At 38.4% G+C, this 60948-nt stretch overlaps 1 long non-coding RNA gene across 2 annotated transcripts; it reads right to left on the reverse strand.

Annotated features, from left to right (window-relative positions):
* Positions 1-16390: 16390 nt before the first annotated feature.
* On the reverse strand, positions 16391-52800 carry LOC144329735 (uncharacterized). 2 transcript variants are annotated; one of them, XR_013395364.1, is made up of 4 exons: positions 52668-52782; positions 52095-52577; positions 17584-17689; positions 16391-16833 (listed from the first exon to the last, which is right to left on the reverse strand). It is a non-coding gene; the product is annotated as an uncharacterized LOC144329735 (long non-coding RNA). The 2 variants fall into 2 exon arrangements; XR_013395363.1 differs by having other exon boundaries at positions 52095-52800.
* Positions 52801-60948: the final 8148 nt, after the last annotated feature.

Genomic DNA, 60948 nt, shown 5'->3' on the forward strand with positions numbered 1-60948 from the left:
GCTCAAAGGCTTATCCCTTTCCCCCAACACACACACACACACACACACACATACAGACCCACACACAGAGACACACACACATGCAGACACACAGAGACACACACAGACACACAGAGACACACACAGACACACACAGACACACACACACACACATACAGACCCACACACAGAGACACACACACACACAGACACACAGAGACACACACACACAGACACAGAGACACACACACACAGACACACAGAGACACACGCAGACACACAGAGACACACAGAGACACACACACACACAGACACACAGAGACACACACACAGATGCACTCACACACACACACACACACACACACACACAGAGGTAACCTTCCCAGCAAGGATAGGATGGCAAGAATTAAATGGAGTAAATTCGGAATGTTAAAGAAGCCCTTCTGCAATGAAGGTATATCCGAAAATCAATCCAAAGAATCTACCGAGATTTCTGCTCCCTGAGGTGGCTGTAGTGGAGGCTAAACAGTGGAATATCTGGATCTTGACTGTAATTGATAGAAAGAAAGAAAAAAATACATTGTGTTTCTAACTCAGTTCTTCTAAGATTTTATTTTTGATGCCGGGTCTCCTTTTCTATTTTTCAATCACACAACATGGTACTTATTAATAAGCTCTCAAATTACATAAAGAGAGATCTGAAGCACAGGAACACTAATATGCCCCGTGGCATTGTGGCTTTGAGTGCAGAACCGCATTTGTGTGCAATTGAGGAGGACCGGCCGCAGCTATGGAAACTAGAGCCAGACAAGGAGGAAGATGGCGCCCGCAACACGAGGTGTGAGCTGCAAAAAGGAGAAAACCCCAGAAAGGAAGACACATGGCATCGCTAAACACACACACACACAGTCCCAGGTACTGGTACCTTAAGTGATGCAACTCTCATATCCCAATCATCTTTTATAAAATATATATATATAATATACATATTTTATAGTTCTAGCTTACCAAATAAAATCAAGTATTTCTGCAAGATATAAAAGTGCGGATTCTTCAGTCCATTAAGATCATCCTCTGTATGTTCCGCCTCCAGTCCAGATGGGACCAATTAAGAGTAAGACCCCCAGTCCTAACAGATGTTAACCAAATAAGCCAAATCTGAAGCTTTAATGAAAGAAGTCAGTCACATTTACTATACCCAAGAGAAGCAAAAATAAATATAATGTATACGGTAGGCCACCTGGGTTAACTTTAGATGACTAGGGCTTTGACCCATGGCTGTGATTAGTTTCAACTTTTCCCACGTATTTGTAATTAGCATATCAGAGGCCGCGATGGTGTTTAACACAACCCGAACCTTGGAATTCTTTACCTCGACTTACCTTTCCTTAATATTGTTTGAAGAGGCAATTTCCACCTCTAAAATACTTTTCATTGCTTCTATTGAAATGGGAAGCAAGGCTTTGTAACATTCTAAATCAATAATGATTAGTAACTCAGTGTGCAGCTTGTTCTGTGTCAATAAAATATGTCGCTTTCCAGCTCTCTCCGCTAGCTGTGACAGGCTTGGCTGGCATCACTTCTGTAACTTGTGCCTCACTGAATTCCATGTAGGATGGCGTGCAGACTAGAGACGCACCTCAGGCAGGCCGACCATCTCCCGGGGCCCGGTCCGAGCCCTAATATTTTCCTGAACAACAGGTGGCGGTAAAGAGACATTCCCCAGAAGCTCATTAAAGAGGTTTTCTGTTTCAGGCCGGGTTGTAGAAAGGCTGCTTAAGAGAAAGGATTGGATAGTAAAAAACAAAACCTGATTCAAGTTTCTCTGCGCACAATGTTCTGTTCCTACATATGTCACACCTAGCTCGGAGATTCTCCGCCCACCACCCCCGTCTTTAAATAACTCACCTTGTGATATAAATACTTTCCTTATTGTGGAGACCTCAGCTTTTGTAATGAACAGACCTCTAACCACTGACTCCCCTCACAAACCCCCCACACACACACACGCACACACACGCTGACACATCTAAAAGAGCTTGAGCTTTCAAAAGCACAGATTCCAAAGCAGCAAAGCCAAGGGGTGCTTTGCTAGAAAGCTGCCATATTACGGGAACATTTGGTTTCTGAACTGCCTTAAAACAGTGACCTTTTTTCTATTGCCAAATAAACATTCTGCAAGCTGCACTGGTGTAGAACAAAAGTATCATCCAATAGTTGATCATGCTGATCAAAGAGTTGCCTTTTAGGTTCTTTTGTCATTTTGACCAGAAAAGGGATTTGTTTGAATTCTGAGCAGAAACCGGCCCACTTTGCTTTAAATGTACATGAACAAAAAATTTGCAGGAGCACACAGCACACAGCTCTCCTCTGAAAAGACAGAGAGAGAGAAATTGAGAGACTGATTTAATAAAACATTAAGTCTCAGGGAATCTACATGACTAATTTTGTATTAAAAGATCCTGAAGATGTCTGTCCCAGTGGGAGCTGTCCCCAACAATCAGTAATTGCAAACATTAGTCACAGAGGCATGGGAAATACAATCTGTAGCTCATCTAGTACATTTTGCCCAAAAATACAATCTATGGAGCTGGGTATTACCCATTTTGTTGCAGCATGCCGTCCAATGATGCAGTCCAATTCACAAGGCGAATCTGCCAAGTTTTACTGATTCATTCCATTGGCTGGGCAACTCTCTGGAAGCAGCCACTGCCACACCAAGCAGGATCATATGGCCGGCCCTCTTTTTCCTATACTCCCTGTATTTAGCCTGTCAGCTCATGGGTACCCTTTGCTTAGGATACCATGGATTCCAAAAAAAGAAAAGGAAAGCTTTAAAGGGCCATACTGGACTTGTGAGTTACTTAATAACTCAGCCCCCACCCCTACTCTTTTGTTTCTTGTTTCCTGGAAACTAGAGGTGACTATTTTTCATTGATCAATGTCAAATCTCCCAAGAGATGTTCACAGAGAATAAACATATTGAAGTGTTCCCAACATCCATCATGACCTAGTCCTTCAATTCTTCCAAAAGTGGCTACTTTGAAGATCCAGACCTAAATAGCCACCTGGGTACAGCGAGTCATGTGCCACGTAAGAAATCTAGGACTCAACTTAAATTCCTGCTTCTACCTTTTCCCAGCAAATCAAATGATGACCAGTGAGTCTTGCCTCACCCTTCTAAATATATCATCTGACTAAGTAATATCTCCAGATGTAGGATTTATTTTAAATGCAGGAGAGGGAGGGAGGTTTTGTCCCTCCCACCCTCTCTACCCTGCACCTAAGTTAAACCCTACATCTGTGTCTGTGTATTTTCACAATCCCCTGTGCCCAATTCTATCAGGGCAAAGTCAAAATTTAAGATAATTGTCTCGTTACATGCTTGTTTTCTCTAGGAGACTATGAGTTCCTTGAAGAATATAACTATCTTTGCTCACTCTCTTCTCAATATATGCCTGACCCGGGTGTTTAGCAGATGGATGGAGGAATGCATGTGTGGGTGGAGGATCAGTGAGGAGCACTCCTGAGAGGAGAACCCTACCTTGCCCTTGCCTGCAGGTTCACTGTGGACACAAGTTCAAATCACCTCAATCAGAAGGAAATTCTTAGCCTCATTACTTAAGATGGTTCTTAAGAACAAACTATTTTTAAAGAAAAATCAATTTACATTCAAAGACAGTAAGTCCCTAAACACTAACTTTGGGAGGAAACCTCAAAGAAACAGCTCTAAATAATGAAAGGCTTGTCTTAGAGATTTTGGAATTGTTTAAATTCCAAATCAAACAGGCGGCTATCCCGACCCTATTTCCATTTCTTTATGCGGCCACAATGTAGCTCTGCTACAGACTAAAAGGCCTGGTTTCAATTCTTCCAGGTGGAATATGCCTGCCTAAATAATTAAAGGCACTTGATCTACCAAGATTAAAGCCTCTTTTTGAACCTGGAAAAATGTAAGTCCCAAGAAAAGGCGGTAAACTTTCACCGGCAGAAATCCTCTGTATCTCATCACACTCTCCTGAACACATAAAATACCAGCTATCAATTCAGGTTGCTGACTTACACAGGATCCAGGGAGAGTTACCACATAAAACACAGGCTACACAGTTAAATTTATTTCAGACAAACCATAACTAATTTTTGTATTTGTATGCCCATGAAATATCTGGGACATACTTATTCTGAAAAATGTCCATTATTTATCTAAAATCCAAATTTCACTGAATCTCCTATATTTTATTTACTGTCTCTGGCAACCATAATTCCAGGGTGCAGGGCCAAGTGATTCTGATTCTCAGATTCATCTGAGATTCTTGTGAAAGTAGATAGTTCACTGTGAGTTAAAATAAAAGTTCTATCCTTTGGCTGGATACTGCCATGTGGAAAATACTTGCTTTTAGTGCTCAGTCCAAGCTGGTCATCCCTAATGGAGCTACAGCTCTTCCTGCCCTCCTAAAAGCCCTTCCTCAAAGCCGGCTTGAGCTCATAAAATCAGAACGTGTTGCCGAGGTATTCTCCAGGAATTCTCTCAACTCTGTCGATCAGATAATTACTAAAATAGAAAATCATAACACTGATCCCATGCACAGCAATGCGAATGGAGAAACCCCAGGAGAATGAAGGCATTGTCCAGAGGAGCCTTTCGTTTTCTAGAATCATCTTGGGGCTTGTGACAGCAGTTCCAGCAGTCACACATCAGTTTCTAGACATCTTTCATGCTTATTTCCTTCTCTTTGGCTCCAGGTGCAAATAGGCAGGGTGTGCAGGAGAGTGAGGCGAAAGATACACCCGGGCTGCAAAGTTTCCAGAGACGTGAAGTCTCAGAGCAGAGCAAACATGCAGTCAGCACCTAAGAGAAAGTGTTGCATCCCAGGTGCCTCATTCCCCTCACCTTAGTCCTGGCCCTGCAAAAACAGGTTATTTCCTTTTCAACCAGAATGGTTTGTGAGACAAGAGTTTGGCATTTCTAACTGGTTTCATATCATTTCTGGGTGGAAACAATTCAGATTTATGAGGAAAGAGATTGCAATCTTTTAGCAAATGCATAACACAGTCCCTCACAGACAGAGGATAGTCATCACTGTGATGTCCTTAGCACATGAGTCTGACTCTGTCCTCATCAACTTGGCAAGCCAGTAGAGCATGCACTCATTTCCTAGGGTGTTGTAATAAAGCACTGCAGGCTGGGTGGGTTAAACACAGGAATTTGGCGTCTCACAATTTTGGAGCCTAGTAGTCTAAAAGCACGGTGTGTCAGCAGGGATGGTTCCTTCTTAAGGGCTATGAGGGAGAATCTGCTCCAGGTCTCTCTCCTGGTGGGTCACTGGCCATCTTTGCTGTTCCCCGGCTGGCAAATGCCTGCCTTCATCTCCACGTGGTGTTCTCCCTGTGTGCATGTTTTTATCCACATTTCCCTTTATTAGGATGCTAGTCAGATTGGATTAAAGCCCACACTAATGGCCTCGTTTTAATTTAATTACCTTTGTAAAGATCCTACGTCCAAATAGGGTCACATTTTGAGGTACTAGGGGTTAGGAATTCCACACATGGAATTTGGAGGAACACAATTCAACCCGTAATAGAGCACCTCTACACTGACTGGAGAGGGACACGCTTGTGGACTCTCAAGGCCCCCTGGACAGGTGACTGTTTCCCTCCAATTTCATTTCTGTAAGTGCATATCTTTTTGCCCTCCCTCTAACCAATCCTGGTTCTGATGTCCACACTGGTAAGTCACGCTGGACAAAACTCTTAAACACTCTGGCTCCCCGCTTATTATCCTGCACTGCCAGAACTAAGTGGACTTCAAAGACCCTTCCTGCTCTACATTATTATTTTTCTACTTGCTTCATTAAAAGCATCACTATGGGGGGAAATGGCATTAAAGGACTAAAGCATTGCAAATTTCAGGAGGGTTCTTTATTTCTCATAAGCAATAAGCTACAGGTCACAGGTGGAGAATGATGGAAATCGGTGCCTGCAATTGGTTGGGGCCTATCAAGGAGACTAAGGAGAGTGGTTGGGGGCTGAGGCAGTAGTCTGAAAGGGTCAACTGGGGTTCCTTCCCAACAATGCACCATGTGGCATCTAAAGCAGGAGCATCTACAGGGGAGCAGGACAAGATGTAAAGGTGGGAGGAGGAAATGAAATGGTGGCGGAGCGGGGGAAGGATGCAGGGGGGCACATTGGACTCCTGAAAAACACCATTGTACTGAGGAATCAGCCAGTAATAAGTTTGAGATCTTGTTCTTTTTAGAACTGCTGTGTGACCTTGGGCAAAATCCTTAACCTATCTGAACCTCATTTTCCCCCATTTAAAAATGGGATCATGATACCTGCCTCACAAGCCTGTTGGAAGATTAAACACGTAATGCGCCACAACCTGGCACACCTACCCTATCCGAGAGAAGTGGATTCTCACTGTCAATTTCCTTTCTGGCTTCCCGGAAGAACTTTTAAAATGTGACTCCATCCTGGCAGAAGTGTCCAGGCAGAGCCAGCAGAGAGACAGTGGGAGGACTGAGGGGAGGAAAGCGCTGCAGTTAGGCGCGGCAGTTCAGCTGGTCCCAGGCTGCTGTCCATGGTCGTGATGGTCTTGGGACTGCAGGAAGAAGAAACTGAATAAAGGTGGCCTGTCGGTTCAACGAGGACTCAGGGGCCAAGATACGAGATGCTCACTCAGGGACCCTTTCCAGAGAGGTCAGGAACTGTGGACAATTAAGACCAAGGATGCTGAGAAGAGCTCTCTGGTTTCTGGCAACAGACGTCACCCAGACCCGGTGATTTCCTAAACCCCCAGGAAACGAGGCACTGAGCAAGCCAGACACCCGGCCCTGCCGACGCGAGGTGGCGCCGCACAGCCAGAAAGCCCGAGGCGGCGCCTGGGCTCCCAGAGCCTGGCAGTGGGAGGTTTCCACCGGACCTCATCCCAGGCAGCCGGCTCTGCTCAGCCCATAGGTTCTTTCTGCCTTCCTATTCGCGTTTGCTGAGTAACACACCACCTTTTATTTTTTCACACTCACACCCCTCAGAGATGTATAGGCACGTTTTGATGACAAGACTATTTGACGCCTCTATTAGTTTTTCCTTAGTTAAAAGGGGTTTGAAGGACTGGTAAGGAGGAAACTGAAGAAACAAAATTATTCTAAACCTTGTGGCTCGCGCCCACGGGTGAGGTCTGAGTTCAACAACGAGCATTTACAAAGTGATCATGTAGAAAGAGAGGAGGAGGAGGAGGGCTAGCTAAAAACAAAACAAAGCAAACAAAAAATCCCATAAGACAGTTTCTAATGAAATTCAGCACACTCCACCCAGTGACATGGAAATTCCACTGTTAGGAAGGAGTGCTGACCGCCACAACACGTGCACAAGAATGCTCAAAGCAGCTTTATTCCTAATCGCCCCAAACTGGAAACAATCCAAATGTTTATAAATAGGAAAACGGATGGACAAACTGTGGTATATTCACACTATGGAATTGCTTTCAGCAATTAAAAGGAATGAGTTGCTGGCCCGGCAGGGTGGTTCGCGCCTGTAATCTCAGCAAATTGAGAGGTCAGGAGTTCGAGACCAGCCTGGCCAACATGGTGAAACCTCCTCTCTACTAGAAATACAAAAATTAGCTAGGCGGTGGCAAGCGCCTGTAATCTCAGCTACTTGGGAGGCTGAGGCAGGAGAATGGCTTGAACATGGGAGGCAGAGGTTGCAGTGAGCCGAGATTGTGCCACTGCACTCCAGCCTGGGCGACACAGTGAGACTCTGTCTAGAATAAATAAATAAATAAAATCAAGGGAATGAGCTGCTGAAAAGAGCAACAGCATGGCTTTTGGTTAAATGAAAGCTGCTGATACAAAAGACTACGCTATGCACTGTGTTATTCGGGTTCCATTTGGATGAAGTTCTGGGACAGGCAAATGAAGAGCGACAGAAAATAGCTCAGTGGTTGCCTCTGGGGTGCTGATTGCCCGGAAAGGGACACGGGGAACTTTCTGGAGTAATGGAAATGTGTTCATTCTTAATTTGCATGGTGGCTGCACATGTGTGTGCAGATGTAAAAATTCATGGAGCTGTACGTTTAGATTGGCAAAACTAGTTGAGCTTCTAGTGTTCCACGATGGTACCGTAGATTTCAAACCATTCTAACTTTCTGTTCTTATATCCTTTTGAAAGATTTCTCTTAGCAAGGTTTTTTCCGCTAATGTGAAGAATATGACCTATTTCTGGCGTCTGTCTCTCCTGTTCACTTTTTTTGTTTTGTTTTGTTTGGAAAATGTAGCTAAAGACTTCATTAGCTTTTTTAAATGCTTATGCTTCCAACTAATGAATTGTCCAAATCCTCATCATAAGACTTCAGTTTCACTCATTAGAACCTTAATTGTCAAGCAGCGGAAATGATTCTTATTGTTTATCCTAATTGCTGTTAGGAAGGAGTACCGGAATTATTTGTAATTTATTAGTCACATAAAAATAATGAGGAATAAATAAAGTTATTTTCCCTGAAGTTATTTTCAAGGTACAGATGCAAGGAGGGGCATGTTTAAGGAAATCCATACCAGGCTTCTCTGGGAGGGAGCAGAAGTCTGTCTCTGGGAATCTACTTGCTGTGCTAATCCTCAGAATCACTCCTTTTCAACCCTGTTCAAGCACTTGGGGTCTTGAAGAGTGATTCCGAGGATAAACACAGCAAGTAGAGATTCCCAGATCCTTGGAGCCTCGAGGGATTGCTTCCTCTTGCCCCCATCAGAACCCACTCTTGGAAAAGATCTTGTGCTGGTCAATTTCACCGCCTTCCCAATGGGACACACACTTGTTACTTGTCCTTCCTGGTGTCAGGGACCCAAGCACTGGAGAGATGGAGTTGCCATATTCCAGGACCAGGAGCCAGGAATCTGGAGGACATGATCAATGACTTCTGATTGGCAATGGTGTGCAAGGGGTGCACTGAACAAGATGCCTGGCTGAAGGGACACATGGGGGCCAACTCCAAAGCCACAGACCCTAGAGTCTAGGGTACCTTTTCCTTCACCTAGAGGGAGAGCATTTCCTTTTGCCTGTCACATACATCCAGAGGGACCATCTATTTGTAATAAGCACAATTCACCAATGAGGTTAACAGTGGCCCTAAATTTATCTTCTAGAAAACCAAATTGCCATTATGATCGATGTGCCTATTTTCACACCCAGTTATGAAGAATACAGAAAGGATGTGGACCTCCCACAAAGAATTTACATGCTAGCCAAGAAGTGGAAAATGATGACAGGAAGCTAGACCTCCTTCCCCATCCTACCCTCTTCACTTAGCCCATTCCTGTTTGGTCTTTCCTCCCCTCTTTGATTCTCTTAGTTTGAGTTGAGTGTCGTGGCCAGGTGCTTCAGGACACCAGCACTTAAATCAATTCTCATCACCATTACAAATGGCGTCAGAGATGGGGCACAGTAGCTCACACCTGTAATTCCAGCACTTTGGGAGGCCAAGGCAGGTGGATCGCTTGAGCCCAGGAGTTTGAGACCAGCCTAGGCAATGTGGCAAAACCCAATCTCTCCAAAAAAACTACAAAAATGAGCTGGGCATGGTGGTGTGTGCTTGTAGTCCCAGCTACTTGGGAAGCTGAGGTGGGAGGATTACCTGAGCCCAAAGAGGTCAAGGCTGCAGTGAGCCATGATTGTGCCACTGCACTCCAGCCCGGGTGACAAAGTGAGACCATGTCTAAAAAAAAACAAAACAAAAAACAAAACAAAACAAAACAAAAAACATGGTGCCAGAATTTACACACACACATTCATAATATATATATATATATATCTCCTCACAATGACTTACTAAGGTCATAGCCTGTTTCCTTGTCTATATAATGGGGATAACAAAGGTCCCTACCTCCAAGGATTGCTGCAAAGATTAAACAGAAAAATGCACTCTTTTATTTGTTTAATGCCCCTGTGATATTCCACTGATAGCTGAGGAACTGAGGCAGGACTTCCACAGGTGCACACTAATAACTGGGGAGCTCTAGAAAGAGAGGGAAGCACCCAGACGTCAGGCCAGTCACCAGCCTATCTTCTTTCCTATCTTCCTTCCCAATAATAGAGCCTGTTTTAGTTGGGGTGTTATTGTTTCCAGGACTATTTCCTGGCCTAGCTTTCAGCTAGGTACATCCACAAAACTAAGTTCTCACTGATGAGATATAAGCTGACATTATTGGAGAGGGTTATGAGAAATCTCTTTAAAAGGTAGAAAAATGGCTGTGCAAACTCCTTTTGTCCTTCTCTTCTTCATTTTTCTGTCTGGATCATGGATGTAATGTCTTGAGCTCTGGCAGCTGTCTTGGACCATGAGGCAACCTTAAGGATGAAAGCCAAGTGATAAGAATGCAGAGCAGCAACATAGAGGAAGCCTGGTTTTCCAGTGAACCTTTGGAGCCCTCACACCAGCTCTGACATGCTTTCCTCTAGACTGTGATATGTGAGAAAAACATCCTTTCATCACATTCTGTTTAGTTTCTGCTCTTAGTAGTCAAACACAATGTCTAACAGATATAGCAGACATGACCAAGATACCCTCATCTTTACAGAGCTTGCAATCTCATTGGTTGGAACTAACACAATATGAGAAATTTGGGATACTGGATTACAGGAGACATAAATTCAGGAAACCTGGAAGATGCAGGAAAATTTCCCCAGAGAAGACAAACCTAGGATTGGCATTAAGGATTGGTCAAATTTAGCCCCATAGAGAAGAGAGAGAAGCGTGTTCCAAGAGAACAGCATGCAGAAGGGCCCAGAAGCAGCAGAGGAAGCACAGCCTGCTTATGTTAATAAATATGAATTTGATTACAAGAGTTACAGAGACTACCAAAGGCTTTTATGCAAAAACAAAAAAAAAAACAAAAAAAAGTCATAGAAAAAAAAAATTCCTGGGCCAGACATGGTGGCTTACTCTTGTAATCCTAGCACTTTGTGAAGCTGAGATGGGAGGATCACTTAAGACCAGGCATTCAAAACCATTCTGGGCAGCACAGTGAGACCCTGTCTCTACCAAAAAGAAAAGTAAATTAGCCTGGCGTGGTGGGACACCTATAGTCCCAGTTACTTGAGAGGCTGAGTCAAGAGGAGCACTTGAGCCCAGGAGTTCAAGGCTGCAGTGAGCTACAATCACTCTACTGCACTCCAGCCTGGGAAACAGAACAAGACTCTTCCATTTACTAAAAAATAAAAAATAAATACTTCTCACTTCTAAGCAGAGAAGAGACTAAAAAGTAAGTCTGAAAGCAGGAGATAGGTGGAGGCTCATGCAGAAATCGAGGTAAGATACCAATGCACCTAGAACTGGCAGGGTGCTGGCAGTGGGAGGAGGGATGGATGGATTTGAGTGATACTTGACAAATAGAATTGGTAGGACATGGAAAGTAAGGGAATACGGTCAAGAGAGGCTCTCAATGTGTGCTGGCTTGAACAAATTTCAAAACAGGAGAATGAGCTCAGCCTGCCACATTGCACCAACACCACTGCAGAAAAGTCTCGTTTTGTAGCAAGAGATTGGTTCTCTAGCCTCCCTTGTGGACATGTCTATGGGTCAGCCCCAGCCCAGCCATTCATTACTACTGGAAATATGTAAGAAAAACTGTTTTCATTTACAAAGTAACATTATATATAAGATTAAAATGCGACAAGTATTAACTTGCAGAGAAATATTTCAAAGTTTCGTGTGAACGTAAAAAGTGGTAGGTAGTTTTTTATATAGATAAGTGCATGACAACTAGCTTACAGAAAAATGATCCCAACTATTCTTAGAGTACAAATTCTATGGTTCTTTTACAACAATGTCGTCAGTCTCAACTCTCACAGATGACTTGGGGAAGGGTTCTGAGATTTAGTATATGAAAATGCGGGGCATCAAGAAAGAACGTCCTAGGAATAAAGAGAAACCAACTCACTTCAAAGAGAGCAGTCTCTCATTGAATCGCCCAGTACAGTTCCGAGGACCAACATTAACAGGGTAGAAGTAACCATGCAGGTGCAGTTAAAGTGACTGCCATAGGAGGGCAGCCTAACACGGTTCCTGCAGGAATTGGGGCTGCTCAAGGCTGAGATGTATAGATTGCCTAGGGCTTCAATGTGACCAACACAATCCCACTTAGAGAATTCTCTCATTGTAGAAGTAGTGCAAAATATGGGGTGAAGGAACACATCCTTAAGAAAAGTGATTTCAGTGTAATAAGTAGGAGAGGAAAACTGGAAGCAACCTGAATATCTAACACTAAAGAAATGGCCAAGGAAATTATGATATATGCAGAATATCATGCTTTTTTCATCAAAAATGATAAGGAATGAAACAATAATGTTGCATTTTCAATGAAAGAAACAATGTGCTAGATATGAAAATGAAACATATTTAAATATACAATTAAAAGCTAAATTACTATGGGAAATATGAGCAGGAAAGGGTAAATGTTATAATAAGCCTTGATAATATTTTTTAAAAGACTTAATCATCAAACAAGAAGTGTAAGTCAGGAAAGACGTATAAATTAGAAAGGAAAAAGTCACCATCTAGAAAATTCTAAACTGTCTCTTAAGTAATTCTTGTTTTGTTTTTTTAAGTCAGAACAGCAAGAAAAAATGTGTTTTTTAGACTCATGGCATTAAAACCTACATAATTAAATAAGAAAAAGTTAATGACTTAAACATCCAATTCAAAATGTTAAGTAAAACAAAAATAAAATAAACTCACATAACACATGGAAGAAGATAATAAAGGTGAGGACAGGAATGAAAGAAATACAAAACAGAAAAAAAGTAGAGCATTTTCAAGGAAAATACAAGGTACAAAATTGACCCCAGAAGAGGGAGAAAACATAAATAAAACAAGAAAAGTGAAAAAAATCAAAAAGAAATAGTAAATAGCAGTAGCATTCATGAATAGAGTTGCTTCCCTACAATAGAAAACGTTGTTATTTATTAAAAGGATAAAGGTCCTTAGAATCAGCTGATATTAAGGTAACTTTTTTTAAAAGGAAAATGCAAGATTTAGCATAGCAGGTATGCTGTGACCTCCTTGTGTAATATGTATGTATGTATGTATGTATGTATGTATGTATGCAGACAGAGTTTTTGCTCTGTTGCCCAGGCTGGAGTGCAATGGCACGATCTCGGCTCACTGCATCATCTGCCTCCTGGGTTCAAGTGATTCTCCTGCCTCAGCCTCCCGAGTAGCTGGGATTACAGGTGCCCACCACCACGCCTGGCTAATTTTTTTATTTTGAGTAGAGACGGGGTTTCACCATGTCGGCCAGGCTGGTCTCAAACTCTTGACCTCAAGTGATCCACCCACCTCTGCCTCCCAAAGTGCTAGGATTACAGGGATAAGCCACTATGTCTAGCCCCTTGTGTGATATTTAAAGATCCATGTAGACATATGGTATTAGATAAGTTTGTGATATTAAGGACCTATTGTAATCGGGGCAGCATTGTGCACTAGGTAATACTGAGAATCAGGAGCCAGATTCTCTGGATTTGAATCCCGGCTTTACCACTTTCTAGCTGCGTGATTGTCAACAGTCTCCTTAGCTTCTCTGTGCCTTAGCTTTTTCATCAGTGAAATGGTAACAACAATAGACCCTAACTCATAGAGCTGTGGGAATTAAATGGGCTAATTCTTACAAAGTAATTTAGAACAGTGTCTGATAGTAACATAATAAATGCCTACTAAATATTAGCTGTGGTGAATATATATATATACACACACACACTGTTTTCCCCCCTAAAAGCATTACTAGCAACTGTCCTCAGGAAATTGGGTGAAGGGTGCTTAGAGGCAAAATGAGCAAAGTCTCCATTTTTCTCTATTCCTTTCTGAACTTCTTGCATTTCCTAGGCATCCACATTATTAAATAGGACTGTGCGGACACTGGAATTATGGGATACTTTGGTTTTCCTCTTCATCTTTTTCTATATTTATTTTATATACATATATATACACTTATCTGTATTCAAATATAATTATATATAATATTTTAAATGTTGTGTTTGTGCTTAGCACAACTATGTAAAAATAGAAACAAATGGAAAATTATTAGAAGGAGAACCTTAAAAATCATAGGACTTTTGTTAGTATAAGAAAATTCAGAATCTTATTTCCCCCTTCATTTTAAACAAGTATTTTATTTATTTATTTATTTATTTATTTATTTATTTATTTATTTATTTTTGAGATGAAATCTGGCTTTGTCGCCCAGGCTGGAGTGCATTGGCGCAATCTTGGCTCACTGCAAGCTCTGCCTCCTGGGTTCACGCCATTCTCCTGCCTCAGCCTCCTGAGTAGCTGGGACTACAGGCGCCCACCACCACGCTCAGCACATTTATTTTTAAATACACTAGCTTCAGATGATATATTTTGTAAAATATTTAAATGTAAGTCAAAAATACTTCCTGGCCTTTTCCATGCCTAGCCCCTCCAGGGTGGGCATCTTCTCTCTGCATTAACATAGACACATACATAGTTGTAAAAATGTGTAATTGTGTTGTTTTCAGCAATATAAATGCTGTCATACTTCATGTATTGTGCTGCAACTTGCTTTTTTCAATGAAAAATATGTCTTGGAAAAAGGAATTTCTATGCCAATATACAAATATCTACCTATTTAATAGCTGCATAGATTTCTGTGATGTGTTTGTGGCAACAGTTTATGTAACTGTTTCACTATTGATGGGTGTTTAGTTTGTTCCCAAATTTTACCTCTTGCCATCAGTATTGCAACACACATACTTCTGCACATCTATTTCTCTAATTTTTTCTATTTTATATACCTTTATGACATATTGCTTTTATAATTTTCAAACTAATAAGAGTATGGATAAGAGGAATATTAGCTTGCTTTCCAAACCCAAGAATGTTCACTGTGATCTCTTATTTTTGAGACAGAGTCTCACTCTGTCACCCAGGCTGGAGTGAAATGGTACAATCTCTGCTCACTGCACCCTCCGCCTCCCAGGTTCAAGAGATTCTCCTGCCTCAGACTCCTGAGTAGCTGGGATTACAGGTGCCCACCACCATGCCCAGTTAATTTTTGTACTTTTGGTAGAGACGGGGTTTCACCATGTTGGCCAGGCTGGTCTCAAACTCCTGACCTCAGGTGATCTGCCAACCTCAGCCTCCAAAGTGCTGGGATACAGACATAAGCCACTGTGTATGATCTCTATGATCCTAAGTATGATCCATTTCTTAAAGCTTAGCATACCAGGGAGAATCAGAACATCTGTAAGTGTATAGTAAAGCCAGACAAAACCCCACAAACAATAAAAAATGTGTCATTTTCCTCAGGAGGTAGTAGAAATTACAAACATAAACCTGCAGTTGAGCAAATGCATAGGTGTTACAGCATTAATTGTTCAGTGGGATGTTTAGGGATAAACAACTTTTAATGGAAACATCGTGAAGACCAATCACGTCTCCTGGTGCAAGTGCCAATGACAGGCTACTGGACTAGATGGATCAAGAGCCAGCCTGATGTGATCAATCCTGTGTCCTTACGGTCACCATTACCAACCAATGACAAGCCTTTGCAAAGATCTTTCCATAATTTATTATCTTGTCTCTCTTCTAATAGGTTTACTGTTTCATGAGAAAAGGCCCACAAATCAATTAAGTAAAGCTGATTATTTTAGATAAGGAAAGTGAAATATCCTCTTTCTACTTCCCATTTTTCTTTCTCTGAATTTGCATGTAAGGTACAACAAGCTTATGTCATTTATCACAGCCAAGCCCCATTGCAGCAACAGAAATCGCTGGGAACAAAAAAAGAAAAAAAAAATGTGACAGACCCTCTCGAGACCTCTCAAAGAGGGAAAAATGTTCCTCAGTAAGCTCTCTTGTCAGTGAAGCAGAGAGACGGTGAGGCTGAGCTTCGCCCTGTTAAATATCGGAGCAGAACGTGTTATTTTGTTTAATAGAAACACAACGTGCTCCTCTTCAGAACAGACAGTTTGATTTAGGAGAAAAAAGAAAGAAAGAAAGCAATTTGGCCAGTCTTGTTCAAATTGACACACTCACTGAAGAAGAAAATAAAATAATGTGTTCTGCTTAACCCCGTGGTTGCAGGGTAAAAATCTCAATATGAATATTTGGGAAAGAAAAAAAAAAGTACAAGCACAAATTCAAAAAGAAAAGTTTATGAACTTTATACAAGACTATTTGGAAAAGTGTTAAGACCAAAAGGAAAGGTCAACTAAATTTCAAATCATTACTCCATTTGATCTGAGTTTTCAGGTGGTCTGGAAAAGAAACAATAATATTGCATTGTTCTAGCAGATTAATCTTAAAATCACATTTTAACATGTGACCCTTTTATCAAAATGCATGTGATTCCACTGCTCACATCAGGAGGTTTTTAGTTTCTTTCTGCCTTCCAAGTCCTCCCTCCCTCCCTCCCCGCTACCTTCCTGCACAGTATACATGGATCGCTCATGAGTGCCTTCCTTTTTTCCCATATTCTCATCTGATTTCTGTGCCTTCTCTTACCACATTTGTTTTGTTGATTTCATTATGTGTGCCATTAAAAATTAAAGCACAAGATGATAAGGATGCGTGATGATTTATGAAGCTCTTCTTTGAAAAGCAGTTGCCAAATTAAAGCTTAATTTATGGTTTTATGTCACACTAAAGCAAGTGTCTTTCTAAAGTGTTAGTCTTTGTTCCTCCTGCACCAGAAGACCTTGTGATGAAGAGTTTCTGCTTGAACACAGCTGAATGGTCAAGTCCTTCCACAAGCATAAGCACTCAGCATGCTGTTAGCCTTTGGCGGATGGCAGATTCAAAATCCAATCCAATCTCCTTTCCTTTTCCATTTACTACTACAGTGTCTGCAAAAAAAAAAAAAAAAAAAAAATCAACACCCCTACCTTTGTTACAGATAGGAATTGCCAGGTGACTCAGTTCTGACCTATGAGATATAAAGGAATGCTGCTTGTCTCTTCAGAACCCTATTCCTATCTGCCTGGAATGCAGAGAAAGGCTGGCTGAGCAGCTACCACCTTGTGACCAAGACGGCAATGCCAAGACAATTTTGGAGATTTAGTCTAGGCATTGCTGAGCTGCTGAACCAATGACTTCAGCTGCCTCCTAACCAAAGCTTCTTATGATGTAAGGGAAGCAAACTCCCTGGTAAAGTTACCTTAAGGCAGATTTCTGTTGCTTACAGGCAAATGCATCCCTAAACTAGATGTTATGGGCTATAGAGATGACAGTCTAGATCTAAAGAGTTTGTAAAATCTTAAGAGAGAAAGGTATCCAACTAATTAACTAAAACATTAAACAATATGAAAATCAGTAAGTTGAGGTAAGCAAAGTTCCACGACACGGAAGCAAAAAGAGAATTTTTTTGTTACCACTGTGACATGGGAAGCCCTCACAGAAAAGATGGAGAAGACATTGGAGCCAAGATTTGCAAAATGAGATTTCTCCCAGCCAAGAAGGAATGAAAACCCCACATTAAGGATACAGCAAGAAGAAATGAATGATGGCCAAAGACATCTGCGATTAGTGGACTGTGCTTAGTGAGTTGGTCTCATGCCTGATCTTGATGCATTACAGAACGGTTTTCTCAGCCTTACCTTCTCCTAAACCATTTCCCACTCCCATCATTTCTGTGCTCAGTATCAGTCTCCATCACATACATCTTCACAACAAGAAACTAGGTACAAAGCACTGGCTGCTACCCTGCAAAAAGAAAAAAAATAAAACCATAGTTTCCAACAGTTGATAATACGAAAATCTAATGATTCCTTTTATACAAGTGGTTCTCAACCAAAAGTGATCTTCTTCCTGGGGGACATTTGGCAATTTCTAAAGGCATTTTGGATTTTCACAATTTCAGGGGAGGGTTGCCACTGGAATCTAGTAAGTAGAGGCCAGGGATGCTGCTAAACATCCCAGAGTGCACATAGGGTACAGCCAGCCCCCTACAGCAAAGAAGTATCTGGTCTAAAGTGGCAATAGTGCTGAGCTTGAAAAACCCTGTTCTTTTATTATTTGATGTGGGCCGGTGACTTCCTATGTGTGACTTCATATCACCAGATAAGCTCATCAGAGAGAAATGAGTAAAGGTCAGCATTGCCTTAAGAAAAGACAAGTGAATCGTTGTGCTATGTGCTATTATGTTTTCTTTTTAATACTAAGCAAAACTACATTGACTGAAGCAACATCATAATGTCATTTAATACTTTTAGATTCCCTTATACATGGAAATTCCTCTAACAGAATGCTTGGTAATAAACATTTGTTTACTAGATGAATGCAGAAACAAAGGCCCATCTCACAGAATTCAAAATATACTTCTTTTACAGTGAGGCTTTCTGGGAGGGTGCTAGAACAAGGGTCTAGTTTATTAGCTGTTCAGAATGTTAAGCCCTTGCATGCAATAACAACAACAACAACAAATCATTAGAACAGTTGTAAAAGCCATATTTACTATTTCATTCAAAAGATACTCCATGCCAAGAATAATAGTATGTTACAAAAGTAGTTTTCTTAGAAAAACTTTTTTAAAAATCATATTGAACTACAATGGGATTCAGCCTTTGCTAAGAACTGTGTTCAGATCACAGATGGAATATTGAGAACTGTGCTAAATCACAGATGGTATATTTTTTCCTATATTTCACAAAACAGGCCATTTCTACCACTTTTTTTTCTTTTACATTTTGCTCTTGGTAATCCTGTAGCTTGAAAAAAAAACGAAACTAAAAAGAAACATGGAAACATTTACTTTTAGTGCGGTTTATAATCTTACTCTTTAGTGGATGGATACATCACTGAATATTCTGTGGCATAATTTACTAAAAAAAAAAAACTTAGTGTGTAATTCATTTTAGGTGAGCAATTTGTTTTATGAGCCGTGTATGTTTATTTGGGGTTGTGCTGTTCTTTTATTGAGTGCAATAAAGACACTTCTTATCAATTGATTTGTTGTATCAGCAATGGGCTTCTTTCCAGATTGAAACATGGCAGCTTTTCTGAGGACATTATCCAGCATATAATTTCACCACAGATATGAATCTGGGTTCATTAGGGCCCACTTGCACTGCCTGTTATGACCTAATTTCTAGGATTCCTGCTTGATGCTGGCATTATCCTTCTCTGCACACAGTGCATAACATGGTTGTCAAATGGGTTCTTCCTCTTTGATGGTTCATCACATACACAAACTTTTAATTTTGCCAACTTTTATACCAACTGATAAAATCAGAAGTTCAAAAGTTCACTTCCAATTCCATATGACATAGAAACTTTAAGTATTATAAAGCTTACACCTCTTGTGAATAATTAATTGCAATGCAGGGCAGAAACTAGAGGTATTACATTACTACTTTGATGGTGTCAATACACTACCAGGAAGTAATTCTTAAGCCAGATGTGGATAAGCACATTTCAGTGGTACATGATGCAAGCCACCAACCTTCTATCTAGCCTGGGTGTGATGAACACTGTTCTTTTGGGCGCCATTGACTTACCACGACTCTCAGACCACGGGACACCTTGCAAGACCTGTTATTAGCACTCTCATGTCGACACATGATCCAATTTATTTGCACCTTTCGAGAGTGAGAAAATCATGCCTTGAGAACAAAATTACGCCGATGCAGATATCACACAAGTACGTATCACAATGTCCTGGGGAACACTCCTTTGCACTTCAGTAATGTCATGCATGAAGCAGAACATAAGTGATATACACCCATAGAAAGTAGAGCCAAGAGATTTAACAGCTGTGCAAACGGGCTTGAGAACGTAAAATCAGGAAGCTATGTCTTTAGAAAAGTATTTTTTTAATCCCCAAATATCACATCTGGTTGCATTAAGTTGTCATTATGACATAGTATTTAAGATGATTTAATGGGTTATTGCAGAATAAGAATCTTGGAGTTTATTTAACTACTGTGCATTAACAGAATGTAGCTATTTAAATGATGTTCTGACAAAGCAGATGAAAAGCTGTTCTTGATGGTGAATGACTTTATTATATACTTTTTTACTGTAGTCGTATAAATATAGATATTCAAACATAAGCACAATATATAGAAATACAAGAGTGGAAGTGGGACTTTGTGATAGAAATTCAGATCAAGCAGTGCATACTAAAATGTAGGCAACTATTCACCCTAGATTTATGAGGTGCATTGGCCATGTGCACGAATATGGGGGTGTCACAATACAAATGTATCACTTCTTGACTGTTTCTTATTTGTCAATCCCCTGACTGGGCATCTGCAAGCGAACAGGCCAGTCCTCAAATTGACAGCTGGGTATCTCGGATCTGGAAACCTCCTGACCTGTTCTCGCTCATGTCCTCACCATCTTCCACCTTCCCCTGTTGACCTAAACCTCTTACCACCTCTTGTCAGACATATACATCGTTTTTAATACAAAATTGAGGTTCTATGTAGTTAGAACAATTTCAAATAACTTATTAGGGCCTAAACTAAAATCTGGCTTCCCAGTTTCCCAATATGTTGCTCTGTCACATCATCCCATCCTTGCTGCCACTTACGGGACATCAACATTGCAAGCTTTTCCAACCTGGCAAAGTATACAAAAGTCTTTCTAATGCCTCCCTATCCCTAAAGTGAATGTGTTTTGTTTTGGCTTCCTCCTAATCTGCTAAGAATTTCTAACGAGGAGGGTTAAATAAACAAAGCATTATGGCAAACGGCAAACTTCCAGCAGATTGCAATGGCTATATAACGGTGTCCTAAACAAATAGAAGGTTAATCAGGGGCTAGAACAGAGCCCTGCTCAATAATATTTTCAAGGACATAAGCTCCTCCAGCTTACTGTTTCATCATTCTCATGGCAGGTCCATGTTCCAGGCAGCAGAATTCAGGAAAAGAACAACAGGAAGAGCAGCAAACAGCTTACACCAATTGCCTCCTAAGAATGGTTTGCAGAAATTTCCACACAACACTACAGTTTACATCCCACTGGCCAAAACTTATACTTAGTGGCTATATCCAGCCGCAAAAAAATAAAAAATAAAAATACAAATTAAAAATAAAAATAAATAAAAAAACAGACCAAAAAGTTTAGTTTGATTGTGAGGAACCAGGTATCCAGGCAAAACTTCACTATTATGAAAGAAGAGAACAATATGGTTGCTGATGGTGACATGAGCATTTGCCCATGGACATTAAACCATTTACAAGACTGTTTTTTACGCACTGCTTCTTCCATCAGTTCAAGACTCTAAAGTAAAGCACTAAAGTAGCATATAGGTTTTAAAGCCAACACTGATTAATCGGCAATGACTGCTTGAGAAGGCCATTTCAGACAAAGTGTGGTCTCAGGGACAAAGATCTCAACAATCTATTAGTGATGTCTGTAATGGATACAGGAAAAGAGAGTGGGGGTGAAGATGCTTTCTTTTATATTTCTATTCTCGCACTCTCATTTGACATTGACTTTCAAATTAAAGTAAGGGTTCTACAAGTCCAGCAGCATAATAATAATGAAAGCTGCTAACACATCTATGATACATTACCCGAAACAATCTATGCATGCAGACACTATTTCCATCCTGACAGTTCTATCATGAGATAATTACGTATTTTTATAATCCCCAATTTGGAGATGAAGAGGTTAAGTTTTAAGCAGAGCAATGTGTTTCCACTAAGGTCACCTAATCATAAGTGGCAGATCCAGAATCTGAATTTAATTCTTTCAGCAACATCAGATGTTCTTTCCACTCCCTGTAGAATAATACTATTCCAAAAAGAAAAAGAAAAGAAAAGAAAGAAAGAATTAAGTTGTTCTCCTGGTAGATTTTCTTGGATCTTTAAACTATTTTGGTCCAATATATTAAAAGTGGAAAGAAACAGAGCAATTATATATTATCTACTGATATTATCCCTTAAAGTTTTGGGTCTTCTCTGCTAATGAATTTCCTGTGGTACTCAACAAGACCAACTGAAATAGTCATTCAACAAACACAAAATTCAAACAAAAACCTTACTGAAACAAAGCCTATTAGGAACTGGGCAAGAAATACTCATGAAAAAGTAGTTTCTAATGGCCTTTAGCCCACAGATGTGCAAACAAATGAACTGCGGTGTGCTAAGAGCTGTAATAAAGGCAAGCACAAGGACCCATGGTGGCACAAAGGAGCCAACTGCTGCCATTCCAGGTGTGGACAAGCAGTTGGTATGTCAGAGCCACTTCACAGAAGGAGAGATGGGTGAGTCCCAAAGGGTGGGTGGGTAATCACCAAGCACACACAGGGAACACCTAATCATTCAGGGAGGAGCAGATGCCAGGACTGGATGTGCAGAATGGCATGGCCAGTTCAGAATGGCATGGCCAGTTTAGAAAAGCTGGGCACAGTATGTGCATGGCTGGAATAACCAGAATGAAGTGGGGAACCAGCAGGGGAGGTGGTCAAGAGGCTAACCTTGAGAGGGGCACCTGGACGAGGCTGTGCTTTATGGATTTTAGCGTGTACGCACAGAAAAGCCAGTGAAAGATTCTCTTGTCGATCTTTGAAAGAGAATCACATCGATCTTTGAAAGAGACCCCTAATGAAGTTGGGCTGCCATTACCAAAGCCACAGGCAGTGAAATCTGGTAAGAAACGAGCAGAGCTGAAACTGAGAGTACTTCCCCTGGAACCCACACATTTTGAAGGGTTTATGAAAGGCCTGGAATGATACGATCCAAATGTAGGACTACGTATTTCTCTGAGGAAAAGCTCTGTGCCTTTCCCAGGTTCTCAGTGAAGCCCACAAGCAGAGGGACAATAACAACCTATAGGTTAAAAATGTGTGACCTAAGCTCAGACCACCGCAATGGAACAAAAAACAGTTATATCGGAGTAGTATATAAAATGAATAGGAATGAAATGCATGTATTTGCATTTAATTTTTAAAAAACAAAAGAGCAAAATTCTTAACAATGGGCTGACTATCTTTGGTTTATATTTCATATACACAAAGTTAAGGAATTCAGGTGTATATGTATACAGGGGCCTTGCCACAGACATCCCAGGATGGACCACGTTGTCAACATCCCATCTTCTTACACCTTGTTGATATTACAGGTACTCTTTTACTTGTTGGACTATATATCCCAAAGTTTGGTTGAAAAGTAAATTATCTAAAAAATCAAGCTCCTGAGAAGGTGGTCATACTTCTAATAGCTTTTGCGGGGAGAGGGCAATGTTGAGAGGCATTAAATCTCAAAGTTCTTGCTACAGAAACTTAAGCAGAAATGGAGCCATTGCCAGGCAACAAAGTAATTACGTGGGAAAAATCTAGATCAGTTGTTCTTAATTATTTTTGGTGTCACAGAACCTTTGAGATGTTGCTGAGCTATATAAACATTCTCAAAAAGATTCATAAATGTGTCTTCTTACAAAATTTTACATAAATTTCCAGAGGTTTATAAAACTCTCAGAGTCCAAAAACATTGAGGTGACACTGGATGGCACGTCAAGAACATTTAGTTTCAAAAATTTTCCTTTCTCTCAACAAAAATTTATAGATTTTCATCTAAATTAGCCTCACTAATATTTTCTTTATCTCATTTTTACGGATACTATTTGCTCTGCAATTAATTTCACCTTTCTCGCATGCATATACTCTCCATCAGTGGTAAAATCACAAAGTCTGAGAAAAGGAGAGTGATTCCAGTTTTCACTATATTGAACTGTTGCCCAAACGACAAACTCCCAAATGTATCTACAAACCTAGATTAGAAAACACTGTGCTATGCTTTCACTCCCCAAAAATTGCCTTCCCCTCTCAATGCTAGTATCTGTCTTAAAACCAGGTATTTGAATTCTGGTCTACTACATTGTTGCGTATATATTCTTTAACATTCATTCTACTACAAACATCAATACCTTTATTTGAAAATTATATTAACTTTCTTCCAGAATAAATAGAAACCCAGCAATGGTCTTATTTTCTTAATGGGCTACAGAGCAGAATAATTTTAAGGGGGAAAAAAATACCACAAATTCTATAGTATTCCTTCTTTCTCCCACATTGCAATTACTTCAAACCTTTGATTAGCCCTCTAAAAAAGACCACACATTCCATAATTTGAAGCAAAAGGTTAATGGTGTTATTACAACTATTATCTCTTTTAAAATCATTATCCTTTTTTTTTATAGCTATATTACCTTCACCTTTCCATGAACCCACTTTACCAGCTGTTTCCCTCTGTCATAAACTTTGCTGAACATCATCATAGAAATAGGATAAATGCCATGTTTTATCAATCAAGCCTAAGGGGATTTGAGGATTCTTATAACTACAACTGTAAAGGGAGTTTATTGCAAGTTTCTGTTTTGATTTGTAAATTGTCCTTAAGTAAAAAACACACCTGATGCAAACGTCGAGGATGTTAAAATGCAAGACGGTATGCTACAAAAATCTGCATCATAAAATTTGCTAGGTTGACAAATGAGAAAACTAAAGACTATTGAGAAACACATGCAGGTGTGTTTCCTGTGTGAGTTGACACCTGCTGGCACCACCATCCCTACCCATACCTAAGTTCCATCACTCCTAACTCCACCCACCCCGGCACTCCAGCACTCCAAGGAATATGTGGAACATAGGAAAGGTGCTTTTAACTTACACAGACTACTTAGAAAGTCTCAACACAATTCAAAAATTAATTAAATTAACTTCATAGTAATATTGCAATAAAATTTAAAATTTACAATAAAAGTCCCAAAATATCATCATATGTTGGAGACTAATAAACACACTTCTAAATTATAAGACATCGTGAAATATTTATAACTAAATCACAGAAACTATTAAAACTTTTAAGTTACAGCTAAACTAGTACTTTAGGAAATTTTGCAGCTTTAATAAAAATATTTTAGGATTGAAAATGAATGAAATATTTAACTGAAGTAGACATAAAAAAAGAGCAAGAAAAATCTAAATTAGGTAGTGGAAAAGAAACAACTAAAAGAATAGCATTGAATACATTTAAAAAATAGAAATGAACAACAAAATCAAACTCTAGTTTCTTAAAAAGATGAGTACTATTTATAAATTTCTGACGAAAGTGATCAAGAGAAAAGCAGGAAAGCCACAAATCAGCATAATTAGAAATGAAAAAAAATGTAACTATAGATAAGTTACAACTTATGTTAATACTATGAACAATCTTTCCAATACATTTGAAAACATGTGAAATGTAAGATCTTCTAAAAAAAAAAGTTTAATTACCAAAATGACTAAAAATCAAACACATTCTGAATAGACAGGCAACCATTAAATAATTTCAATCAGCAGTCAAAAAAATCTTTCCCAACCAACTACACAGAATAATTGTATTAAATTCACAAAACCCCGATCTCTATTTTTAACAAATATTTTTCATGAAAAAAATTAAGAAAAGCATTCCTTCTTACAACATCATTAGAACGATATGCCAAATCAGTCTGATAGTGCAAAAGTAATTTTAAAATCCAACTCATTTATAAGCATAAATGCAAGCACAATAATATAGTAGTAAATCAAATCCAATACTGTATAAAAATAATTCATCATGAATGAGTTGGATTTATATTAGTAAGACAAAGATATTTCAAAATTATAAAATTGATCAACACTAAGAATAAAGGTCAAAATGGTGATTCTCTATGGGGCAAAACAGTTTAAATAATACTTTTATTATAAAAGCATTTGGCCACGTTGTAATAAAGATAAATTTTCTTGACCTAAAGATGACATCATTCTTAACATTAAAATTTGTAATGAATCCCAATAAATCCTGGAAAAAGGCAAGAATCCTCACTATTGGCACCACTGTATAATACTATACTAGAAATCCTAGCCTATGAAATATGATAAGAAAAAGAATCAAGAGGCTTGCTTAATGGATGGCTTTAAAACAAAAATAATAAAATTATTATTTACATCAAGTCTCTGCAAAATAAGACTCATGGGCCAAATAAGGTCCTATTGTAGGCCAAATTCAGCTACCCCCATTTTTGTTTTACATGTTGTCTATGGCTGCTTTTATCTTAAAAGTCAGAGTCGAGTAGTTGCAACAGACCCTCAAAGAAAAAAACATTTACCACCTAGCCTGCTCCCAAAAAATGTTTGAATACTTCTGTTCTACATAATAGGTCAAACAGAATCCATAAACAAACAAGTTGAATGAATAAAAGGACTTAGCAGTTTCTGGTCACAGGATCAATGTAAAATAAAAGTCAAGAACATCTTTATACAGCAGTGTAATCTACTAGAGAGCTATGTTAAAAACACAGCTACAATTGACAATTAATAAACTATAAGGCATTTAAAAATATACCACACCTTCACAAAAAAATTTTTGAATGAAATAAAAAATGGAATAAAATGGAATATACCGTTTACTAGGTGTGAAGGTACAATACTCCATTAGCAGAGGATGGTTATGATTCATCAACAAAGATACAATACCATGTAAAACAACATCAGCAACAACAACTGTATCTAGTACTTATTGTATGCTAGAGTCTTCTCAAAGATAGATGGATAGACAGATAAAGAGATAGATAATATCCAAAATATATTTTAATAAGAAGAATGATGTAGAAAGCCTTTTCTTGCCAAAAACTGATATATGTTAAAAAGGTATCATAATTATGACAATGTGGACTTGGTCCAATAATAGATAATTAGACAAAGGAACTAGAATACAGCACTTAGACACACAAATACCTGGAAATTTCATATATGGTAAATGTGATAGTAAAGATCAGTAGGAAGAGGATAGAAAATTCTGAAATAGTGCTGGTATAATTAGTTATCTGTCATGCTGGTTATTTATTACTGCCTCTTAAATCCAAATTCATTCTTTTTGCCCACTCTGCAAAAAAAGATCTGGACCTGTTAAATATTTTTGCTGTCAGATGGCACAATATTAAGTTTTGTCAGTAGAGGTCACACAAGAGAAATTGCAAGAAGAAGAAGTTTTGGTTTCTGGTCCCAGAGTGTCCACTGGGTATGCTCCAAGGGCTTGACTTCTCTATCACCAGGTACCTGCAGCAAAGGCAGCTTCCCAGTGCACAGTCTCTTGTACTGTTTGGAAATAAATGCCTATAAACCAGGGAAATCAATAAACAAATGTTGGCTTAGGCATACTATGCATTATTCTACAATTGTTAAAATGAATGAATGAACTATTTCTGTGTGTATCAACAAGAATAAGTCTTACAGTGTTAGAAAAAAAATTGTGTAATAATAGTGTGTATACAGAATAATGACTTATGTACATTTAATGGAATTATGTGTGTATATACATATACACACATATTGTTATATATGTGTGAAATAGAAGGGTATATAACTTTTTAAAATTTGTTTTTCATTAAAATTTTTATTGAGGTAATTATAGATTCACATACATTTGTAAGAATTAATACAGAGAGATTCCTGTGTGTTTTCTGAGTATATCCTTTCTGATAAATCCTTTCCAGCAGGCTTTCAGTTCATTTTACCCAGATTCTTCAGAAGAATCACTCTCTATGGTAGCTATGACCATATAGCATATATTTCTTAAATAATAAGACTTTGAAGTTGAAATTACTTCTTGATCCATGGGCTGAAGAATGGAAGTTGTGTACTTCTATACACATGCCCACATGTACAAGAGAAACTGGGGGATCTGAATAAATTTTGTACAATCTATTACGTGTGTAGGTTAACGTATCTACCACCAGAGTCAAAATGCTCAACAGGTCCAAACTCACAAGGATTCCTGGTATTGCCCTTTTAGAAACACACTCATTTCTCTTTCACTCCTGTCTCTTCATTCTGAAGCCCTGGTAACCACTAATCTGTTCTACTTTTCTAAAAATCTGTATTTTTCAAAAGTGTTGTACAAAGGAACTATACACTACTTAATCTTTAGAGACTGGCTTTTTTGTCACTCAGCATAATTTCTTATGCTTATTATATATATCAATACTTTTTATAAACTTTTTACAAAACTTATGACATATATCAATAATTTATTTCTTTTCATTGCAGAATAGTACTCCATGGTATTTGTGTGACAATTTGTTAATCATTCATTGCTTGAAGGACACTGGAACTATTCCTAGTTTGGGGCTATTACAAAAAACAACTGCCACAAACATTTATGTACAGGTTTTTGTGTGACCATAAGTTTACCCTTCTCTGGAATATACGCCCAAGAGTGTATTGGTAGGTAGTACAGTAATTACATATTTTGTTTTAGAAGAAACTGCCAAACTGTTTTTAAGAGTACTTACATCATTTTGCATTCCCACCCACAATGTACAAATAACCTAGTTTCTACACATCTTCACGAGCATTTGTTGTTGTCACTACTTTTAATTTTAGCCATTCTGTTAAGTGTATGGTAGTATCTCATTGTGTCTTTATTTGGATTTTCCTAATGGCAATAATATTAAACATCTTTTCATATACTTATGATCATCTACATATCATTTTCATTAAAACATCTGTGTAACTTCTTGTCTATTTTTTAATTGGAATATATCACAATAAAGTGAGTGACACAAAATTTTATTATTTCACATAGCATATAAAATTATGTTTATACTATACTGTAGTATATTAAGTGTGCAGTTCCATCATGTCTAAAACTGCATATACTTTAATTTAAAATATTTTATGGCTAAAAATGCAAACAATCATCTCAGCCTTCAGCCTTTTTTGTTGGTGCAGGGTCTTCCCTCCATGTTGATGGCTGCAGACTGATTAGGATAATAATTGCTGAAGGTTCAGGTGGCTGTGGCAATTTCTTAAAATAAGACAACAATGAAGTTTGCATCATCAATTGACTCTTTCTTTTGTGAAAAATTTACCTGCAGCATGTGATGTTGTTTGGCAGCATTTTACCCACAGCAGAACTTCTTTCAAATGTGGAGTCGATCCTCTCAGAATCTGCCAATGCTTTGTCAACTACATTTATCTAATATTCTAAATCTTTTGTTGTCCTGTCAACAATGTTTATAGCATCCTCACAAGGAGTAGGCTCCTTCTGAAAAAAAATACTTTTTTTTCATCCTTAAGGAGAAACTTCATCCATTCAGGTTTTATCATGAGGTGGCATCAATTCAGCCACATCTTCAAGTTCCATTTCTAATTCTAGTTCCCTTGCTATTTCCAAACATCTGTAGTTACTTCCTCCACTGACATCTTGAACCTCTCTAAGTCATTCATAAGGGTTAGATTCAACTTCTTCCAAACGCCTGTCAATATTGTGTCTTCCTCCCATGAATCATAAATGTTCTTAATGGCATTCAGATAGAATGATAAATCCTTTCCAGCAGGTTTTCAGTTCCTTTTACCCAGATCCATTCAGAAGAATCACTATCTATGGTAGCTATGACCTTATGGCATATATTTCTTAAATAATAAGACTTTGAATTTGAAATTACTTCTGGATCCATGCGCCGAAGAGTGGAAATTGTGTTATCAGACATGAAAACAGCATTAATCTCCTTGTACATGTCCATCAGAGCTCTTGGGTGACTAAGTACATTGTCAATAAGCAGTAATACTTTTAAAGGAATCTTTTTTCTGAGCAGTAGGTCTTAACAATGGGCTTAAAATGTTCAGCAAACCATGATGTAACAGATGTACTGTCATTCAGACTTTGTTGTTTCATTTATAGAGTACAGGGAGAAAAGATTTCACATAATTCTTAAGGGACCTAGAAATTTCAGAACAGTAAATGAGCATTGACTTCAACAAAGTCACCAGATGAATTAGCTCCTAACAAGAGAGTCAATTTGCCCTTTGAATCCAGGCATCAACTTCTCCTCTCTAGCTATGAAAGTTCTAGATGGCATCTTCTTCCAATAGAAAGCTGTAGTGTCTACATGAAAAATCTGCTGTTTAGTGTAGCCACCTCCATCAGGTATCTTAGCTAGATTTTTCTGAATACTTGCTGTAGCTTCTACGTCAGCACTTGCTGCCTTGTCTTGCACTTTTATGTCATGGAAACAGCTTCTTTCCTTAAACCTCATAAACTAATTTCTGCTGTCTTCAAACTTTCCTTCTACAGCTTTTTCAACTCTTTCAACCTTCACAGAATTGAAAAGAGTTAGGGCCTTCCTCTGGATTAAGCTATGACTTAATGGAACGTTGTGACTGGTTTCATCTTCTATGAGAACACTCACAGCTTATCCATATCAGCAACAAAGATGTTTTGCTTTCACACCACTTGTGTGTTTACTTTTAATGTTCCTGAATAACTTTTCCTTTATATTCACAACTTGGCTAACTGTTCTGTGTAGGAAGCCTTGGGTTCATCCTATCTCAGCTTTCAACATGCCTTCCTCACTAAACTTAATCATTTCTAGTTTTTGCTTTAAATTGAGAGACATGTGGTTTGTTTTTTTTTTTTTTAACTTGAACACTGAGGGGCCATTGTAGGATTATTAATATTAATTGTAATCCTATAATTAGGTCACTGATTTCAATATTGTTTTGTCCCGGGGAATAGGGAAGCCCAAAGAGAGGGAGAAAGATGGGAAAATGACTAGTCAGTTCAACAGTCAGAACATATGTGTTTATTGATTGAGTTTGCCATATTATAGGGACACAGTTCATGGCACCCCAAAGCAATTAAACAATGATCACTAATCACAGATCACCATGAAAATATCATAATAATCAAAAAGTTTGAAATACTGTAAGAATTACCAAAAGAAACGCAGAGGCACCAAGTGAGCCCTTGCTGTTGGAAAAATGGTGCTGACTTGCTCGACACAGGGTTGCCATAAACCTTGAATTTGTACAAAGCACAGTATCTGTAAAGTGCAATAAAGTGAAGCACAAAAAAAGCAAGGTGTGCCAGTAAATATTTTTCTCTTAATGTCTTTGTCTAATATGAATACAGTCATTCCAATCTTCTTATGCTTACTGTTGTATGGTATTTGTTTTGTCTACCTATTTATTTTGAGTTATCCATGTTCTTATACTTAAAGCATGCCTATTGTATACAAAATATAATTAGGCCTCACTTTTTTATCCAATCTGACAATCTCTGTCTTTTAATTGCAGTGTTTCAACCACTTACATTTAAACAATGAATATTTTTAATTTAGTCTTTCATTTTACATTTTTTCCTGTTTGTTACTTCTATTTTTGTTTCTTTGTTCTTCTGGTTCCTCCTTTTTGCTGCATTTTCAATTGTCTGCTTTACAATAATTTCATTTTAATCTCTGTATTGACTTTCAAATTTCAGATCATTCCCAACTTATAGTGATTGAACTTTTAATGGTCCAACTTCATGATGAGTTTACTGGTGCATAACTCCATCATAAATTGAGGAGCTCCTTTTGATGTATGCTGAGGTTATGGTTTCTTTTAAATGCATGTAACTTTCTGTTTGTTTGTTTGTTTGTTTGTTTGTTTGTTTGAGACAGGGTCTCACTCTGTTGCCCAAGATGGAGTTCAATAGTGCAATTGTAGCCACTGCAACTGGAACTCCTGGGCTCAAGTAATCCTCCCACCTCAGCCTTCCAAGTAGCTGGCACTATAGGCACATGCCACTATGTGTGGCTAATTTTTTTTTATTTTTAGTTGAGACAAGGCCACTCTATGTTGCCTAGACTGGTCTCAATCTTCTGGACTCAAGTGATCATCCCACTTCTGACTCCCAAAGTCCTGGGATTATAGACACAAGCCACTGTGTCTGGTGCATGTAATATTTGCACCATCTTAAAGTAAAAAAATCTTAAGTTGCATCATTAGAATTAAGAAACTATGCTGTTTTGCAAGCATTAAATGTATTTTCAGCTTACAATATTTTTGACTTACTATGGATTTATCAGAATGTAACCCCATCATAAGTCAAGGAACATCTCTCTATATTTTTGCTTTTCTAGTAGTTGTTATAGAAATGAAAATAGATATCCTTAACACTTCAGTCTGTTAGAGTTAATGTTGTTCCACTTCACATAAAATGTACAAAGCTTGCCACAGAATAGGTCCTCTCATCCCCTTCTCTATCCATTATGCTATAGGTTTTATATGTATTATATCTGCATATATTTTGAACCCCAAAAGACAATTTTTGCCTCACAGTGATATATATTTTTAAACATAAGAACAAAAACAGTCTTATATTCATTCTCACATATCTGGTGCTCTTTATTCTTTCCCAATTATTTAAGTTTCCAATTTCCCCCCTTCAGTCATAAGACCTTTCTTGAATGTTTCATGTATAGGTCTGCTGGTGAAAAGCTTTCATATATTTTTTTTCTCTTAAAAGAATTCTTAAACAAAGCTGAATATAGAATTCTGAGTTAACAGGTTTTTTTTTTCTTCCACAAGTGCTTTAATGACATTTTTCCATTGTCTTCTGCTCTCCACTGTTTATAATGAAAAGTCAGGTGTCATGCCCACCATTGTTCTCCTGTGTATAGTGGATCTTTTATCTCTGAATGCTTTCAAGCTTTTTATCTTTGATCTTAAACATGCTACTTTGTGAGCCTAGGCTGATTTGCTTGAATATGTAGGTCTATATCTTTCATTAAATATGTGGAAAGATTTAAGTTATTATTTATTCAAATATTTTTGTGCCTTTATTTTCTCTTACTCTCCTAGGACTCCAATTACATGGATGTTAGATCATTTCCATTCCCCACATATCTATAAAGATTTGTCCTTTTCCCACTAATCCTTTTTCTCCTTTATTCTTCACATTGAATAGTTTGTTAGTTTATTTACAAGTCAACCAACTATTTCTCCTGTATCCTTCTTTCTACTATTAATCCCATTCACTAGTTTTTCCAGAAAATCTATTTTTCAGTTCTAAAACTTTTTAAGTATTTTCCATTTCTCTGCTGAGACTTCCTATCTTTTCATTGACTGTAACTAGTTATATATAACTATTGATTATATACAAGCACAATTACAATAGCTGCTTTTAAACTCTTGTTTGCTATTAAAATCTTTGTTTGATAATTAAATATTCTGATAAAAAAATTTGAAATGTTCCAGAAATTCTGAATGATACATATTAGAGGGTATGGATTCCAATATATTTATCCAGAAAACATCTTTGTTTTTTTGTTTTATCTAACTGTTAATGTAACTAAGCTGAAACTACAAACTCTGTCTTCTCTGCATTGTTCAGCAACTGAAATCTCAGTCCATTTTTTTAGCCTCATTTGAACTGCTTAGAATCAACCCTAGGCGTGTGTGGCTCAGGGGTGAGCCAAAGATCAAAAAGGTTATAAGTTTATATACAGAATTTGGAGCTCCTTCTCTCTATTTTTTCTCCTTTCCTGGATTTCTACCTCAATTGCTAGCTTCTGAGTTTGCCCCTAGGCATGTGCCCTGATTACTCAAGACAATTGAACTATGAGTTTTCTTTCCAGATTTTGAAAAGCTCTCCAACATGTCCCAAACTGGAACCTACCCTCAAACTAGACAGGGCAAAAACATGGAATACTCACTTAGTGCCTTTCTGTTCTTCTACATGTCAATTCTGCTAAAGTTTTTGCATGCTTGTATGATCTCTCCAGAGTCTGCACAGAGTTTTTAAAACATTTTATTGAGAATTTATAGTTGTGTTCTACAGGATGATTCACATAATAAAAGTTACATCCCACCTTGCCACTATCAGAAAGAGAATTTCCATAAAACAAAATATAACCTAAACTCATTTGGTGATTAATCTGACCTATATTCCTATAAGACTTTCATAGTCTTTACCACTATATCTCAATAAATAAATATTAATGGTTTTGATAATAAAATATTTCCCTAAACCTCAATAGAAGTGTTTGGTGATAATCAGCACATTCATGGTATGATACTATTTAAAATATGGAGAATCAACAACTATGAATCACATCTGAGCCCAAGTGATAAACAGACAAGTAACTGAAAAATTATACCTGTCTCATAGAACATATTTAGAAAAAATAACATATATAAAAAGGAATAACCTAGTATATAATTTACAAAAGGTACACAGTAAGCCATAATGTTCTTACCCCATTTGAAAATGATCAGGAAGGCAGTGATACCAGTTGGAACAAGACAAATACAGTATATGTTTATTCTTCTTATCAGATTAAAATGTTTGTTTCTTTGTCAGACTGTCCAATCACAACATATTCATTAATTGTTGAGTCTCAGATTGTTAAATTTCCATTGCTAAGCTGCCCAGTGACTATTTTGGTTATTTATGTATTTCCCAACGTAATTTTATATAGATAATAATAGATTTGTTGGATGTTATTATATTCAGCATGTACAGAACAAATAAAGGATGAAAAGTGGAAAGGTGAGAAAGAAAGCAAATTCAACAACCATATTTTAATTTATTATGATAGTCATCAAAACATTTACTAAATTTAAATTTAAAATTACTGAATATCTATAATATGCTATACTCTGAAATAGGAATGTAATGTGCCTGTATTTTTCACCACAATCTTATGAGGAAGATATAATTATTATTTTAAATTTATTAAATATATATGGAGAAACTGAGCCTTGGAGAGGTTGGTGCCTTTCACAAATTACACAGCTAAGCATTAGGTGCAGATCCCAACTCAGGCAATTTATTGCCAGAGCCTGCTCTCTTAATCCTCACCCCCGTGAAATAGATATTATTTTTCTCATTACTACACATATTATTATTATCCTCATTATCCAAAGATGTGAAAACAGAAGCTTGGGGCTATTAAGTGACTTGACTAAATCCATAAGCCTAAGAAGTGGTGAAGTTAGTATTCAAATTAGGATGTTGTTAAAGTTCCTATCATTGCTACTACACCAACTATGATCCAAAACTTGAGTGATGCCAGTAGTGGGAAATAAAAAAAGCTTTAAAAATTAATTATTCTGCAAAAAAAAATATGATTTTGGGTGGAACAAACCTTCATTAATGTCAATAGACTATACATTATTAATTAATGTGTGAAAGTCAAAATTTCAAATATTTAAACATTTCTACTATTGAAACGTTAAGTACCAACTACCACAATCACTAAAATTATTGAAAATACATTAAATTTCTACTCCTCACTAATAAAGTATGGTCTCAGTTGATCCAGTTCTAATAATTTTATATAGAAAAACAGGTTGGGAGATCTCTAGAGAGATGTTACAAGCAAAGGGGCTATCCAGGTTACTGATTGTTAATATATGAAGTTGCTTCCTCCACCTGTTGCATTATTTTTTAGTATCCTTGCATTCTGTTGAGATAAAATTTAATTCTTGGCAATAATAGTTCAAAGTAAGTATTGGCCTCCTATTTGCTTTAAAAGATAATACATTTTTATTGTATATTTTTTAAAAAGAGAGATAATACTTTGACAATACTAACATCCCTAGGTAGCTATTCTTGACCATGGAGTACATTTTAAAAATTGAAACAATTCTCCAACAACTGCTATAAAATTGCCTCAGTCAGGAGACTTGTTTGGACCTCAGCAATGCGCCATCAAATAATCTGGCATTTTGTTTGGAAAAGGCTGAGTTGAAATGTAGAAAGAAAATTTGACCTCCAAAGATAGTAATTAGCAATTCAAATTACTATGTATAAACCTTATATCCAATGTCCAATGGGACCAATTCAAAGAGCAAGGTCAGAGTTTCCAAAGCTTCTGGCCTGGGTTCAAAGCCGAAAAATGGAGTTGTCTGCTCAAGTGATTGTAGATTATGACATAATCCCAGGCAGCTGATGGAAATACTAGGACAGATTTGAAGCCTCCAGAGAAAGGTATCTATCAAGGGTTGGTAGTAGATTTTGGGCACTGTTCTAGCAGGTGAAATTTCAAAGCCAGCTCCAGGCAAGGATTAATCACACATACACCCAGTTATTGGTATATTACCACTGAAAGCTCAGTGAAGAACCTGAACTTCAAGACTCACCCAAAACTTGAGGGAGGAAAGTAACTCTTGAATATGTCAAATGGTCTGGTCTCATTCAGAGTTCTGATCTAGCCAGCGTTGGATCTCTAGGCTCAGTAACTGGGTAGGACTGAAACTGCAGGTTGAATATTCTTTGCACTTTGAGATGAGCAATACTAACACAAATAATAAGATCCCGTTGACACGTGGTAAGTAGTGGGAATGACTCAGCTTTGCTGTATTTCCAAATTCTCAAAGTTGTTTATCAAGTAAGCAGGGATGTTTAATCAGACAGGTTAAGGTTGCCTCAGTAGGAGTTGGTTAAAAACCGATCACTGAGCTTCTCATTCAATATGGTAAACAACACGCTTAGAAAGTTATCAGTTTATCGCCGGGCGCGGTGGCTCACGCCTGTAATCCCAGCGCTTTGGGAGGCCGAGGCGGGCGGATCACGAAGTCAGGAGATCGCGACCATCCTGGCTAACATGGTGAAACCCCATCTCTACTAAAAATACAAAAAATTAGCCGGGCGAGGTGGCGGGCGCCTGTAGTCCCAGCTACTCGGGAGGCTGAGGCAGGAGAATGGCGTGAACCCGGGAGGCGGAGCTTGCAGTGAGCCGAGATTGCGCCACTGCACTCCAGCCTGGGCGACAGAGCGAGACTCCGTCTCAAAAAAAAAAAAAAAAAAAAAAGGAAAGTTATCAGTTTATCCCACAAAAATTCCACTGAGATGACAAGAGCAAAATTATTAGTAATTTGATGAAAGCACTGGAAACACAAGAAGTTTTCCACCATAAGACAAGAAACATTATAAACGTCTAGAGGACGTAAAACAGGTAGGACAGGACTGAAGTTGACATCACACTGAGTTGTTACTTGATCCAGGCAAACAAGGAGGTGGTTGAAAGAATGAATAATAAATTTTGCAAGACAGTCTCCCAAATCTTTAAATACAGAGTCAGCAGGTTCAGGTAGCAGGAGCAGGCTATGGGTTTGTGGTGGACTCTTGGCATGGGAATTAGAGCCAGAAAGAGAAGCTGAGCTGTTTCCAGGCAACTTCAGGCACGCACAGCAGATGTGAGCCTCTGTACCTTAAAATAAGATGTTGCCATGCACATGTATGTTTATTGCAGCACTATTCACAATAGCAAAGACTTGGAATCAACCCAAATGTCCATCAGTGACAGACTGGATTAAGAAAATGTGGCACATATACACCATGGAATACTATGCAGCCATAAAAAAGGATGAGTTCATGTCCTTTGTAGGGACATGGATGCAGCTGGAAACCATCATTCTCAGCAAACTATGGCAAAAACAGAAAACTAAACACCACATGTTCTCACTCATAGGTGGGAATTGAACAGAGATCACTTGGACACAGGAAGGGGAACATCACACACGGGGTCCTATTGTGGGGAGGGGGGAGAAGGGAGGGATAGCATTAGGAGATATACCTAATGTAAATGACAAGTTAATGGGTGCAGCACACCAACATGGCACATGTATACATATGTAACAAACCTGCACGTTGTGCACATGTACCCTAGAATTTAAAGTATAAAAAAAAAAAAAATTGGCAACACCCCCAGCTGTCCTACAGAGGCCTCCAATTGGCTACATCCTATTGTCCCACGACCAATCAGAGGCTGAAGTGGAGGCAGCTCGTGGCCAATCAGAGGCTGAAGTGGAGACAGTCTTGTTATTTCAGGAGGCAGGCTGTGGCCTGAGTGCTGCCTGATCCTGCCCAGAACTGGCTGCACCTGCTGTTCTTTTACTTCTGTCTTATCCCTTGCTTACCGTCATTCCCTATTCTCCTGCCTCTCATGGGCCTCTTTTCCTCATCTTTAAAGTGGGGATAATAATAGTGCCTACCTCACCAGATTGTCAGGAGACCGCAATCAAGTAGGTTGGCATATGTAATATACATACGTTTGGTACACAAGACATGCCTAGTTATTATGACTACCTGTGCATTCTAAAATAGAAGAGAATCTTCATTCTTTACCTTTCAGCAATAAAGAATACAGAATCATTAATGCAAAAAAATTAAAAGTAAAAATAAGATGTTTCAAATCGTCTCATCCTACTAAGACTCTACAGACAACACTTCCATTCATGGCTAGGGGAAGAGGGACCCACCATTGCTGAGTAGCTCTTTATCAGCTACTCATGCTGACTACTCTAGATATTAATATATAAACAATATAGAAAGAGATGAATAAAAATCACCAGGCATTTAAAGAAAACAGCATGGAAGATAGAAGGCACCCTATACAAGCAAAACAAATGCTTTCCCAGGGAAGCAACATGAACGCAAGGAAGAGAAGAAAATGTTGCCAAAAACCTGAGTATCTTTTGCAATATTGAAAGTAATGCTGCATATGTATAAATGCATGCTGGTAAAAATGGATAGCCAGAAACTTTTAAAAATTCTTAGAAAAGTAAAATATCCCTACTATAATATAAAATTCAATGAGAGACAATTTTAAAAGTTCATGCATGCAACTACCAAAGCAGTCATTTTGAAAGTCCAATTTGAGAAAGTAAAGCAAAAAACAAATAGGATGTATTTGAGAAGTGCTATTTGAGAAATACTTGAATTTTCAGAAGAAAAGTGCCACCTAAGCACTAAAAAGGAAAACTAAAATAAGAAATTAGTATACATATATCCTGGTATTTCTAAATTCAAAGGTTAATCGTAAAAAATATTGAGAACTTCTGGAATGCTTAAACAAGTTCATTAAAAAGGAAAGAGAAACAAATATATGCTGAATTTGTTGTACAAAATGCTAAGAACTAGAACTTGATGAAGATATATCTATATTGTTCTAAAAAGAATACAGTGAAGCTTTAATGCTTTAACAAGCCAAATTATCATTTATACATGAAGTCAAACTAAGCATTTCTTAAGTTGCTCAAGGATTCAGAAAATATACTGGCAAAATTATAACTTTTATAAAAATATTAATCATATACTCCACTCAAATAAAACAAGTATATGTGTATACCTAAAAAGGAGGTAGACCTTAGCCATAAAACACACTGGAGAAAAGCAACAGATAAAAACCAAGAACTGCATCAAAATAAGGGTGACAGTATACTTCTAGAGTGTAATGCAACTGTTCAGAATAGATACTTTTAAAAACAAGAGGCACAAGGAACTTTTAAAATCACATTTTTAAAAATTTGTAACCACAATGTAAGAATTACAGATATTATCAAAACCCAGGTCTTGTAGCACAGAAGAGGATGAATACAAATGTTTAGAAAAGCTAAAGTTTTTATTTTCTTTATGGATTATACATACTGATGAAATAGAAAGTAGAGGCTCAAAAATGCTTATCGAGATTTAGGGCTATCTTTGAGGAAGGAACAGCAACTGAAGAACAAGAGGAAGTCTTCTAGGGTACTGATTACATAGTGTGCACACTTTCTAAAAATTCCTCATGCTATAGAATTTTGATGTGAGCAATTTTCTTTAAGTATGTTATACTTCAATTTCAAACTTCTTAAGTATGATCTTAGTGACTGGAAACAAGATTAGAAACTCTAAATTGTTGTAGATAAAAGAGAACAAACAAAATTTTGTCAACCAATCAAAAGTGGAGAAAGAATTTAACTAAACAATAGAAAGATGTAATTAGTGTATTAGTGCATTCTCACACTGCTATGAAGAAATGCCTGAGACTGGGTAATTTATGAAGGAAAGAGGTTTAGTTTACTCACAGTTTGCACTGCTGGGAAGGCCAGCAATCAAGGCAGAAGGCAAAGGAGAAGCAGGTACCTTCTTCACAGGTGACAGGACGGAGTGAGTGCAAGCAGGGGAAATGCCAGACGCTTATAAAACCATCAGCTCTCATGAGACTCACTCACTATCATGGGAACAGCATGGGGGAACCCACTCCCATGATCCAATCACTTCACACCAAGTCCCTCCCACTACATGTGGGGATTATGGGAACTACAATTCAAGATGAGATTTGAGTGAGAACACAGCCAAACCATATCATTCCACCCATGGTCCCTCCCAAATCTCATGTCCTCATATTTCAAAACACAGTCATGCCTTCCCAGCAGTCCCCCAAAGTCTTAACTCATTCCAGCATGAACTCAAAAGTCCAAGTCCAAAGTCTCATCTGAGACAAGGCAAGTCCCTTCCATCTATGAGCTGGTAAAATCAAACACAAGTTCATTCCTTCCAAGATACAATGGAGGTACAGGCATTGGGTAAATACACCTATTCCAAGTAGAAAAAAATGCCCCAAAAAAAGGAAGCTACAGGCCCTATGCAAATCAAAAATCCAACAGGGCAGTCATTAAATCTTAAAACTCCCAAATAATCTCATTTGACTCCATGTCTCAAATTCAGGTCATGTTAATGCAGAAAATGGGCTCCCATGGCCTTGGCAGCTCTGCCCCTGTGGCTTTGCAGGGTACAGCTCCCTTCCCAGATTCTTTCATGGACTGGCATTTAGTGTCTGTGACTTTTCCAGGTACACAGTGCAAGTGTCAGTGGATCTACCATTCTGGAGTCTGGAGGATGGTGTCCCTCTCCTTACAGCTCCACGAAGCAGTGCCCCAGTGGGGACTCTGTGTGGGAGCTCTGACCCCACATTTCCCTTCCACACTGCTCTAGCACAGGTTCTACATGGGAGCCCCGCCCCTGCAGCACACCTCTGCCTGGACATCCAGGTGTTTCCATACATATTCTGAAATCTAAGTGAGAGTTCCCAAACCTCAATTATTGACATCTGTGCACCTGCTGTCCCAACACCACTTTTAAGCCCCAGTACTTGGAGCTTGCACCCTCTGAAGCAATGGTCTGAGCTGTACATTAGCTCCTTTTAGCCATGGCTAGGACACAGGGCACCAAGTCCTGTGACAGCAAAAAGAAGCAAGTCCCAGGACCCAGCCTATGCAAACATTTATTCCTCCTAGGCCTCTGGGCCTGTGAAGTTAGAAGCTGCCAGGAAGACCTCTGACATTCCCTGGAGACATTTTGCCCATTGTCTTGGTTATTAACATTTGGCTCCTTGTTACTTACGCAAATTTCTGCAGCCATCTTGAATTCCTCCTTAGAAAATGGGTTTTTCTTTTCTATCACATTGATAGGCTGCAAATTTTCCAAACTTTTATGCTCTGTCACCTCTTGAATGCTTTGCTGCTTAGAAATTTCTTCTCCCAGATACCCAAATTCATCTCTCTCAAGTTAAACATTCCACAGATCTCTAGGGCAGAGGCAAAATGCCACTAGTTTCTTTGCTAAAACATACCAAGAATGACCTTCACTCCGGTTCCCAACAAGTTCCTCATCTCCATCTGAGACCACCTCAGCATGGACTCCATTGTCCATGTAACTATCAACATTTTGGTTAAAGCCATTCGACAAGTCTCTAGGTAGTTCCAAACTTGCCCACCTTTTTCTCTCTTCTTCTAAGCCCTCCAAACTGTTCCAACCTCTGCCTGTTACCCAGTTCCAAAGTTGCCTCCACATTTTCAGATATCTTTATAGCAGCACCCCACCTTGGTATACCTTGGTACCAATGTACTGTATTAGTACATTCTCAAACTGCTATGAAGAAATACCTGAGACTGGGTAATTTATTTTTTTAAAAAAGCCTTAATTGAGTCACATTCTGCATTGTTGGGGAGGCCTCAGGAAACTTACAATCATGGCAGAAGGCAAAGGAGAAGCAGGCACCTTCTTCACAGGGTGGCAGGATGGAGTGACTGCAAGCAAGATAAATGCCAGACACTTATAAAACCATCAGATGTTGTGAAACTCACTCACTATCACAAGAAAAGCACAGAGGAAACTACCTCCATGATCCAATCACTTCCCAATGAGTCCCTCTGACAACACAAGGGGATTATGGGAACTACAATTCAAGATGAGATTTGGGTGGGGACACAGTCAAAGAGTATCAATTAGAAAGTCATGAGATTAAAAGGTAATCACAATAAATGCAAAAGGATTAACATGACCTTTTAAAAAGTAAAAAATCCTCTCCAATTAAGCAAAATTTAAAACCAAATGCTATGGTATTCAAGAAAAGCACTAAAACAAAAGAGGCTTAACACTTGAAAATAAAGAATAGATGAAGATATGCCAGAATATGACCCAAAAAAGGCAAAATCAATATCAGACTATGTCAGCAAGCAAGAGATGGTGTTTTATCTAGGGTCTAAGTAGGAAAACAGAAATTACTTCAAGTATTTTTAGTAGAGGAAATTTAATGCAGAGAACTATTTACAGATATGGAGAAACTGACTTAACAAAAACAGTAAAGGATGAGGTGATGCTAAGCTAGAAAGACAAAAGAATAAGGTACATCTCTGGTGTCCGGGGTGACAGGGTCGCTGAAATCACTGTAGGCCTGTAGTTGGGGGGCAGTTATAAGGAGATGCACCCAGAGAGAAGGATGAAAGGAAGGAGGAATAAGTACCCTGAGTTTCCCACTCCTCCTACTATTAACCCCTTTCACAAGTGCCCCTACTGACCCACCTGAAAGCCGACAAGGGAGCCCAGAATCCTGAAAACACACATGCACATGTCACCCTCCCCATAATACAGTGCAGAACAGAGGTGGACAAGGAATGAATATGGGACAAACAGGCCAAAAACAGACAAAGAAAATTGAAAAGGAATGCATTTAATATTGATAAATGGTATGACTACCGATGTCATATAATAATCATGAATCTCTTTGCACTAAACAATATAGCTCTAAAAATTATAAAGTGAGAACCAATAATGGGACAAGTGGGAAGAAACTTTGGGGGACAGAAACATTTAATACAAAATTTCAATGTAAACCCTTCTTCCACGCCCCCATGCCCGTATAGAATCGTAAGTCTAATGTTCATTAGTACTTTTGTGTGACTCCTCTCTTTGAAGGGAACCCCCAAAAATATTGAACTTCACATTGGGTCAATATAGAAGAGTAGAGAGGCATGCAGTAAAGTCATAAGACCTAGAGCAGGAAGACACATAAAAGAGTGGGTCCAAAGTATTAAAAAGATTCCTGGAAAGGTTTGAGGCTTCCACAAGCCATAGAATGATATACTCAAGGCTATGTAGATTGCACAGTGTGTGTGTCCGCATATTTGCATTAATACATGGTTCTAAAAGCAAGGTAAAAATCTATTGAAGGATTCAGAGCAAACTCCTGACAGAGGTTACCTTGTGGAAGCAGTATAAATGGATGTGTGACATCAGTCAGGGAACAGTTTGATGACAGATATGCAATAGGTATTTTAAGGAATTTAATATGAAAATGTATTAACTAAGTATAAGGTTGTTAACTAGGTACTTGAGGGGGAAAAAAGACAATTGTGAGGTATTAGAGAGGAGCAACTTGCAGGAAACAGCTCAGAGATAGGGCCTCATGGGCCTGGGACCCAGACATTTCAGAAGAAAAGCTGACAGATAGTGATTTTGAGGATGCCACGAAGTTTGTTTTGCACACATCAGAAAAAAAAAAAAAAAGCAAACTAATCAACTGCTACTTCTAGAGTGGAAAAAGGAACCAGATACAAATCCAGAGGAGTAAAATGAAGGAACCAGTGAAGTCTCCCTCTATCAGCCTTGCAGGCTGCCTCCAGGACCCCAGACTGGCAGAAGCTCAGCATGAAGGCAGCTAGTATAAAAGGAATGTAATTTGTAGAGTCCCAGTCCTGACATCACAAAGCAAGAGTATAGACAGCTGAATACTCACAATTAAACTTGAAAAATGTTTTCTTATTTGAATACAGTCAAACTATTATACTTTTCAATATTATTTAGATTTCTGCTTTTATAGATGTAAGCTGTCTTATCTATAATTTATTTTTATTTTAGTTACCCAAATTATCACAATTTTTCCAGTGGAAGTCATGTTTAATATGGTTTCTGAAAATTTTCTCTACCATCTCTAAACATGTAAAAGTATTTTTACTTTTGTGGACAAAAAATGTCCCAGGCTCACCTTGTAAACTTACTACTTCTTTCTAAGCAATCAGATAGCTTATAGTGAGAAGAGTATTAGAACCCAAACCTGAGGCTAAGGATGTAAATAGCATTGTTCGTTTGCAGTACATGTGACATATACCCATCTAGTGACAAAAGATGCAAATGATATGTAAATTTTAAATTGTGAGTTCAAACTGATATTTTAAATGTACTGTAAAACATTTTCCTATTGCATGCCACTTTGAATTTTTAACTCCTTACTTAACATATTCCAAATTGGTAACTAAAATCTCAATTAAAACAAATACATTTATTTCTCAAACAACAAAATATGTCAAAAATTTACTAATTTAACACTTTGATATGTGAGATTTAACACTAAAGCCTTCATGACAATGTGAACAATCATCTCAATTTTCGTGACAATTTTTTAATTTCCCTAATGTTTTAAAACAAACAATTTATTTTGCCATTATTTGTAAAAATTTGTCTTCCACTGAACTTATTTAAAAAAACAAATGCATACTTTCATCCAACAACTTAAGTTCATTTTAAACACAACTCTTGGTCTTCTAATGATTGATAGTTTTGGCTTTGGAAAATATTCACTCACCTTTTGTTTATTTAATAAATATTTATTGAGCTATTAGTGATACAGCAATAAATATAACAAAAATCCATGTCTTCCAGAAAGTCGCATTCTGTTTTGCAGACAAACAACAACAAAAGATAAATGAAATAAATAGTATGTCAGATGACCATAAGTGACATTGAGGTAATATTAAGACCGCTAGTAAGATGTTAGGGGGGGGATAACTAATAATTTTGATGGGGTGACTAGGGAAGATACCAAGGACAAGTTGATAGGGAGGGAATAAGAATGAGATGAAGATGCTATTCCAAAGAATACCCACAGAATGAGAGCATTCCAGGCAAAGGTGACAAGAAAGACTTAGGCAAAGCATGCCCGACATAGGAGAAGGTTAAGTTGCTTTTCTCAATTCAAAACCATCACTTCTTCAATTCACAATTTTTTTTTTCTCAAATGTTTGCTTTGGGAAAGTCTTGCATGTAAAACATACACTGAATACATACATACACACACTCACACCAAATTTGTTTAATTTTATATCTTATTATTATAGGAGTAAGTACACTTTTTGCCATTTTGTCTCTTTTATCAATATAGAGGTTATTTTAGTTTTATTTTTAAATATAATGTTACAGTTATTATAGAAACAAAATTAATGATTAAATTATAATTGCATTTTAATGTAACTTAGGAATTTATCTTTAATAATGATTATAACTTTCATTTTCAAAAGACACATGTTAATTAATTCAAACAGATTTTAAATAAGTTGATTGTGTTTACACTTTTTGCCAATGTAAGTTTAATATTTTCTTTTTTTTTTTTTTTAGACGGAGTCTCGCTCTGTCGCCCAGGCTGGAATGCAGCGACCGGATCTCAGCTCACTGCAAGCTCCGCCTCCCGGGTTCACGCCATTCTCCTGCCTCAGCCTCCCGAGTAGCTGGGACTACAGGCGCCCGCCACCTCGCCCGGCTAATTTTTTGTATTTTTAGTAGAGATGGGGTTTCACCGTGTTAGCCAGGATGGTCGCGATCTCCTGACCTCGTGATCCGCCCGTCTCGGCCTCCCAAAGTGCTGGGATTACAGGCGTGAGGCACCGCGCCCGGCAAGTTTAATATTTTCAATTAAATATTTTAACTGGTTGCTCATAAGGTACCTTTTCAAAAGAACTTGCGATCTCCAAACACCATCTTAAAATTCAATTAGTTTATAATACATTTGAATAAATTATAGTTTTCAAGACAGCTCTTTCAGAAGGCCAAATAAGATAAACAATTAAAATACTGTTACTCTATATTGCCAATGTGAATACAAACTTTTTTTTATTATTATGAAATATTTCAGTGTCCTATAGAATGTAACTAATACAGAGCTATAGGGTATAAAAATAATTTTTAAAGTACTCATTAACGTTTCCAAAGACAAATAGAACATCAGCATTACTGTTGAAGCCTCCATGTGTTGTACCTCCTTTCCTCTGTGTACCAGGCACCTTCCACCTACCTAAAGTTAATTAGTCTTCTAAAACTTGTGTTCATTTTCTTGCTTACAGTCATAGTGTGTGAATCCTAGACAATATATTATTTATATATTAAATGCCATTGAGTTGCACTTAAGTGGTACTATGTTGTATGGTTTTACTGCAACTTGTTATTTTACTTAACACTACGTTCATGAGACTTATCTATATTGAAATTTACAAAGTTATAGTAAACTCTTTTTCACTGCTAAACAGGATTCTGTTGTATTAATATGCCACAATCCATTTATTCTTCTACCAATGGATTTTTTGTTTATTTTTAAAATTTTACTATCAGAAATATAGCTACTATGAAGACTCTTGAACACATCTCAGGGCATTAGGAATATCCTTAAGGATGGGTTGTAAAGTATATGCATCTTAATTTTTAAAAAATAATAACAAATTGGTTTATAATATTGTTGCATGAACTTATACTTTCAGCAGCAATGTGTATAATTATGGTCGCTTGATCTTTTTCATAATATTTTGACAAAATGATCGATTTTGCCCAAATTTTTAACGCAGTGAAGCAACATTTTTAAAGTAATGAAAGAAAAATCTCTCAACCCAGAACTCTGTAACTAATAAAGATACATTCCAAAAATTGAAGGCAAATTTTCTTTAAAAATCAACCTAGAATTTTATATCCAATAAAAATATCTTTCAAACACTGAATGCAAAATCAGGACTTTGTCAACTTTGCAAAAGATAAAAGAATTCATCACTGAAAGACCCTTTCTACAGAATATGCAAAGGGAAGTCCTTCAAGAAGGGGGAAAATAATGGATTCAATCTATTGCTATTTTGCCCTTCCACCTTCTGCCATGTGAGAACACAGCAACAAGGCCCTCAGCAGATCAGATGGACTGATCTTGGACTTGCCAGCCTCCAGACTAAGTTTCTGTTTATTATAAACTGCCCAGTCTCGGATATTTTGTTATAGCAGCACAGATTAAGACAGATATCTTAACTTTGTGGGTAAGAAAGACCATTACCTAACTCAAGAGAGTATGTTGAAAATGAGAAGGAATTGAATAATAATTTTTTTATAAGCCTCTCTGTATGGTTTGACCACTCATTTTCTAATTAAATATTTTCTAGAGAGAAAAAAAAAAAACAAAAAACAGGCCAGGCGTGGTGACTCACATCTGTAATCCCAGCACTTTGGGAGGCCAAGGTGAGTGGATCACTTGAGTCCAGGAGTTAGAGACTATCCTGGGCAACATGATGAAACTTTGTCTCTACAAAAAATACAAAAATTAGCCAGGCATGATGGCATACACTTGTAGTTCTGGCTACTCAGGAGGCTGAGGTGGGAGGATCACCTAGGCCTTGGAGGCAGAGGCTGCAGTGAGCCATGATTGTGCCACAGCACTCCAGCCTGGGTGGCAGAGTGAGACCCTGTCTCAAAATAAAAAGAAGAAAAACAATAAAGTTTCTTTCATGACTAGTCTCTGCGAACAGAGAAGAAAAAAGTATAGTTAATTCATACAACTTTTTCAAATAATGACAGTGTCATTAAACTTCCTAATTTGTGTCTTTAGCAAAACAAATTCCTGTTCATATTAAAAATTAAGTTTACATTTCAGAGGGCCACGGGAAAATTAAAATATAATCTGCAGAAAACTGACTAAGAAGGCATTTGTAAAAGTCTTGCCTTGCCAATCATCCATGAAATTAATTTCCATGATTCTTACTTCTTTCCAATTTATTCTGAACTCAAAAACAGTTGCATTTTTCATTGTTCATTATATAGCAAAAAAATCCAGTTGTTGACAAACTGGATATTGGTTCTTCTGATTGTGGCACAGGATTAAACCTGCATATGGTTTAATTTGTTTAATTTATTGTCTAAGCCAAGACTTTCTGATTGAAAAGGAACCCTATTAATAATAGTCTTCCCTTCTCCGTAGTCTGGTTTTCCACTAGTGTTTCCTTAGACCTCAGGTTCTAAGAATTCCAAATTATTGACAGTCTTTAATATATGCCATGCTGCTCATACCTTCAAGGCCTTGCACATTCAAAGACTTCAGGATAGAATTCCACTGAGTACTTCAGAAACTCTTCTTGGGCTTTTCAAACTCACCTTAGGGGGTTAGGCATCTCTTAGGAGAATCCAGTGCTAATGTCCTTCACATCTTGACCATTCTCTTCATTTATAAAGGATTCTGCCACTGACCACATGTACAGTGCCCTATGCCACAGAGCTACTAAAGATAAACATGCCCTTTATGCTCTGGGAGCTTAACATCTGTGAAAACTCTGAACCTTGAAAATGCTTCTATTGTAATTATTTTACTGTATTACAACTACCTGTCCCATCCCCTTACAGAGCTGCTAGCCCCCTGAAGACAGACATTTTAGCTGACCTCCGTATCTGACAGTGCCCTGACTCTGTTCTGGAGAATTAGCCCTCCAGCATTGCACAATCTTACTAGGTGTATAAATTAACTATTGCTGCTTAACAAACCATACTAAAACCGTGTGGCTTAAAACATTCATTGGGCTCATGGATCTTCAGGCGATCTGGGAAGTTTTGCTGCTGTGGACTGGCCTGGTTGATCTTGGGGCTTATATATACACCTATCGTCACCTGGAGGCTTGACTGGAGGCTGGCTCATTGTAGTGGTTTAAAAATGTCTGAAAATTTTATTGCATTCCTCCTTTCAGACAGTGAGGGAAATTTTTAAAAAGAGACAAAAAGTAGAGCCTAAATCCCCTGCCATTGATTGCAAGCCAAACTTGGTGACTCATTTCTAATAAAATAAAACATGGCAGGCTAGGTGCAATGGCTCACACTTGTGATCCCAGCACTTTGAGAGGCCAAGGTGAATGGATCACTTGAGGTCAGGAGTTCAAAACCAGCCTCGCCAAGTGGAGAAACCCAGTCCCTGCTAAAAATATAATAATTAGCCGGGTGTGGGGTTGCATGCTTGTAGTCCCAGCTACTTTGGAGGCTGAGGCAGGAGAATCACTTGAATCCAGGAGGCAGAGGAAAAGAAAAAAAAAAATAGAACATGGCAGAGAGGCATTTCCATTTTCCACTTGTTCTCTTAAATTGCTTGCTTTGTGGGAGTTAGTATCATGCTGAAGCAGCCTGTAGAGAAGAGCCCTCATGGAGAATAACTGAAACCTCCAGCCAATCACCAACTTGTCAGTCTTGAAAGTGAATCCTACCACCTCAGAATATTACAGCCTGGCCAGCATCTTCTCAGAAACCTCATAAGAGGCCCCAAGTCAGAACCTCTCAGCTAAAACTACAATGGATTTCTGATCTTCAAAAACTGTGTGAGATAAGAAATTTTATTATTATTTTAAGTTACTACATTTTTGCAGTAATCTGACATGCATAATGAATGATGGATACACTGCCTATGATAACCTCAGCTGAAATAACTCATCACTGCTCTACACAGCCTCTGATCTTCCATCATGCTAGTCCAGATCTGTTCTCAGGGCTTTACAAGTGTTTTGGTCAGGGCTCTCCAGAGAAACAGACCCAATAGGATACATATGTGCTCTCGTTTGGACGTTTCCCCTAAAAAGCATGTATTGGAAACTGAATCCTCAATGCAACAGTGTTGGGAGATGGGGCCTAATGAGAGGTGATGAGGCCATGAGGGTGAAGTACATGAATCTATGATGTTATTGCCAGAGTGAGTTTCCCATAATAGGAGTATGGACCTCTTTACTCTTTCTTTCATCCCCTTTTCCCTTTTGCCTTGGAATGACACTGCAAGAAGGCACTCACCAGATGCCAGCCCCTCAATATTAGATGTCACAGCTTCCATAACTGTGAGTCAATAAATTTCTATTCATTACAAGTTGCCCAGTCTTACATATTCTGTGATAGCAGAACAAAAGGGACTAAGACAGGTGCATATGTATTTGTGTGTGTATACAGAGAGAGAGAAAGAAGGAAGGGAAGAAATTTACTATAGAAACAGGCTCATGTGATTAGAGAGGCTGAGAAGTTCCCACAGTCTTTTCTGGAGACCCAGGAAAACTGGTGATGTAATTCATTCCACACCTCAATGTCCAAGAACCAGGGTAGTCAATGATATAACTCCCAGTCTAAGACCAAAGGCCTGAGAACATAAAGGCAGGGGCAGTGGTGGCAATATGAGCCCCAAAGTCTGAAGGCCTGAGAACCAGGGACTCCAGTCTCCAAGGGCAGGAGAAGATGGATATCCTAGGTCAAAAAAAGGAAGTGAATTCACCCTTCCTCTGCCTTGTTGTTCTATTGGGGCCCTCAACGGATTGGATGATGTCTGATCACATTGGTAAGGCCTGATCTTCTTCACTCAGTCAACAGATTCAAATACTGAACTCCTTCAAAACACCCACACAGACACATCCAGAAATAATGTTTTACCAGCTATTTGGGCATCCTTTAGCCCAGTGAAGTTGAAATATAAAATTAACCATCACAACAAGGTTTAGTGAAAGCATATGATTACAGGGCACCCTGAGACCCATGCTCAGAAATGGCATGTCACCTATACCATTGGCTAAAGTGAGCACCAGTCCAGCCCCAGTTCAACGATGGGGAGATAAATGCCTCCCCTTGAGGGGAAAAGCTTCAAAGTCACATGCCAAGGAGCAAGGATTACAAGAGGAAAATATCTGAGGTCACTTTTGTAATCCATCTACCACAGTTGAGTTTTTCAATCAAAGTGTTTCCTCTCCTTTGTCCCAAGGGTGGGTTTTCCATCCAAGCAAGGGCAGCCAAGTGCTCTCTACCTCAGGAGTCTTGGATGGAGGACCTCAAGGGGGAAAATGAATGGTTTTATCCTGATGATGAGCGGTTTGAAGAGGTGGAGCATTTGTTCTTGCTGCTACATTTCTGTAGCTGTCCTACTTTCTGTTCTGTATGGTTCTTTAGCTAGTCCTTTCTGTAAACTGCCATGTGCTTTCCAACAAACACCACTCTTTTCTAGTCAAGTTAGCCAGAGTCAGTTTCTGTGACTTGCCACCAAAGAAACCTACATTCCCAGTCACTATCCCTGTGCCTGAGACCTTGGCAGCACAGAGCATGTGTCTGCATGATTTCCTTAGGAAGTACTTCTAATAAGCACCAGTGTCCTTTACAAAAGGTACAAGCCAGAAAAGTCATAAATAAAGCACTGAGAAATCCCTGAGAACATTACTGGCATTTAAAAAATAGCTTTTAGAACTCTTTAAACTTCCTTAAGGACAAACATAATACAAATGTGAAGCAATAGCAATGAATGCGACAACAACTACCCTGAAATGTTATTTTCCGCAAAGGCTGCATTGTCTAGCAGCACTTCCATGTGGCACTGCTGCTGTCTGCCATGGTTATTGCATTCCAGAGGAGGCCAAAGATTTTGGCAATTGCACCAAATATCCATATTTAGGCTATGAAGGCAACTGTCTGCTGCCTCCTGCTTTCCACTGACATATGGCAGCTTCAGGCCGCTGTTCTATTTGCTTGTCTATAGCAATTGAGTTTTACAATCTCTCCAGGCATGAAATACTTAATAAATTCTGCTTTCCACTGGTCACGTTCCCTTACTATACTACATGGTCATGTTTTCCACTGCACCAATTGGGGATGACAGAAGGTATCAACTCCCTTTTCGGGTATTTAAACTTTGAGCAGTCATCTGTATTCAGAAAGAGTGCCCATGAACTTCTGAGAGCTTGGCTTATGCAGACCTGAGAGTGTGAATGATGCACAATCAGATCCTCCCAAAGATATTTCCCAGTCTACGATCAGCAGCTTCTAAAATAAACTCATCAGTACATCTTTCGGCTGGATTGTTCATCAGGGATGGGCTTGGGCACCTGACAATAGAGACAGTGTGTCCTAGTGATTAAGGGCACAGCCTTTTAGCCCCAAAACCATGAGTTCCTGTCCGGGCTCTACTTCTTACTATCTGAGCAATCTTGGACAAACTACTTAACCCTTCTCTGGGCCTCAGTTGCCTCATGGGGAAAACTGTGTCAAAAATAGAAGCTGCCTCATCATGTTCTTCTGATAATTAATGTAACAATATATGTAATCCACTTAGCACAGAGCTTGGAACATAGGAAGCACTCAAATGGAATTGCTACTGCTTTTATTATTATAATTACTAATACTGCTACTGCTAATAATAATTTAACATGCCAGCAGCTTCCAGACTGGAACAGCAAGACAAGGTACATTTGACTCACCAAGCCTCAGCAGCAGACTAGTGCTAGTCCACCCAGGATTCGCATCAGTCCCCAAGGGCAGCCACCTGAGAAGGTAGGGCTGGAGCTCAGAGTCTGAGGTCAACACCAGATGCTGTCAGCATTTCACCTCCACACTCTATCCAGGTTAGACCAAGAGTGTCAGAAGTAGAGTCAGAGCTCAGAAGAAAGATGAAAATACATCTAAGTTTCAGAGCTGGGCTCCAATCTCAGCAGAGAACTGAAGTAGATGCCTGGACTTTTGCTGTGGGCTGATGTCCATCGAACACCCAGAGCTCTGTTTATGATGTGCTGGCTTGGACAGTGGGAACTCTCCACACCCATTCCATCAGCAGAAAGGAGAAGCTTCTGCAGTGCTGCCAAGACTGCCTCTCCATCAGACTGAAGGCAGTGCCTTAATGTGAGCTGGTCCTTGTGTGTAGGGATAATACCATCTCACTCTCTGAGCTGAAGGAAGAAATACACCTGACAAGGAAAGGGAAAAACAGAGAGCCCACAGTGATGGCACATCTGACACAAACACTGAGTGCTCCAGGAGAGAGCAGGGCTGATTACCTAAAACAGGAGGCAGTAACTGGCATGTCAGATACCTAAGGCTTCAAGGCTAATCTGTCCCCTCTTCAAAAAACCCCAGCGCTGCTGCAGGCTGCCAGCTGCACAGACATTCCCAACAGATCCTCTAGGATTATCTAGAGGATTCTTCACGATTATCATGAAGCCTATAAAAATACTAATAGAAGCCGAGTTTAACCAACACCTGTCAGTAAGTTATGAATCTTTGCCTCTGCCCCTCCCCACCATGTACAAAGGTCACTCACAAGCAGGGTGGGGAAAGCCTCTGACCACTCCCACAATGCCTTCCCGTGCTTGTGCTTGTGAAGCTGCAGGTGAGTCACTTGGTGTTTAGTAATCAGATGCCCACCCATAAGTCCACTTCTGACCTTTATGCGCACATCACTTACAGGCATTTTAAGAGGAAATGGGTTTTTCCAGTCAACCCTTGAAGTAAGTTACTTCTTTGAAAATCACTGGGCAATGTATTTATTGGATATTGGATATTGATGGATACTGGATATTGGCAACAAAGGTGATACATCATTTAATTGGCAGTCTTAAAGCTCAACTTGGAAAACAATTCATTACTTCTCATGGCTTCTTTACCAAAAATGCTCCTAGCTTTTTTCAAGGACAGAATGAATGCTTGCCACATCTTGGTGAGTGGTTAATATCTGGCTTCTCTTCTAGCATGTTCAAATCAGCCTCTGCTTGGGTACACAACCTATCAGGATATGATGCTTTGGAAAAAAAAAAAAGTGTTGCAGCAAAGAGGTTTTCCTTCAATAAAATGTTTGTTGTTACACTACAACACACCGTGTCCAACTGTAAAGAACTTCTAGTTCAGACTCTAAGTTATGATAATCAATTAATCTTCTTTATTAACAATAATTTAAATGCCTCTCCTACCCCAGCCTAAATGCAATGACTAAACGAGAAGGATTATTTCTATCTTGCTAGTAAGAGCAAAGGAATATTTGGCCTAATACAACTGATATGTCTCCATTGTTTCGCTAAGTAATCCATAGTCTTGGGGCTTAAAGCAAGAAATCAAGGCTTTTCCTTTGACTTTTAAGTTCAGGGGTATATGTGCTTTTTGGATATGGATCTTGTATCTCAGCAGTTAGTGGTCTACATCTGTTAGAAGACAGGGCTTGGACACAAAGTTTCCTAAGGTCCTAGTAGATCACAGGCTAATGGGGAAAATAAGGCATTAAAATGATATGGTATTAAAATGATAAATCCACTCGTAACTTCTAAATTTTAGCTTCCCTTTCTCCTCTGAACCGTTTGGCTTTACACGTGAACAGTATCAGGCTCAACAGATACATGTTGTTACATAGGTAAATTTGTGTCATGGGGGTTTGTTGTACAGATGGTTTTGTCACCTAGATATTAAGCGTAGTACTCCTTAGTTGTTTTTTCCTGATCCTTTCCCTCCTCCCAACCTCCACCCTTCGATAGGCCCCAGTGTGTGTTGTTCTCCTCCGTGTGTCCATGTGTTCTCATTTAGCTCCCACTTAATAGGAACAATATGCAGTATTTGGTTTTCTCTTCCTGCTTTAGTTTGTTAAGGATAATGACCTCTAGCTCCATCCGTGTTCCTGCAAAGGACATGATCTTGTTCTTTTTTATGGCTACATAGTGTTCCATGATGTATATGTATCACATTTTCTTTATCCAGAGTACCATTAATGGGCATGGAGATTGATTCCATGTCTTTGCTATTGTGAGTAGTGCAGCAATGAGCGTACATATGCACAAGTCTTTATAATAGAATGATTCAAATTCCTTTGGGTATATGCCCAGTAATGGGATTGCTGGATCAAATGGCATTTCTGTTTTTAGGTCTTTGAATAGCCACACTGTCTTCCACAATGGTTGAACTAATTTACACTCCCATCAACAGTGTATGTGTTCCTTTTTCTGTGCAACTTCACCAGAATCTGTTACATTTTGACTTTTTAATAATAGCCATTCTAACTTGTGTGAGATGGTATCTCATTATGGTTTTCATTGCATTTCTCTAATGATCAGTAATGTTGAGCTTTTTTTATATGCTTGTTGGCTGCATGTATGTGTTCTTTTGAAAAGTGTCTGTTCATGTCCTTTGTCCACTTTTTAGATGGTGTTATTTGTTTCAGGCTTGCAAATTTGTTTATGTCCCCTGTAGATGCTGGATATTAGACCTTTGTCAGATGCACAGATTGCAAAAATTTCCTCCTACTATGTAGGTTGTCTGTTCACTCTGTTGATAGTTTTCTTTTTCATACAGAAGTTCTTTAGTTTAATTAGATCCCATTTGTCAATTTGCTTTTGTTGAAATTGCTTTTGAAACCACGGCTTTAAGTCAAAGTCTCATATGTCTTTGAAAAGCAGTGTCCCAGGATGTTCAGTTTCATGAGAGAAGTGAGAGGAGTGAGACACCTGGTTTTGAGTGAATGCTTGGTTGATTACCTGGTATACTTATTACATATCTTTATGGAAAATAGCCTAGCTGAGAACATCCTTAAAATGCACACAAATCCAGTAACTCAAAATCCTGAAATTTTTCACAGGATGCAAATGATATCTGAGGCTCCCTTTACATGTTGTGATTACAAAATGTGCTTTTAATGTGAGCTAATAGAATACATTTCTTCTCTCTATCTCAATGAGGACATCTTTTCTTATGCAGAGAAAGAAAGCAGACAGCCAGAAATGACATGATTACCAGCTACAGTTACATGAAATATACATACATGGACATACATGTTTTTACTTAATAATTTATGACCAGCCCGACTTTGAGGAAACCGAGGCTTAAAGAATTCAAGTGGCTTGTCCCAGGTCACACCGTCAGGAAGTGGTAGAGCTATGACTCCAGATCAGACCTGTCAGACTCAAAGTCCACCTCAGCCATGATCACCTTGTCAACAACAACAAAGACCTCAATTTATTGAGCATTTTCTGTTGACCAGGCATCTTCTATGTAATATTTCACTTACCATAGTAGGCCCACAATAAAGACGTCGTTAACATCTGAAGCCTAGAAAGTTCGTCCCTCCTCAATTTTATACAGCAAGTGCTAAAAATAAGGCTTGCACCCAGGAACCAAAGCCCCTGATCTTTTTACTGTCTCTGGGCTTTCATATGCAGCACAGACCTACCTGCCTTCCACATACCTCTAAACCTCACGCAACATACCATGCTCAACAGCATGTAGTTCTGTAGCTGATGCTAAAGGCTAACAGTGTCTCCAGCCTGTCAAGGAACAAGGGAAGCTGGAAGGTTCTCTGTCGAGCCTGATACTGTTCACTTGTAAAGCCAAACAGTTCCGAAGACACAGGAAAGTTAAAATTTATAAGATAGAAGTGGGTTTATCATTTTAACACTATATCATTTTAACACCTTATTTCCCCATTAGCTTGTGATCTACTAGAACCTTAGGAAACTTTATGTCCAAGCCCTGTATTCTAACAGATATAGTCCCCCAAGTGCTGAGGTACAAGATCCATATCCAAAAAGCAACAGGTTTCCTCTGCACTAGCAATCACCAACCCAAAAATGTCAAGGAGAAAAAAAAAATCCCGTTCATGTAAAACAGTGGGGAAAACGCTTATTATAAAATAAATCTAACCAAAAATGTGCAAGGCTTATATGAAGAAAAATGTAAAATGTCACTGAAGAACACATAAATAAATTCCTGGATGAGAAAACTCATTTAAAAATGCTCATTCTCTGTAATTTAATGAATAAATTCAATATTTTCCCAATGCTATTTCACTCTACCAGACTTTTTATAAAAATCTAGCAAGTGAGTCCTACCTTCTTTTCTGAATGACAAAATATTTTTAAATAGCCAAAATAAAAAGTTTAAAGAAAAGAATTCTGGTAGTCCTCGCCCTACTAGTTATCAAAACATACTACAAAGAAACCTGCAATGAACAAAAAATATTGTTTTGTTGCAGAAACAGACAGTAGATCTGTTCAAGAGAAAATAAACATAGACTGATGGATTTATATCAATTAATTATGTAATAAAATGAATATTCCATTCAATGGATAAAAAGATTATTCAATAAATTACTTTAGAGGAATTTACTATCTTTGTGGTGGAAAATGACTAAACATTTTTCTTTTCTTTTTTTTTTTAAGAGACAAAGAGTTTCGCTTTTGTTGCCCAGGCTGGAGAGCACTGGCATGATCTCAGCTCACTGCAACCTCTGCCTCCGGGGTTCAAGCGATTCTCCTGCCTCAGACTCCCAAGTTGCTGGGATTACAGGCGCCCGCCACCACACACAGCTAAATTTTGTGCTTTTTTTTTAGTGGAGATGGGGTTTCACCATATTGGCCAAGCTAGTCTCAAAATCTTGACCTCAGGAGATCTGCCTGCCTCGGCCTCCCAAAGTGCTGGGATTACAGATGTGAGCCACTGTGACCAGCCACTAAATATTTTTCTTGACAAACTACTCAGCTTATGATTTTAAAAAATCACAGAAGTACTAGAAGAAAATATAGGTAAAGTCTTTATAATCCTTGGGGAGAGAAGACCTTCCTATGATTTTTTAAAATGATTCCGTAATGGAAATGATTGATAAACATGACTATATTAAATGAATGTATATTTAATTCAACTTAAATTAAAAGCATCTGCAAGATAAAAGGCTGAATGATGAGAACACATGGACACATGGTAGGGAACAAAACACACTTGGGCTTGTTGGAAAGGGAGGTTGGAGGAGTGAGAGCATCAGGAATAATAGCTAATGGATGTTGGGCTTCACAACTAGGTGATGGGATGATCTATGCAGCAAACCACCATGGCACATGTTTACCTATGTAACAAACCTGCACATCATGCACACATACCCCTGAATTTACAACAAAAGTTGGAAATTAAAAAGAACAAAAATGTACAAGATGAGAGAAAATGTTTTTAGTATATAACACCAAGTTTTAATATCCAGAATACATTTAAAAATGTATAAATCAGTGAGAAAAAGGAAAAATAACACAATGGAAAAAAGAGCAAGAAAGATAAATTGCCATTTCTTAGAAGAAACATGCCATTATGAATGTATTCTCAACTTCAATAATATTCTCTCATATTCTTAAAAAAGTAAACTTAAGCTGGGGGCGGTGGCTCATGCCTGTAATCCCAGCACTTTGGGATGCTGAGGCAGGTGGATTGCTTGAGGTCAGGAGTTCGAGACCAACCTGACCAACATAGTGAAATCCCATCTCTACTACAAATACAAAAATTAGCTGGGCATGGTGGCGGGCACCTATAATCCCAATTACTCGGGAGGCTGAGGTAGGAGAATTGCTTGAACCTGGGAGGCAGAAGTTGTAGTGAGCCAAGACTGTGCCATCGCAGTCTAGCCTGGGAGACAGAGCAAGACTCCATCTCAAAAACAAACAACAACAACAACAACAACAACAAACAAAAGTAAATTTAAACCACAATGAAATACCATTTTTAATCAATTTAACTAGCAAAAATCTCAGACTAGTTATATCCAATGCTGGCAATTAAAAAACAATCTCACTCACTGCACTTGAGAATGAAATCTTTGAGAGGGCAGATATACCATTAGGTTCCTATGCTAGGGGAAACAGATATATGCAAGGGTGTTCAGCATTATTATTATTAATAACCCTAAATCTAAAGTAACATAAATGCCTATTAGTGAGGCTAAGATTTTTTTTTTTTTTTTTTTTTTTTTTTTGAGATGATGTCTCACTGTCACCCAGGCTGGAGTGCAGTGGCGTGAACTCAGCTCACTGCAACCTCTGCTTCCCAGGTTCAAGCAATCCTCCTTCCTCCCTCCTGAGTAGCTGAGACTACAGGTGCTTACCACTGTGCCCAACTAATTCTTGTCTTTTTAGTAGAGACAGAGTTTCATCATGTTGTTCAGGCTGGTCTTGAACTCCTGACCTTAAGTGATCCATCCACCACTGCCTCCCAAAGTGTTGGGATTACAAGCGTGAGCCACCGCACCAGCCAAGGCTAAGATTATATAAAGAATGGTGCAGTCACACAATGGAATCCTATGTTACTCATGAAAACTATGAAGCAGACCACAGAGTTTGAAATGAAGAAAAGCAAGGTGCAGTTTCCTCAAGAAAGGTGTGATTTTCAGTGTGTGTGCATGTGTATGTAAGGCAAATATATACAGCTATATAAGATAGGTTTTATGTCACATAAAAAATATGTCCGTATGTTCCTAAATGCACATGTGTTTGCAACTGCATATACAAAGTGAATATTGCTTCAGACCAGGGGAGAAGTGTGCTGGTAGTGGAAGGGTCTGCACAGGACCAAAACACTAGCATGGGTCTCACTCACACTCACATACTCTTTGCCATGAGTCTGTTGGAAAACACAGTGTCTTAATTCTCTGGACTTCAGTTCAAAACGTAATTTTTTTAAAGCTGTTATAATTTCCACCATTTTCATAATCATTTTATTATTTAATTCAATTAGAATACTTCACGAGCCACTAAATATTTACAAGCAGGTTTTTTTTTTTAATCAATCATAGTCAGTTATCGCAGGGCAATTTCAATTGGAACTGACCTTCTTGGGGGAAAAGAGATATTAAAGGGCAATCATGTAGAACAAATAATGTTTCGTCACAGACGAGCTTTTCCCATTGATTCTGTATTCAATATAAATCTAATTATATTTATTGAAGACCCGCAATTATTACTCATCTTATGTGTCTTGATTTCATACTTGCTTGCTCGGTTTTAGTAATGGCAATGCAATCTACTATTAGTTCATTCATGGAAACTCTTTCCTCATTCTGTTCATTCTGTTGTAATTGCAACACAACTACATTATGTATGTGTAAACCATGACATAAGAAGGCAGGACCTTTTCTGCTATTCAGAGTAAGATACCTTTAGCAAAAGGATCCTGAGTCCTTATAGTAACCTGTCTCTTCATCAAAATAAGAACTGAAACAAAAACTGTCTTCAATGCTTTCATATTTTTTTGTTTTGTTTGTTTGTTTGTTTTATTGTCCTGTTCTTAGTTGTCTTCTTCCCCACACCCTTTTTTCCTTCAAACTTTCCTTCAAGTAAAAAAGCTCTGTTATTTCTTCCTCAGCTGCCAGAGTCATTTTGGGGAGATGGGGGAGAGTAAATTTAGGCATGAGGATACATGGAGTGCTCTAGTACAGGGATAACCATTTCCAGTAAAGTATTAGTAACTCAGAGGATAGTACCTCAGTGTCAACAGTGCAAATAACCATGATGGCAAAGAACTCACACAGGAACTGGTGAACATCTGTCCTGTCTACTGATTAAAATAAGTTCATCTTCTTCCCTTCCTCCTTTTCCTTCCATCCTTCTTCCCTTCCTTCTGTTTTCTTTCCCCTTTAACCTCGAAGGCAGTATAGTGAAAACAAGACAGGTAGCCTTTGGTTTGTGGAAAATGACTTACTGGCTGTGGAAAATGAAGCAAGACACATGGCCCATCTTTCTGAACCTTGGGAGCCTTGTCTGTTAATTCACACCTCTATCCCAAGATGCACTTCCAGAGCTTTTTACGAGTTGGAATAGGATTGTTTACGTTGAACATCTGAACTGGAGTTCAGTGGGTGCTTAATAAAGATTAGGTCTTCTCCTTTCTACAGATATTTTCTTTGCAAACTATCTCCAACTGTGAAATTGTGAAACTGGAATTTGGGCCATAATGAATTTCCAACATCGATAAGCATACAGATATAGTCCCCCAATTAAAACCGAAGTGTGTGCGAACACAAATTTACAAGATAAAAAAAAAAATCTAAGCAATAGTAAGATGAATGCATGCACCACGCAAAAAGATAATGAATAAGCATTGGTATAATACTTATGCTGTGATTCAATTACCTTCATAAAATCTCAAGGGTCTGAAAAGATAAACTGGAACTTCTGGTATTGGAAAATATAGAGTTAAAACATTACAGTCTATCTCTCCTAGTGATCATAACCAGAATTCTGAAAATAATAATCATAAAAGCAATTATCTCAGCACCAATAACATGAGCAGGTGGTTTGGGGAGGGAGGTCAAAATCTGAAGTGCAAACTGTAACAAGAGTAAATGTTGTGTAGGGTTTTCTCTTTTATTACCTCCTGGCTTTGAACCAAGGGCGGTCCCAGTGGGGAACTACCAGAGGGCACAAGCAGCAAAAGCTTAGAGACAAATCTATCTTTCATCCAGAGTAAGAGGAAAAAATGGTATCTACAAGCAGGAGAGTTTGGGGAAGTAGGTCTGATTGTTGTTTAATAAATTTTACCTTGGAAAAA

This window comes from Macaca mulatta, chromosome 7 (genome assembly GCF_049350105.2).
Source record: "Macaca mulatta isolate MMU2019108-1 chromosome 7, T2T-MMU8v2.0, whole genome shotgun sequence".
NCBI classification, from domain to species: Eukaryota; Metazoa; Chordata; class Mammalia; order Primates; family Cercopithecidae; genus Macaca; species Macaca mulatta.